Source organism: Cyprinus carpio, chromosome A16 (assembly GCF_018340385.1).
Source record: "Cyprinus carpio isolate SPL01 chromosome A16, ASM1834038v1, whole genome shotgun sequence".
Lineage (NCBI taxonomy): Eukaryota > Metazoa > Chordata > Actinopteri > Cypriniformes > Cyprinidae > Cyprinus > Cyprinus carpio.
The window spans coordinates 687,195-759,283 of record NC_056587.1 but is presented as its reverse complement, the minus strand read 5'-3'; the positions used below and the strand labels follow the sequence as shown (position 1 = coordinate 759,283).

Genomic DNA, 72,089 nt, shown 5'->3' with positions numbered 1-72,089 from the left:
CTGATGAGCTTTGTAAAAATCGACACGTTTCAGAAAGGAAGGGCATAGAGGAGAAACAATAATGTACAGTATGTAGAAAATAATGTGTTTTTTGAACCTTAAAATGCATAAACACATTACATTACACCAAATACACAAAATAATGTTCTTTTTAGCAACATCATATGACCTCTTTAATAATAGTAAGAAGAAATGTTTCTTGAGTAGGTAATCAGCATATTAGAATGATTTCTGAAGGATCATGTGACACTGAAGAATAGCACAGCAATAAATGACATTTTATAATATATTACAATAGAAAACAGTTATTTTAAATTGTAATAATTTTTCACAATATTACTGCTTTTACTATATTTTTGATCCTTGGAGAGCAGAAGAGACTTCTTTCAAAGACATCATTTCAAAGAAATAAGGTATAATGTATAACTGTATAATTCTTGGAGTCACAGTTTGATCGAATTTCGATTCAATTTATGCATAGATTTCATTCTAGGTTTTATGTTACTTTTCTTATTTGACTGCAGTAGACAGTTTAAAAGGTCTTGAAAAATTAAAAATCTCACTGAATTAACTGCAAACCTTGAAATTTTGTTTGTTTTTCTTCCCATTTTAGACAACTCAAGTATTATAAAACAAAACATTTCGCTCTAAAGTGAACTGGACACTACTCAGCTGTCCACTAACTTTTTAATAAACTCAGTTTAAAATCAAACACACCCCACTCTTTATTTTCTCATTCATGCATGTTTCTTTATAACACTTTAAGTACAGTAGTACTGCGAAATTAGATAAAATGGCTAATAGAAATAAATAAATTTTTGAAATTTGTGAATCTGGTACTGGTAGAAGACAAAAAAAGATCAGTAGAAGATCGACAAGGAAAAAAAGAATGGTGTCTTTGTCTACACTGAATTAGTCAGTTGGGAGTGATTAGATGAATGTAAATTAACATTACATTTAGTCATTTAGCAGAGGCCTTTATCCAAAGAACAACAGAAGCAATCAAACCAACAAAAGAGCAACAACATGGAAGTGCTGTGACAAGCCTAACCCAGTAAACATAGCAGTTTTTTTCTAAATAATAAATAAAAACTAAACAAGTAGATAGAATAGAAAAAGAATAGAGAACGGCAGTGTTAAATGGATCACAAACAGTGAAATCAAAACATGAACTGAGAAATCAAAAATTCCTTGATCTTTTGACAGATAAGAGTTCACTGTACTATAAAAACATCCTGTAAGTTTCAGAACTCTAAACTTTCTCGTTAGTCTAAAAGCAGCTTAAATTGAAGCCAATCTGCCAAAACAGCATGTTGTGGAATGTGCCACTTTATGATGTAATAGTGTGGCTAAACCCCGCCTCCACAGAAGAACATCAACGCTTGCTTCTACATCACTGGCTGTTTAGCCCCGCCCATCGATTCACACATGTAGTGTAAATTACGAGAGAGGCAAACGCAGGTCTACACAGAAACCAATCGATAAAGACGCTCTAAAGACAACAAGAAGCAGTGCAGCGCCAACCTGTGGAAAAACACAGGGTTTGCATCGCCTTCCTTCTGATCCCAACATTAGGAAAGAGTGGATTTACTTTATTTTTAATGAAGATCCAGATGGCGTCAGTAAGAACTTGGTCCTTTGTTCACTTTATTTTACCACGGATTCATTTACAAACAAGGCACAATTTGAAGCAGGATTTTCCGAAAGATTTACACTACAATACGATGCTGTGTTGTACTGGACCTGACAGTAATGTCCCACCAAACAAGTGTGAGTGCTCACTATTGCTTTGTCTGTTATTACAAATCGTTTGATATGTACTGAGTATTTATGTGTTTTTAACCTAAATCACAGCAGCGTCGATCTACAACGGATGTAGGCTGTCAAAAATACACAACTGTTAGCCAATCACAGCAGTGGGCATTTACTTCCTAGTCAACAATACATTTAACATTGTAGAGCTTTAAGGAATTAGGAAAACTGGGTAAAAAAATTTAAATGCTGCTAAAAGAGCATACGGTTTTTATTTTTATTTTATAGGATATGACATCACTGTACAAATGTCACGGTTTCAACTGTTGTGACTCGCCTTGTTTCAATGACTGAGCATTTGCTGTTATGAATAGGCCTGCATTAAATAAGACACAACTGAATGTGCCGATTCATGGTTTGAAAACTTTAAATATGTAAGACTCATAGCTGCGTTTGGTTTCTAGTATCAGGCAGCAGCAATTTCCTCAAAATCAATAGGACAGTCACATAAAACTGACCACGAGCTGAATCCGGCGCACAGGCCGACAGCTGACAGGCCCTGGTTTAAATCAGGGACAGCCAGGAGAAGCAGAACTGTTAGAACTACAAATAGCATGTGTGCCTTTATAAAAACAGTGTAAAAATGACCTGAGCTAATTATGTCTGCAACACTTTGATAAAGTGGGAAACGTACCCGTCATGCACGCTATCTCCTCTGGTCCGTTCCTCCTCTTTCTTCTGTCTGCTGCTGTTGGCTGCGTCTGCTCTTTCTGTAAAGGTGGAGACAGATTTCACAGACAATGTTTGAGTCAGATTAGTCTACAGCATTTCATAAACAGCACTTAAACGCAAGTCAGGCATCTCATAATTTCAGGGGAGAGTTTTTCAGGAACTGTGAGTCCCACAGCTCTTTACCAGCACTCAGATTCCTTGAGTTCGCTCTGATACCAAGCACAGCAGAACAGGTCAAAGTTTCACTATGACAACATGATTCAATCCATGAGGCCTCGTCCAGCGTACCTCAGCGGGTGATGATGTCATGAGGGTGTAGAAAAGAGGAATGTGGGCGGGACCAAAACAAAGCTTCCTCAAAACGATTTCATACGGGGCAGGAAGGGTTTGGCAACTATGGTTTCCGCATTAACACAATAGATTTCGGTTGGCTGAGATCTGAATAACAAATCATTTACAAAGCTTTGACTGGCTAATCGTGGCCTGTGGGCAGCACACTGCACTATGCTGGAGCTGAGATGCATGTTTCAACGCTAACAAAGAAAGACACTGCCAGAAAGATGAGGATTTGAAAATAAAAAACGCATCTTATGGATGTTATTGTAAATGACACATTTGTGCATTTTGACATTTTAATGTTTACATCGCAACTTTAATAAACTAAACAGACACACCTGTTCATTTTGTGTGATTAATTCAGATTAAATGCTTGGATATTATCCATTCAGTTCTGAAGAAAAAGCCTCACTTTGTGACCTTGGAATGGATTGGATTCTCATCTTATCATTTCTAAAAGACACTCATTAAGTGGAAAATGAGGAGACGTCAGTCCAAATAAAATAAAATTAAAAATAATAATAATAATAATAATAATAATAATAATATTACACTTTTTTTTACATCAAGATTTTAGGTTACAATTTATATCCATTAGGGTCTGACAAAGACTGAAAATGGATTGTCAGATTTAAATTAAGTTGAATTGAGCAGTTTACAAAGAGCATCATGAGCTACAATGGGAACAAGAAAAGGAATTCAAATGCTCAAAAGTCACAAATGGCTTATTTAATTTGTGACCTATAAACAATGCAGAATCTGAAATAAAAAACCAGGGAAATTCTTAGTTGCTCCTAGTGACAAAATTCTAAGAAAATTCTTAGAAAAGTGTCTGTTCCCCTTTAAATGTTAGAGAAGAAGATCCTAGTGAAGATAAAAGTGATTCACAAAGCATCTTAACCCTAAAAAGAGCTCTCAATGTCAAAAAGTGTTGGGAGTAGGGAGGAGGACTTTCAAGAGGCTTAAGAGTTTCTTTAGCAGAGGAGAAAATGGCCAAAAGACGAAGAAGGAGAAGAATGTACTTAATAAAACACAAGACAATAAAACAAAAAGACAATACATTAGACAAATCATAGATAAACAACAACACATATATAAAAAAAAAAACAAACATACATATATATATATATATACACACACATACAGTGCTTAACAAATTCATAAGACCACCACCCAATGATAACCAAATTCATTTTTATATTTCTGTTTAATCCACCAGTATGTGTAAGCTCTTTAGTCACAATGGTATTTCTAATGCTAAAATATAATTATTGTTGGGATTTAATGGATTCAAGTTTACTCAAAAGCAAGTCTTTGAGACCCACCAGAAACTATTTGGAAGTCAATTATAACAGAGACTGTGGAAAAGTACCTAAAAACAATTCAAGCTGTCATCAAGGCCAAAGGAGGCCATACAAAATACAAATAAAATATAGTTTAAAAATATATTTAGTTTAGTTTTTGTTATTATGTGTGAATAAAGACTATTTAGTTTATCTGCCCAATAAATGACAATAGAATATTTTTTGTCATAGTCCTAAAATACTTGTTTTCTCACTTTATGACAGGTTGTCTAATAAATGTGTGTAAGTGTGTGTGATTAGGGTAAAATAGGAAATAATAGACTCTATTTAAAAGCGCTCTTTTCTTCTTGGACATCCAATCAGTCTTCAAAAGGATGTGTCATGCCTAGCAACGGGGTCAGCACCGTCCTGAATCACTCCTAGTGAGAAATCCTGAATCAGGAGCTCTCTGTGAGGATATGGGCCCAGATCTTGAATCCCAGGCTTATGTGCTCTCAGTATTTTTAAGATGATGTAATTGGTTTTTCATGAATTTTCATTAATTTTGTTTTGTTTTGTTTTTGGTTAATCTTTGGTTATTTCTAAAATAGTCATGTGGTGTGACAAATGAATAGTAAAAGTCAAAACCAAATATTTCAGAATTAGATTGCTTTTAAAAAAAAATACTTTTACAGATGTGGAATACAACATCACAAAACAGGACACTACAGTCAAATACCCCATAATGCTTAATAGTGTTGGTGGTAAGTAAGCAAATAAGCAGAAAAGTAAATGAAGACAGAAGATAATACACAGACGTGAACAGTTTATGACACTGTTAGATTACTTCCATAACTACACATGCTCAAAACACAGGATTAAACATTATGTTTCTATATCAAAGCCTATCTAGTCAGCATTTCTGAATAGCAAAAGGGTTTTATTATTATTTTGTAAATGTTAGAACAATCGACCATTTTTGGCGCTCTACGAGTCGTGCTGTCTAGGTAGGCAGCTCACTAGGGGTTGAGACACAGCCAGTCAATCACGACTAAACACACTGCACTATGACAAACCAGAAGAACCGAGTTATTATTTTATGTCTACTTACCGAGATAACAGTGAAGACACACGCTCGTAACGTTAATTATTTACATATGGAGATATCTATACGTTATCGATTTACTTTGTTTACATTTCTATCTAACCGTGAGCACTTTTCTTACCATTTAATCCAGTCGTGTTAGACATCTCCCCGTTTTCGCATTCTGACTCTATTTACACACGGACCGACTCGACTTCATTTGACTCTAAATAGCTTTTGGCACCGAGCACTACTATGTTGAAGGATTATGAATATTAATGTGGTCACTCTGACGTCGCGTCGTAACCGTCCTTTAACGTCCAGCCATGAGCCTTCGCTAACGTCAGCTTTGCAGCCAATCAAATAGGCCGTTGGAGTAACGTCACATTTCATTAATTATTCATGAGCACCGACTTCGCCATAGTATGATTCGTCATGACGCTTCAAATTCGTTCGCAGACTCGCGCGGTCGAACACAAAGCAATAGATTGAGTTGATTCACTCTCGACTAGAAATATAATGAGCATGTTATTGAGAAACAACACCGAAATTCCAGTCCAACAATGTATCCAGTGATATCTTCCTTTAAGCCTGTAATATATACACAACTATAAAACTATTATGCAAATATGGATTCAGACAACACTTATATTGTAGAACGTGTGCCTGCGTGTTATCTAAAACTATTAAAACTATCAAAAATATTTAATTGAAATAATTATGAAATAAGATAAAATACTAATCAATTAAAAGCTTAAAAAGCTAAAATGTTAAGATAGAAATCTTGCCTTGGTAATTAAGTTAAAGGACTAAGATTGCACAAACTAAAACTAAATAGATATATTTTTTACATAATAAAATGACAAAAAAATGACTAAAACTTAAACTAAAATTGATATTATAAATGAAAATATGAATACCGCATGATTAAGTATTACTGAAGCATCACTGTTAATTGTTAATAATCTGACATTGCTACAGGAGATACAGATTATCAATGATCTAACAAGCTTGTGGTTTCACCGAGGTTATAAAAACTGTGCTGATGATGCAGTGCTGGCATGTGGATCTTCTGGTCTGTTTACTGAAAGGAGTCCATGCAAATCGAAAGAGCAACGGCCACATATTTTTCTGTAAGGGTTTCAGTGTTTGCATGATTATAGAGACCACTGTACAGTAACCAGTTAAAGCAAATACACTGTTTTTATCACCAATTAACACAGAGCAAAGACATCTCACAGGTCCATGAAGAACCTACTTTGTACAGATAGAATTTTACGCGCACCCTGATTTAAAATAACCGATTCTACACAAAAGCATGCTCCTGCTTCCCTGAAGCCTTTAAACACTATCTGCTTCAGATATGAGTGACAGTACATTATGATATGAACATGTGCGACTGCATTACTTGCATAACTGAGACCTGCCTGATATTTGCAATGCTTTTTATGCTCAATAAGGCTGCATTTATTTTGATCTAATATAATTATCGATATCGATAATTATCGTTTTCTATTTGAATGTATTTTAAAATGCAATGAATCAATGTGATGGCAAAGCTGAACTGGCTAATGCAATGCTTACCTGATTTCTTAATTTGACTCATCTTGACAGTCGTTGCTCCGATTGATTTTCTTACTGTTCGAGCTCCTTTTGACATCTTACGGTACTTGGTAAGCCATTCAAATTTTGGTTTGTCCTTCGGATACTGCTCGCAGACATCTGAAAGTTTAAAAGACAAGTTTACTTTTTTACATAGATGAATTAAAGTTCAGGATAAAACATTTTCAAGTGATAAAAATGATGATAGAAATAGATTGGTCTCACTCTCACTCAGCCGATTACTGCCTCTAAGGACATCAATGATTCTTTGTATATTCAAAGAGGCAAAGTGGAACTGTATTTTGCTCTTTACTTTGTTGCTATTCTCTCTCTCAGAACTACCAGCCACAATTTCACACTAACATCAGCATCTAATCACTCAGAAGAGCCGTAACTTCCCTTTTCGAGCAAGTGGCTGCTGTTGTCTATAGTTTCTGTATTACCACAACTGATCTACAACAGTGTTGCCGCTTACCTTGCAAATTTCTAATATTCTTCCGGTTAATGAGCACATCTGCTGAGCCCCTGATACTCGCCATCAGCGCTCAAGGGATGAAAGTCCTTTTGTTAAACATCACTTAGCAGAAGCACATTTCCTCTGTAGACCATCAGATGAAATGACTTTCAAACGTTCATGTTCAACTCGCAAAAATATACTGTTGGGTCCACAATCATTAGCGCAAACAGAAATTTCTGCTACTTATTCTGTATGTTAAAAGCCACAAACTGAGTCAAAGCAGACAACCTACTTTTTTTGAACTCAAACCCCGCCTCTCACACCCTTCTGTTCTGCAATCTTATTTTCTCTCGTGTCTTACTTAACGTGTATTTGCTAGATTTAGCTGTCGTCTGAGAGTTGCGCACACTGGCTGCTTAGCTTCTTCAGTCTGAATAACCTTTAGACGATTTTATAAAGAAATATTTAGCATTCGGAGGCTGTACAGCTTAGCTTTCCTGTAAACGCCTATTACACAATGATTCCAAAAGTACCATTTTACCAGGTAAATGAATGACAGAACAGGTCAGCTGACGTCTTTCGCTTTCACACAGCTTTGCTCTGTTTGAATGGGTTTCAGCATTTCATTAGGATGAATGGAAACGCGTTTGGCAGGTTTGCTGTGATGGTACGAATTAAATGTTTTCTTCTGCATCACTGCCATGTGGATTCCCCTTCATTCAATGGACTCCTGAATATGACCAAATAGTTCTACACAAAAGCATCCAAATAAGATTAAACGTGTTCTCGTATTTTTACCAAAGGCTTTTAAAAGATTTTTAGTGTTTTTGATAAGTGTCTTAAAGGGATACTCCAGCCTAAAATTTTGTCATTAATCACTTACCCTCATGTCGTTACAAACCCGTAAAAGCTCTGTTCGTCTTCGGAACACAATTTAAGATATTTTGGATGAAAACCGGGAGGCTTGAGACTGTCCCATAGACTGCCAAGTAAATAACAGTGTCAAGGTCCAGGAAAGTATGAAAGACATCCTCAGAATACTCCATCTGCCATCAGACGTGCAATCTGGGTTATAAGAAGCGACGGGAACACTTTTTGTAAGTGAAGAAAACAAAAATAGGATGATACAGAAGAGCGTATGCAGCATACGGGGATATGGAGAGACACAGAGGAGAGGAATTGTTGAATAAAGTTGTTATTTTAGTTTTCTTCGTTTACAAAAAGTGTTCCCGTCGCTTCATATAACCCAGATTGCACGTCTGATGGCAGATGGATATTCTGACAATGACTTTCATACTTTTCTGGACCTTGACACTGTTATTTACTTAGCAGTCTATGGGACAGTCACAAGCCTCCCGGTTTTCATCTAAAATATCTTAAATTGTGTCACATGATCCTTTAGAAATCATTCTAAACAGTGATACATTGTTTTTTTCAGGATTCTTTGATGAATAGAAAGTTCAAAGGAACAACATTCTTTTGAACTAGAATCTTTTGTAACATTACAAATGTCTTTACTGTCTCTTTGATAAACCGAATGCATCCTTGCTAAATAAAAGCAGCTTTTGAAAGGTAGTGTGTGTAAAAGGAACTTTATGAGATGCATTTAATATTATAATAACTTTTATCATAACATAATGCCTTACCGCTCCACGCCCGATTGACTTCACTGAGGAAGAGACGGGTATGAGAACCAAAAGGTAACTTCAGCTCCAGCTCCTCTTTGAAAAAAGTTACTCGTACCTGAGTATCTGCACCTTTGTAGCGACAAATGAACTAGCCATTAAAATAGCCCACGCTGAACACTGATGCACTGACTTTATGGTAACTTTGGATGTTGAGTAGCAGCAAACACTGTAACTCACCAACAACAGCAAGCTCATCTGGAGATGAAACTGTGGAGATAACAGATAAAACCATTAACATGTACCATCAAAGTGCACTTCCAATTCAAATGAATCAAATAATTCATTCTTACCTTCAACAACTGAGAAGTCATAAGAAATGGGTATGATTTCATCCAGTGTGACATCATCACCAGTGATGGCCATTCTTCGATGGGAATATATGAATAACCTGAAAAAATTCAGTAAGACAAACAGGACAAGTCGAAAGTCTGCAAACGCAACATTATTTGTCTTTATGCTTTTTGCAATTCTATAATTAATTAAAAACTCAATGTTATTGTATATACTGTTACTAAAAGGCAAAAATTACACTAATAAAAAATATGATAGTAAATCATTTATAAAGTATTTTTTGGTTTGTTTTCCCAGAAGAGAAACTGTCAATTTTGGATGTACCTATATACCCAGCTAACAAAAACATGATCTAAGAACATTTAGCTAACGTTTCCATTACGTTATGAAACTAACGAAAATGTTTTTTCTTGGTTATATGACCATAAAAAGACTACATTAATGAAATAATCAATTTTATAAATTAGTAAACGTTATAGTAATGCTATATATTTGAATGTTCTATAAATCATCTAAAACTATGTTGTTGTTTTCTTAAAAATAAACATCAGTAACATTTAAAAAAAAAAAAAAGTTTAAAGGGATAGTTCACCCAAAAATGAAAATTCTGTCATCATTTATTCACCCTCATGCCGTTCCAAACCTGTATGAGTCGCTTTCTCATGTTGAACACAAAAGAAGATATTGAAGATTGCTGGTAATCAAACAGGTGGTGGTTGCCATTGACTTCTATAGTATTTTTTTTCCTACTATGGAAGTCAATGGCAACCACCAACTGTTTGATTACTAGCAATTTTTATTTTTGTGTGAACTATCCCTTTAACAAAAAGGTTTAATTAACAATATATAAATAATGTTTTTGTGCTAATGTTTTGAGATCGTTATTCGCTCAAACAAGCATTCTATTATCATAACTGGAATAATGTTTGTTCATAACTATGAGGGAACCTTATCAGAACGTTCCCTGTTAGCTGGGTAACCGCTCAAAGCTTCAGTCAAATTTAGATGATAGATGTTGCAACTACATGAACTTAAACCCACAAAATTACAATTCATAGATACAATTCAACAATATTATTGTTGAAAATTATTATATTGGTTTTCTTAAAAGTCCATTAACTCACGCATGTTCGTTGTTTTGTTGCACCAGTCCAATCAGTTTGCTCTGTCTCACATCATTCAGCAGAGAAACACACTCCACAGCATGTGTTGGGCTGCTAAGGAAATCTAACAATTCATCACGATTCTATCAGCCGAGATATTATAATGACTGATGCTCGGGTTATAAGAGCCAATTTTACACTGCACCCTGGCGACATCTAGCGGACCCGTCAGGAATGACACATCGGAATTTCCTTTTTTTAATTAAAACTGGGCATGCCTTTTTTTTTTCCTTTTTTTTTTTTTTAAACACGCGGTGTATGCTTAGCTTGATACACTGTAAACAGAAATCTAGAGAATATTAACTACGTGACATTCACTACAATTTAAATAAATTTCTTATAGGCATACATATCGTAGGCATACATAGAGAGTACAAAGTTTCGCAAAAAACATAAGTTCGTGCATAAGAAAACATGCTGTAGATTTCAAAAGCACGGCTTTAATCTGAGAAGAAATACACGTTTGCAATGCAATCACGGTTTCAGATGAGCGCTGAGAGGATACTATGGTGCAGTTTTCTCCTTTGGCTAAAGTCTCTTGAATCGCCACGGACTGATCCATTATTCACAGCGAGTCTGCTCCGGATACTTCACACGTAAGAGGTGACATTTACGATCATTTTACATCAACAAACGTTTAAAGTGTGCCGGATAGCGGTCCGAAGTGTTTTACTGTCTTCATGGTTTCCTCTGGGTGTGCAGATGAGACTTCCTGTCCGATAATGCCACGCTGCAGATCCAAGAGTTCATGTTCAGCACTCAAATCATAGTTTTATCATAGCGTTTGCAATCGCTTATCAAGAGCCTCACCAGCCACGCTAATAGAACCACTTCTGATTTTCTCTTCTTTAGATGTATTACTTTTCTTCTTGCCAAGAAGTGGCGTCAGAGACCGCAGAGACACCAAACTTGGTAGGATGGACTCAAATCCCACCCACTCCTTTAGGGCACACGCACTAGTTGGCGCTATAGTTTGTTATATATACTGTATATAAAAACCTTGGTAGAAGATTAAATAAAATAAGTATAAAAACTTACACTTGAAACTAACCTAAATAAAAAATTAGAAACATATTTTAAGAAACTGAACAAATCCTGAAGAAAAAAAAAACTAAAAAAAGAAAAGCACATAAGAAACTGACTAAAACTAAAATAAAATGATAAACTGAAAATATAAAAATGAAAGCTAATTCCACATATTAATTAATAATATAATAGTATAATACTAAAATAACACTACATTCATACTACTTTCTGCAGGGCTGTGTGTGGTATGGAAAACTATTGCACAATTTCTGAGTGCTGCAGTTTTGTTATTGTTAACTTAAAAATAAAACGTTTTTAGCAATTAAAATAAAGCTGTAATTAAATATAAATATTTGGTGATCAACTTTAACTTAAGTTTTTAAGTTAAATTAAACTAATAAAAATGACAAAAGCAACAACATTACTAAAATGAGTGAACTAAAACTGATCTAAATCCACTTCATTCATCACACTGGAATTGGAAAGCCGAGCACTGCATTGTGGGATTTAAGTATTAAGCACACCTTCTGCCCCCCAAATGAAATTAATCTAACATACATTTTGCTTTTTTATTTAAATGTGTGTATTTAAATTATTACAAATGTATATATTAAATAAAAATGTACTGCACAGTAACTTTACAGTAAAAACATTAATAAAGTGAGTGATGTTACATTTATAAAAAAAAAAAACATGATATTACAAAATCACATTTTAATGTGGGGTTATGTAAGCTAGTTGAACAGAAAAAATAATGTTGTTGCCCTATATGTAACAACATAGCATAACATAAGCGATACATAAGCCTATTTTAGCATGATAGTGTTGGTTATGTACAGTATGTAACCGTGATTCTATGACTGGCGGAAGACTGCCAGAGGGCATAACTGAGTGGAATATCTTTCTGTCCTCCTCCTTGTCGAGAACCTAATATAAAAGCTGTCACCTCGTGACCTTAACGACGTGTCTGTCTATAAATGTCTCCTTACACGTCATAACTTCCTCAGAGTCTTACATACGTAACAAGTGTTAAATTTTCTTGGCTGCAGGGATCTCACAGGACAAACCTCTTGATGCATCTCGAGGTCTTCTGAGTGAACCGCTGGCAATATCACTGGTGTGTTAACATAGTTACTGGACAATATCTTGGGTAAAAAAGCAGGGTTTGGCCACAACATCACTTTGGAATTTTCTGAAACACACTGTAAACATTGCGGGGCCACAGAGAGCACATTTAATTCATGATGCGTTTTGCAAAAGAAATGGCCATTCAAAAATCGGATTTCAAAGAAAGCCATTCAATATTTGCTAATGGTAGTTGTTCAAATGGATACACGCTAGGGGTTGAACGACTACTTATTTTTTAAAGTAGACTTTTATGTGATGAAAGTCAAGTCAAAGTTGACTAGTCGCTGATGACGTCATTAATGAACAAATAATTCTGGAGCTGAGACTCAAACATCTTGTGCACAGCTATGGTATATGCCACACTGCTGCCCACGTGGCTATTGCACCTATAACAACTAATTTTATCAGTTCTTTTGTCTTTGGGTCATTTATATGAATGCATTAGTGAGAGCGACCGCGTGTGTGAATTAATTTTACCTGGCAGCGTCTCTCTACTAGTAGTGAAGCTGTGGGATTTAGTTATTAAGAATTATATGCTTGAACTTTTCAGTTTCTCATCTATTTTATTGAGAAATCACAGAACAGTCTTGACAATACATTTCCGCTCTGAATTATTCTGTGTGCGCAAGATCAGCACGTGATGTACGAGCTACTGTCTGTAGCCTATGTGTGTGTTACAGTGCGGCAGCGCATTAGATTAGAACGGCGATTAACTTACCTGTACAATAGGCTGTTTAAAACATTCATTCTCCCGTTCAATTTCGAGCATCCAGTAATATAATCACACATGTTTTGTGGAGCGCTTTCAGAGCATTCATTTATTTGTCATTTTAACTGTTCAGAAATGGAGCGTAAATGTGAAAGTCCTTTAAAAATTTCTTATCCTGTTGCGCCCTCTATAGGACCAGCGACTTGTCAACGTAAAGCTTACAGCGTCATGGCATTGAAGTCAACTAGTCGACTAGTCGATTAGTTGGTTCAACCCCAATACACGCAAAGATTTTCAAGAACAACAATAAGAAGATCCCACTGTGGAATCATGACTCTACAGGGAAGATTAAACTGGTTAACACCTTTTAAAAAGGCAACCACCAATTTATGCTTCCCAATAGAGCAACCATCTATGAGACCAATGTTCACTGAAATCGCAGCCACATGAACTCTTATTGTGTAATGATGACAGGCCCATCGTCAGAAAGCATTACAAAAATTCCAGAAGATCAGGTTTGGAGCATGTTTGGGGAATTACTTCATGGTCTTTAAAAGAGTTTCCAACCTATTCTAATACAGTTCCCTAGTCGATGGAGCATGAACATTTGGAACAGTGTACCTGATCCCCTGTGAACAGACCAAAAGGCTGGTGTCACCCCCAATGGCCAAACACACAATTTCAGTCTGAGGTTGATCTTACCATAGCCTGCCGTTCAATTGTGTCGGGAGGTCTGGTCTGATCAGTAACTGCCTGGCAGACCTGTTAAAAAATGGTGAAGGAGACAAAACCATGGTCCGTTCGGCCAACATGGGGCTATTAATAACAATGAATGGCTCATTCTGCTGAACAGATCTAGCATCTGAATTTCATTGGAAAGGATTTTGTGTTTCTCTGGGCTCATTGTAACGGAAGGACAAATCCCAGTGTTCGAAACTGTAGACTGTAACCTTGTGAAATTGTTTTTAAAATCCATTGATTTGTCGTTATTGAATTCCAACAATGAATTTGTGAAGTTGAAAACCTGTTTGTCACTGACCTTAGTGAGTCAACACTGTCTACGAGTGGATTTCTTGTCTTTGGGGGACGATTATCAGAGACCGTCGTCGTATGTTTTGAACAATGATATGATCTGGATGGAGGCCCATTTGGCTGGGATTGCTGAATCTTATATGATCTATTTGGTGGCAGGAACTGGAACATACTGGAATTTGGTGATGCACGGAAAAAAGTACCCAGGGGGAATGAACGGGGCGAATAGCCAGGCACTTTACATGAAACATGCTGTTATTTGCAACTGACATTGTGCTTCAGAAGCCACAAGCCTTCGGTCTAATGCCTCCTGAGCTGCTGGTCCAAATATCTAAATGGGAACCAGAGGAAGCTGACGCAGAGTGGCTCTGCAAGATTTAGATAAAGGTGACTGCGCTATCCAAACTTGACAGTGCACCTGGACAAACAACTCCATAACGTTACCACTATGACCCGCTATTGAACCCACTGATCGCAGAGATGCATTAACCAGTCCAAATACTCTATTGAATTTTAAAATTAACAAATCAATAATTCCTAATAAAAACCATACAAGCATATTAATAGTCCTCTCTAAATAGGCTGTTGAATTTTAAAATTTGCTTATTAAGTTGTCTGTCTGCATTCCATATTTGGACAACTAGGATCCTGTCTCATTGCTTTGTCAGGTGGTACAATTAAAAATGGCTTCTATTGGAGGCATCAGACCCAAACCTACTGGGCCCAGTTCCTCCATTGCTGCTAACAGATGAGAAACCCAATCCAGTCTAGTTGAATGTGCAGATTTAAATGCTTTGCTAGAATACCTCAGTAAAATCTGGAGATTGTGGAATAGCAAATACATTAGTGCGCTGCAAAGAATGGAAAAGGCGATTTGTTTGTGCAGTTCCCTTTGTTGATTGGGATCCATTCCTAATTTTGATAAAAGTGGTTTTTATTGTGTTTACTAGAATATTAGACATAAGCAATCCTTCACTCTCATCATCTGCATTATCATCACTGTCAATCATTCCTGGTTCCTTATCTAAAACTGCCAATGAGACACGTCAGTGTCATTTGGAAATAATGCAAAATCAGGCTAAGATGCTAGATTCCCTAAGATGCTCGATGCCTACGCAGCTCAGACACTGGTCATGTCCATCATCAAGTCCCATCTGCTCCTGGCAAGACGAACACCATGCAGACATATTCTTAGACTGTAGAATCAGGTAGGAAAATGGAAACACCAGTATTTTTATTTATTTTTTAATGCAAATACTTCACCAAATTCCTACGGGTGGTTTGGAAAGACCATACTCACCTGTTAAACAATAGTCGTTTCTCAATATGCGTTCTTGTCTGTACTTGTGTTCTTGTGGACTCGTGAAACGTCATCAGTTGTCGCCCAAGTACTGTTCCAATTCAAAGTTCACATCTAGCCAAGTACAGTTCAAATCCCCGGATGTGTTCCTGCTCCACCCCTTTTATCAAGGATGCATCAAGAGGTGACTTGTGCGAACTTGAGGCAGCCAGGTATCCCAGAATGCATTTCGCACCAACCAGCGAGCGTTAATGGTGGAGGAGAAAACCCGCATAATTTTCAAAATATTACAGTTATTGTGTCATGAAACGCAGTTCTAAGAGTATTTCTGGTGAGAATGTAGCTGTTTAAAACTCAAATCTGTGGTTTATTTATAAAGATAGCACCTATTTGAAAATTTGCTTCGCCGATTTCGTAGACGTGAGACCCACACGATCAGCGGGCGCTCAGTGCTCATGTATCCGCTGAGAGCAGCCTCAGCTCGGCTAGTCCTACTGACATTTACCGCTGGCTCTGATGTCTCTGTAGTGGTTAAACATGAGGTCGTATCGTTTTGGCTGAGCACAAAGTTATGTTTAATAAATTATTTATTTATTATTCGTAATATGTTACAATGCTGACTTTGTTGCATACATTTGATCGAATTGTTTGCTTTTGTCTATTATCCCAATTACATTCCCAATTACAGATTAAGTCTCTCATACTTTATAATTATTATTTTATAATGGCTGAGTTGTGCTTGTCATATTTCATTTTATTATAGGCTATACAGTGAAGATTATCAGAGTATAAGTGCACACATTACCTAAACCAAATATTAATGTTTTATATTGTTAAAATGAAAACGAAATGGGTTGTGTTTTATATTTTGAAGAAAATGACAAGGCAGGGGTGCTTGATATCATTTCGTTTTATTGTAATGCGTGTATTCGTTGCATGAACCACATTTTTGTGAGCATATTAATATTTTAAATGAAACAGAAAAGAGGCACTGATATAATATATAATATTACCATAACACATTAACATACTCAAAACCACAAACTACATTCTATTAAAATGATTAAAATAAAAAAAAGAAAACGAAAAGAGGCAGTGTGTTTGATATCATATTTCATCATATTGTATACATACATGGAAGATAACCAGAGTAGCCAAAGCGAGCTGACTGACGTTATCAAGTACGCTGCTGTTTCATTTGCAGGGTTTTTGGACTTGCGTCCTCCCGTCTTCAGGAGTTCACACTCCCAAGTCAAACTTGTGAAGTCTGAACTACAGAGGACGCAAGTCCGAACTTTGCGTACTTGGTATTGAGAAATGGCCAATGTCTTACTAGGTATTGCAGGGATACAGCTGTCGGAAATTTGTCCTGATTAGCTACACCTCACACCACTGCAGGTTCTCAGATGAGAATACAAAAGAGGAAGTGATGACGTGTAGGGAGATATTTACAGACAGACATGTCATTAAGGTTACGAGGTGACAGCTTTTATATTAGATTCTTGAAAAGGAGGAGGACAGGAAGATATTCCACTCAGTTATGCCCTCTGGTGGCCAGAGGCATTCAGATGAGAGATCGATGAAACACTGGAGATTTGATTAGTGCGCACTCTCGCAGACTGAATTCGGCACTCTCGCAAATTCTCTCATTATAAACAACAAAGTGCAGATATACTTATAATGTAAGTAAGAGATGCATTTCAAAATGTAGACGACTTCAATGATTTATCTTAAAGCTTCAATGTTCTTTGATAATGTAAATGTTCTTTGTTTGCTTTCTCTATATAATTTATTCGCTGTGAATAAAAGTGTAAATGAAAGCATAACTTACAATGTTTTATTAAATTGTGATCAGGTTAAATACAAATTGATTAGTATTAAAAAAAAAAAAATTTATATGACACCCATATCTGGTTATCAGGGTTCTGGACTGTCTGTGTGCGTTTTGCTCCCCATTCCTCAGGTTCTCCTCATGTTAATTGTTAATTGTACTGATTTTGTTAATCTGTGTTCCCTTGATTGCCCGTATATTATAAGCCCTAGTCCTTTCAATTTGTGTTTGTCGGAGATTATACGTCTACCTGTGTGTTTCCTGTGCTCCTGTCTAACCCATGTACTGTACCCTTTGGATTATTGAAATTAAAAGAAGAGTATCGTGCATTCCGTGTTTCCTCATTCCTCGCTCCTCGCTACACATAGTGTGACAGAATCTCCGACCAAAACAGTTACCTCTGTTTGTCTACCCTCCGTTTTGTTTCAGTTTTTATTTCAGTGTTTTGTTTTTGTTGTGTTCTATGGATCCCCTCCATTGCCCTGAATTCCTCCTCCTCCCGCTGGAGCAGGAAGGCCGATCTCTCGGGGACCATACCAGACAGATCCTGTTTTTATTTTACATCACCAGCTACCCGGACGATGCACTCTGCCCTCCAAATAATACCAACCTGAATAACTAGCTCATACAATTATCGAACTAAGACGATAAACGTGATCAACACACCACATCCACTAAATGGACTATCTTGAGAAACAGGTCACCACTTACCATCTGCCCTGTGGATGATCTCGCCGGATCCAGAGCCCAGCCCACCATCTCCCCGATGTGCGGAGTGCATGCCCGAGCCCGCCGCTGACGGAGAGCCAGAGCCCACCACGACTGATGAGCCATTTCCGCATGGAGCGACAGTTCTGAGGATCGCTGCGGAGCCAGTGCTGCTGAAGATGTCAGTCAAGGTGTGTGACCCGGCAACAGTGCCCTGCAATGAGGGAGAGTGCTGCGGACGGTGTGAGCACGGAGAGGAGCTCCGCCCCCTGCACCACGGCTGAGGATGAGCTGACTATGAAACGCCAAAATGAGGAGGAGGATCTCATTGACTGGGAATCTGATCTGGAGATCGAACTTCCCCTTCTCCTCTCTCGGTTGTCTTCGCTGGTCCCGTACAGCCCTCCTTTGTCCATGGTTCCTTCGCCCAGCCCTGAGGGGGCTTCTGATTCTCCAGTGCCTGCTCCTAGAATGTGTCCTAGAATGAGAATGTGCCCTCCAGTGCCCGCTCCCGAAAATGCCCGCCCTCCCACCCGCTCCTGCCTCCTCAACCGATGTTGTCTGGCAGCCCCTCTGCTCGCCCTCAGCCCACCATCTATGTGGTGTGAGCCCCGCGGGACTGCCATCCTCCAGCATCGCCGTGGTCGGATTCTCCCTCACCTCCGCCTCCAGCCTCCGAGGCCTGGACCCCGCCTCGGTCCTTTTGACCCGTCTGCTCCACCATGGCTCCTAGCTCCCTCCTCTCCGTCATGGCCCGGCAGTCCACAAGCTCCACCTGACTCCCTCATCCCTCCAGCTCCGCCTTGGTCTGGCATCGACCATCCTGCCCCTTGGGACTCCACTCCTCTGGCTTCGCGTCATCCCTCCGTTCCTCTCTTGCTCCGGCTCCACCGCAGCCTCCCGGATCCTCGTCACCCTGGCTCTTCGGCTCTCCACCTGCTGCGGCCATTTCTCCTCCATGGCTCCTCCCTCCGTCGGCTCCACCGTGGGTCAACATCATGGTTGTGGGTCCTCCTGCTCCAAGCCCCTCCTGTTTCCTCCCTGGCTCCTCCCTCCATAGTCTCCTCCCTGGACTCTGCCTGTCGTCCTCCTCCCGGATATCCATCCTCCTCCAGAACCTCCTCCCTAGTTCCCACCCATGCCCCCCTTCTGTTGTATCCACGGTGCGAGGACGCACCTTCCAGGAGGGGGGGCGATATGTCAGGGTTCTGGACTGTATGTGTGCGTTTTGCTCCCCATCACCCAGGTTCTCCTTATGTTAATTGGAATGATTCTGTTCACCTGTGTTCCCCTGATTGCCCGTATGTTATAAGCCCTAGTCCTTTCAGTTTGTGTTTGTCGGAGATTATACGTCTACCTGTGTGTGTCTTGTGCTCCTGTCTACCCTGTGTACCCTTTGGATTATTGATATTAAAAGAAGAGTATTGTGCATTCCATGTTACCTCGTTCCTCGCTCTTCGCAACACATAGTGTGACACTGGTACTTGCCTAAAAAGCCAGAGCTGCGTTTACCGAAACCTTCTTTACGCTACGTTGTGCGTAAATTATACCTTAAGTTATACCTTTACGTAAATACGTGTTTCCCAAATGTTCTTAGTTAAGTATGCCTTCTGTAAGTCATTCGTTCGTAAGGTTAGTCTGGACCACTCTTAGCTATACCTTATCGCTGTTCACAATTCACTCCGCTAGTGGCCACCACTGTGCAAAAAGCTTCTTCACATTTTAGTTGATACGATTATAATTCTGTGGCAAGAAAAAGTGCAGAACCAAATAAATAGTTGTCAGTGAACAGTTGTCCTAAATCAAAGACGGCTGTGTCCGCCGGAGCCAGATAGTGTGCACTGTTTCATAATAGTGTCAGAATAGCTACTATGTCAAAAGGGAGCAAATTCAGCAGTTTTTACATCTTGTTGGTCCAACTTTGTCAGGACAAACTCAATGGATCTACCCACTAAGCCCTGAAATTCAGCTGCTGGTGGCTCTCCATTTTTATGCTGTGGGGAGTTTTCTGGATGTGCTTGGGGATGGATATGGGCTGAGTAAGACCTCACAAACATCCTGCTCCGTCACGCCACCGATTACATAGTTTATGTATGCCTTTCACCAGGCACGAAGTGATGGAGGCACATCAAGGCTTCCTCTGCCTTTGCGGGTGTCACTTGTGTAATTGGCCTTGTGGAAGGGACACTTACCACCATCGCCAACCCATCAGGGCTCGACTAGGCCTTCATTATATTTATGAACATGATAATATAAATGACACTTTCAAAAGCAAGTGAAGCCAAAACAGCCGGTTAATGTAGCTGGTTAAGGCAGAATACTTTTGGCTGTAAGGGTTGCAGGTTCGGACACTTGCCAAATTATAGGCTACATACTGTACATACATACTGTACATAAACACACACACACACACACACACACACACATATATATATAAATATATACACAAAAATACATATATATATATATATATGTTGTCCAAGGTCGCATTTAGTTTGAAATTTGGATTATTTTATAAATGCAGTGAGCCCCGATAAATGCAATTTCTATTTTTTCTAAAGTGTTTCTTTATAATGAATATCGCTTTCTCAATACATTACCCGCTCTGTAACGCAGTGAAAGAGCTCCTGTATATAGTGAACAATCGATTCTGGAGCCATCGATATCAACCTATTCAGCACCACCACCAGGGATAGCACCTGCTAACGTTGCACGTAAGAAGGTTTACCTTAAGCAACATCCTAAGGTATAGTTCGGGGAACACACCTAGGAAAGGTATACCCCTAGTTAAGGTATACCTTTAAAGTCTTCGTAGCACGCTAAGAGACATCCTTATCGGGAAACGCAGCCCAGGTTTGTGATTTGTGTAGTTATAAGTCTAAATTTTAGGCTTCTGGAGTTGGTTCACCCTCTGTCTGTGTCTGAGTGAGAGAGTACTTCTCCGGGTGCACTCTTGACCAGGTTAACTGACCCACAAGGTGACATGATATTGACGTACAGTGCAAATGAATGGTAAAAACCAGATAGCGCATTCCTTTTTTTTTTCTTGTGCCGCCACTCTAGATGCTGCCCTGGGTGGTTGCCCATGTCGCCCATACCTTAATCCACCACTGATTAAGACACCTGACACCTTGGGATTTTAATGACATTGCGTTTAAATACATAGACATTAATGAAGTTGATCCCCCTTTTCTAACAACACCTTCCATTCTGGAAAGGGTTTCCACAAGATTTTGGAATGTTTCTGTAGGAATTTTTGCCCATTCAGTAGAGCATTTGAGGTCAGGCACTGATGTTCATTTCAAAGGTGTTTGATAGACTTGAGGTCAGGGCTCTGTGTGGGTCAGTCAAGATCTTCCACACCAAACTCATCCAATCATGTATTTATGGACCTTGCTTTGTGCACTGGGTACAAGTAAGAATAGAAAAGGGCCTTCCCCAAACAGTTCCCACAAAGTTATCTTGGTATGCTGAAGCATTAAGAAGTTTCCACTGCTCCAGAGTCCAGTGGTGGTGTGCTTTACACTACTTCAGCCAATGCTTGGTGAAGAGAGTCTTGCATGCAGCTTCTTGTCCACTGAAACCCATTCCATGAAGCTCCAACTGCACAGTTTTTGTGTTGATGTTAATGCCAGTGGAAGTTTGGAACTCTTCAGCGATGGAATCACCGGAGTGTTGTCGACTTATACACACCATGTCTGAATTCACTTAACTCTTCAGAATGACCCCCCCACACACACACACACACTTTTAGTGCAAATATTTGTAAATGCAGACTGCATGACTAGGTGCTTGATTTTATACACCTGTGGTAATAAGTCTGATTGAAACACCTGCATTAAACAATTAAGACGTGTACCAATAATTTTGTCCTTTTAGTGTATGTAATGTACTTTGTTGTATATTGTAGCCAACATTTTTCAGGTATTCCTTTTAAACTTTGCTTATTAAACTACACATGCTGAATATTGCAAAAACGATTAGTATTATTCTATTCTAAAATACTGAATAGTATAGTAATAGTTGTATTTTAGTATTTTATTTTACCCATATCTAAATATACCTCCTCATAGTCTTTCATCTGTCTGTATACAATATTCCTAAACCTGCATGATGTTTAATTAGATAATTTATGTGACTGACACAGTTGTGTATTAATCAGATCTAATTCAAATGAAAAATTAAAATTACCCCATGATTTACTCACCCGACATCCTAGGTGTATAAGACTTTCTTTTTTTAGATGAATATAATCAGAGTTATATTAAAAATTGTACTGGCTCTTCCAAGTTTTATAATGACTATAAATGGTGGTCAAGATTTTGAAGCCCAAAAAAGTGCATCCATCCATCATAAAAAGTACTTCACATGGCTCCAGAGGGTTAATAAATGCCTTCTGAAGTGAAACGATGCGTTTGTGTAAGAAAAAATATCCATATTTACAACTTTATAATCCGTAATCTCTAGCTTCTGCAAACTGTCGTACTTCTGTTCACGAGAGAGTGGCATTCGGCAGATGATGTAGGATGTAGGCATAGAGTAAGCTCTGGTGAGACGTGGTGAACACGGAAGTGCAGAGGAGAGAGCAAAACAAAACACTGGTCACGAATTAGAAGTACGAAATGAGGATTTGTAAAGAAAAATGTTAGAGGATTTTAATATAAATCAAGAGGAGACTTGTTTTCCTTTGCTGTTAATAAAACTGGGATTTTGCAAGACTAGCGTATTCTCACCAAAGCTTACTCTATGTCCTATGTCATCTGCCGGAACACCACTTCAGGTCATTTTTTAATATAACTCAGACTGTTTTTTGAAAGAAGAGTCATATACACCTAGGATGGTTTGAGAGTGAGCATTTTTGGGTGAACTATCCCTTTAATGCAGACTGGTTAACCAGGTCAATCTAATACAGAAGTTCCAGAAGTTCAAGAAGATACATTTTTAGAAGAATGTAAAAAACAAGAAAATGTACAAATACATGATAGACTGGGTGCTGAGAAGACAAAACATTTATTTATTAATTTTAAGAGCAATTGTTAAAATATATTTCTTGTGCAACAGTGAAGCTGTTTCATTGCTGTCAGATTAAAGAAGTACAGAGCAATAAACATCACTGCAACCCTTATCAGTCAAGATGTCAAACTCCTAATCATTACCTTTATTAGATTATCTGTAGTTTTACTCTGACAGAATTTGTTAATTCAAAAGTTATTAGCCTATACTCTTAGATCTGTACACTTACATTTTAATAAACATATTTCTCTGTAAAAATAAAGCTTTTTGTTTATGAGTATGGGTTTTACCCACAGGCTTTCATATGTCCAATATTATAAATGCATTATAAATATTTTAAATTGTCTAATTTCCATTTAGATGCATAAAGTGCATACTCCATTCGTTTGGCATTAACTGGTTTGTACATAACTATTATTTTTGCATGCACACAGGGTGAACTCTGTCTGATTGGACAACAAATGTGTTATATCATATAATTAGTATCAGAAAATGGATTATCTGAGCATTATGATAATATTCTTTGAAGTATTTTGAGTAATATAGAATAGAAATTTGCTTTTTTAAAAAGCACAAAACCTTTGTACAATGGACACCAAACAAAATACGAGTAAGTAAAGAAGCCTCAGATAACTATGATCGACTGTAATCAAAATTCAAACATATGTAAACTGTAAGAAAAGCCATGTTAATATTTATACATTTTTCACAGTGTTTTTCCGGGATTTTTAATTGAGTTTTAGGGTTGAAGGAAATGTCCATAAACTTAACGGAAATGATACTTGTAATTTTCTGCCAAGACATCATCCATTTTCTACTGATTTTTTTCTTACAGTGTACATTAATGTCAAAAAAAGGAAGAATTAATCACAACTCTTGAGAGGAAGCTAACCTCATATTTGTCTCTGCAGTGTTAACATATTTCTTGGTGGATCATTTCTATCTGTCTCTGTGAAATAAAGAATCCAACAACAGGCATGTTTCCACTTGACATAACTCTCTACGGATGCCCATGGTAAAGCTTATTTGGCATCTATACACACACACACACACACACACACACACACACACACACACACATTTTCATTTGCTTGCATCACAAATAATATAAAAGTGACAGTGAAAGAAATACACTCAGCTTTAAAGCACACATACACTCTCCTAACAGAAAACAGAGCTTCCCTGGATTGCGTATTAAGTGTGACTTTGTTACACTCAAGTAAAGACTTTGACTATCCAAAAGAGCAGCAAAGAGGCCATGAGCAGTGCGGGACAGTGAGGACCTCTGGTGGCGGAGCTGGGCATGTTCATGTCACCTGACAGTTTGAGACATGAGGTGGTAGTGGCATTGCAGCACTCCAAGTGGCAGATAGTAGTGGTGCTTGAACAAACTGTCATCTTTCTGCAATCTGTACTGCAACCTGCCTGCCAGCTCTCTGCACTGCCAGATGTTGTCTTTTGTAGCTATGAAATGAGACAATGAGTTGCTTTCAATTAACATTCAAGTATAATATGGTGCAGTATAGCATGAGATCAGTATTAAACAAAATATCATTCAAATTGCAATAGTGAAAATGGTTTAAAGTCAACATAAAATGAAAATTTACACTATTTACTTTTGGGACTATTTACTTTTGAATTATTAATTTATTAATTATTTTTGAAATTTGTGTATATGCGTAAGACCCAGTGACATTCACCACACAAAAAAACATTGCAGAATATGGCGCCAATATTATCCCGGACGAACCCCCACTTATTATAACAACCTCCTCATATGGACAGGCTTATATAGGGGAAGATGAGGTATTTTATTTAAAACAATACAAATACATGTTTTAGTGATAACGACTTTGGGAAAAGGCTTGATGGGAGAACCAAGAGCTTATTACTAACAAGGTAACACGAAGAAAAAACAAAAAGTTTATAATTAAAGGTAACAAGAAAAAAAAAACATGTGAGAAAAACGTAAACCTAAAAATAATTTCTGCATTCAGTAAATATAGCCAGAATCTGTTTGCCAAATCAACATTAAAGTGAAAATACTATTTATACAAAATAATGTTGTTTTGTTCTTTTAGTGATATTTTCTTTAAGACAAACTGAGCAAAACGGGTGTGTTAATGGCCGTTAACTCTAATAGACAGGTGTGTGGGGAAAACATTTAACAATCTAATCAAATAAAAAAAAGATGATTAGGACAATTAAACCTAACTAAGATATGTGGTTACATTAAATTATAAAATAAATTATGATTTATTTGTTGTTTTTACTTTACCATGCAGTAGTCCTGACCAACTGGACACAGCATGACATTACTGCCGACATTATTGGTTTTGTAACACGCCACCCCATTACAGTTGAAAGTATTACACTTCTTGCCTTTTGGGAGTAAGAAAAACAAAGAAAAGTCAGAAGGTGGCACAAAATGCTGATTTATGCCCTCCCTACAGTGACAAATCGCTGTGTGTGTTCTTACATTATTTGCTTGGGTGGTTGTAACTGTGGCCTTGATTGTTGTGGTTGTAGTAGTGGAGTTTGTTGTAGCTACTAATGACAAGACAGCAGTAATAAAACAGTCAATTTTTAAAAAAGTTACCATTCACATATGTAAGAGGTAATTAGAGAAAGAGTTTGAGGTTACCTGTTGTACTGAGTGAACTGGACATGTCAAGCAGGGTGTTGCTGAGGCAGTTGGTTGTGTTGCAACAGTGCACAGAGCAATTACTGACAGTCCCGTTCCCGCAGGATACACCACATGAGGCACTGCAGCTGACAGAGTAACCTGTGTCCTGTTGCGTTATCTGAAGCACAGCAGAGCAAGAAGTAACTCTTTAAATCAAGCCCGCATCAGTGCATGATTTGCATGGATTACTTTCCACTGGAGGTTCCCATCTGAAAACGCAGCACGGCAGACTGACCTTACAGAAATATTCACTGGATTGGCAAGGTTTAGCCGTCGTATTCATAAACTGGACATAACAATCTTTTGTGCAATCAAATGCTGGACAGGATAGTTTGAAACAAACAAACAAACAAAAAAAGTTGCAATTTAAGAACTATTTCACAAATATTCCACTGTAAAAATACTTTTTCAAAAATTATTGGAGTAGGTTTCACAAATCTTTCAAAATGTATCATATTTCCAGTGTGTTATTTGCTATTTCTTAGCAATTAATTGTGAAATTTACTAGCAATTTACTAGAAGTAACTCCTACACCATGTTTTTAGTGTACGTGCCCAGAACTTACAGCAGTGTAATTTTCTGAAGAAGATGTATTTGCTGAAATTATAGAAAAATAAAGGACAATAATAAACAAAGTGAGTGTCAATTGAAAATAACATTTATAGGGGTTTTAGTGCTAAAGGTTTAAGCCACTTTCGCTAAATCTGTTATATCTTATAAATAATTATAGTATTGTATAATCATATATATATATATATATATATATATATATATATATATATATATATATATATATATATATATAGTTCTTTTGTTATATAGTTTTGTAGTATATATAGTTTTATTGTATTATTGTTATTCTATGGTATAAAGAATATAAGAAAGAATACCTGTGTCCATACTAGTAATGCCTGTTGAGGCAACAGTAGAACTGTTAGAAGTAGTGCTTTGTATGTTAGTGGCTGAAGCTTCTGTCACGGAAGTGCCTGATGTGGCTGTAGACGACGTTTGGTCAGAAGAAGTGGAGGAGGACACTCTTACTAGATTTGTAGATTGAGTGGTCGAACTCTGGCTTTCAGTTTCTGACATTGTAGATGATATCGCAACTGTTGTCAGAGTGGTTGCTGTACTAGCCATTGTGGATGAAGCTTCTGTCACGGAAGTGCCTGATGTGGCTATAGATGACGTTTGGTCAGAAGAAGTGGAGGAGGACACTATTACTGGAATTGTAGATTGAGTGGTCCAACTCTGGCTTTCAGTTTCTGATATTGTAGATGATATCGCATCTGTTGTCAAAGTGGTTGCTGTACTAGCAATTGTTGATGAAGCTTCTGTCACGGAAGTGCCTGATGTGGCTATAGATGACGTTTGGTCAGAAGAAGTGGAGGAGGACACTATTACTGGAATTGTAGATTGAGTGGTTGAACTCTGGATTTCAGCTTCTGACATTGATGATGATATCGCATCTGTTGTCAGAGTGGTTGCTGTACTAGCCATTGTGGATGAAGCTTCTGTCACGGAAGTGCCTGATGTGGCTGTAGACGACATTTGGTCAGAAGAAGTGGAGGAGGACACTATTACTGGAATTGTAGATTGAGTGGTCCAACTCTGGCTTTCAGTTTCTGATATTGTAGATGATATCGCATCTGTTGTCAAAGTGGTTGCTGTACTAGCAATTGTTGATGAAGCTTCTGTCACGGAAGTGCCTGATGTGGCTATAGATGACATTTGGTCAGAAGAAGTGGAGGAGGACACTATTACTGGAATTGTAGATTGAGTGGTTGAACTCTGGATTTCAGCTTCTGACATTGATGATGATATCGCATCTGTTGTCAGAGTGGTTGCTGTACTAGCCATTGTGGATGAAGCTTCTGTCACGGAAGTGCCTGATGTGGCTGTAGACGACGTTTGGTCAGAAGAAGTGGAGGAGGACACTATTACTGGAATTGTAGATTGAGTGGTCCAACTCTGGCTTTCAGTTTCTGATATTGTAGATGATATCGCATCTGTTGTCAAAGTGGTTGCTGTACTAGCAATTGTTGATGAAGCTTCTGTCACGGAAGTGCCTGATGTGGCTATAGATGACGTTTGGTCAGAAGAAGTGGAGGAGGACACTATTACTGGAATTGTAGATTGAGTGGTTGAACTCTGGATTTCAGCTTCTGACATTGATGATGATGTCCCATCTGTTGTCAGAGTGGTTGTTGTACTAGTCATTGTGGTAGTCCACACTTTAGAGAGTAGACTCATTTGCAGTAATAGACAAAAAAGAAATCCTGTTGGAAACACAGATAAACGATAGCAAATGTCTGTGACATTTAGGACATTTACTGTATTTGCATGTCGTTAAATGTTACTTGGCCAGTTGAGAAATGTATGGAAAAACATCCACACTATAGCATGAGCAGAACAAATTTCAAATTGAATTTTTAAATCCATTTCTTTACATGCAGGTTTTATGTATGATCTACACAGAAGTTCCCTCTGCTCCACACTGTTAAAAGTGGTAAGCTGCATTTGCTACAGTACCTTGAAGAGCTCTTTCTACCTGATTTAACTCATAAATATTAGTTCCTCTTCAGGAACTCGAGCTGCATCGAAGCGCTTTCGGAACGCCTTCTGCGTGACCACGCTCTGAATCACATGTGTAATCAGTCTAATGACAATCATCAACCAGGAAGCTTAAAAGCACTTGCGGTGGAGCCGGTGTCAGCTTTCTGTCATTTAGCAAAGCACTCTGTGTGTGTCAGTCCAAAACTCTGTGTTTGTGAGTCTTATTTAGTGTTGTCTGTCCAAAGAAACAAATTAATAAGCTCCACTATGGGTGAGCTTATTAATGGGTGAGTCCCTATCTCCTTCCTCACCCGCCAGATCCAGTTCCTGATCTCTGGGTTCGGAACCCTGTTCTGCGACTACTTCCTCCTGGGGTGAGGGCTCGACACTCTGGCTATCTTCCTCCAAGGAGGTTCATGTGGAGAGTGTCGATGAGGTTTGCCCCCTCAATCGCCCCAGTATGAGGAGCTAGTGGAGGTGCTTACTCGTGCTGTGGCCAAGTTAAAAATCAATTAGCCCACTGAGAAGCAGGCCGAGCCGCAGCGAAGCAAATTAGATGAATGCTTTCTGTGGTTGAGGACACCACCTCCATGCCAGAGCCTGCCATTTTTCCCCGACCTTCACACCGAGGTGTCGAGGTCATGGGCCAGGCCTTTCTCGGCCCGTCTCTTTGTCCCTGCCTCAGACTATTATGGAGTGTGGCGGGGTTGAGTGAGTGTGGCTATAAGGCAATGCCCCGGGTTGGACAGACGCTGGCAAGCTATCTGTCCCCAGGCGCAGCATCGTCCTTAAAGGCTCCAGCACTGCCCTCCAAGCCACTGCGTACAACATCAGTGCTTGTGAGCAAAGTGTACACAGCAGCAGGTCAGGGTGTCTGCACACAATGTCTGTATTACAGGCATACCAGCCAGACCTGCTTAAAGAACTAGACGAGGGTGAGAAGCTTAACTCTGATAACATTGCGAAGTTAAGAAGAACCGCTGATCTCGCTCCCCACACCACCAAGGAGACCTCTCGTGCCATTGGGCATTCCATGGCAGCTATGGTTCAGCGGAGAGGCATTTGTGTTTGACCCTGTCAGACATGAAAGAAAAAGACAGGGTTTTCCTCCTCAATGGCCTGCTTGCACCTTGTACCTTGTTCCAGGTATCAGGAGGCTCGTAAACATGCGGTGACTTTCAGCGGTTCCTCCCTCACCACGTCTCAGTACTGGGGGCTGCAGTCCCCTTCACGTACCAGATCATCTAACAGGGAGGCTCAGAAACAAAGCGTTGCCGCCCGTGCTCTCCCGCGTCTGGACTGACGAGACTGAGACTGATTCCCTTAGTAGACTATTTAGCAGCGTGGAAACTACTGTGTTGGTGCGCAATGACAAGACATCATTCGTCTCGTACATCAACCACCAGGGAGGTCTGCATTCACGCCCCTTGTACAAGCTGGCACACCAGATCCTTGTGTGGTCCCAGTGCAAACTCCTCTCGCTGAGAGTAGTTCGCATTCCTTTGCATCTCAATATGGTGGCAGAAACTCTGTTGAGGCAATGGCTGAGGCCCGGGGAATGGATGCTTCACCCCAAGGTGGTGAAGCAAATATGGAGAGTTTTTTGGCCAGGCCCAGGTGGACCTGTTTGCGACTCGAGAGACACCGCTATGGGGAAGACTTGGCTTCATCTGTATGCTTTTCCCCCGATTGCTCTGCTCCCGGGAGTTCTGGAGAGAGTGCCCTGGGATGGGGCCCGTTTGTTGTTAGTAGCCCCGTTCTGGCCAGGCCGAGTATAGTTCTCGGACCTGATTTCCCTTCTCGATGGCTCTCCATGGGAGATTCCCGTTAGGAAGGACCTCCTCTCACAGGCGGAGGGTACGATAATCCACCCCCTCCCGGAGTTGTGGAAGTTATGGGTGTGACCCCTGAGGGGGGGCACAGCTCATAGCTTCCGGTCTCCCAACTGAGGTTGTTGAGGCCATCCTCCAATCCAGAGCTCCCTCCACGAGGAAACTGTACGCCTTGAAGTGGAAACTTTTTACTTGGTGTGGAGACCGCCAGCTCGATCCAGTTAACTGACCAGTTGGTACAGTGCGGGAGTTCCTGCAGGCCGGATTCTCTGCAGGGTTGACCCACTCCACCCTGAAGGTCTACGTGGCGGCCATTGCAGCCTACCATGCCCCTCTCGGTGGCCAGTCAGTGGGGAGACACCCTCTAGTTACACGTTTCCTCTGCGGTGCGCTGAGGCTGAGGCCTCCTGTACGACCTCGTGTCCCCACATGGGACCTAGCTGTGGTGCTATAAGCTCTCTGTAAGCCTCTCTTTGAGCAAATTGAGGAGATCTCTGATCGCCACCTTACTATCAAGACCACCTTTCTTTTGGTGATATCTTCTCTAAAGAGAGTCAGGGATTTGCATGCCCTCTCAGTGGCCCCTTCTTATCTTGACTTTGCGCCCAGTCTTGCCAAAGTGTTTTTGTACCCTCTAGTGGGGTATGTCACTAAAGTCCCCTCATCTGCACCACAGCCTGCCTAGTGTGAGCACTAGATATATACAACCACGGAGCTGCCATGTGGAGGAGGGTGGACCAACTGCTTGTTTGCTACGGTCACTACCTTTGTCAGATTTTATGGACTCTTCTGTTCTCTCGCTTTAACTACATACGGGCAGGGATTTGAAAGTCTGGCGGTGTGGGCATTCTTGTTCCCAAAGAGCTTTGAGGCAGCTTGAGTTCCTGAAGAGGAACGTCTCCAGGTTATGCATGTAACCATGGTTCCTCGAAAGAACGAGAAGCTCCGTCCTAGTGCCATACTTCCGGCATCCCTGCCAGTGCTTGCTTCATTCCTAGAAGCTGACGCCGGCTCCACCGCACATGCTTTTAAGCTTACTGGTTGATGACGTCACCCGTGATGTCTCACCCTTCCACTGGACTGATTACACATGTAATTAAGAGCGTGGTCACGCAGAGGGCGTTCCCAAAGCACTTCGATGCAGCATCTCGTTCCTTTGAGGAACCATGGTTACATGCATAACCTGGAGACATTTTCTTGGTTTGGACTAGAATAAAACCAGTTTATTTAAATGTTACCCCCTGTTACCCCCATTCAGTGCAGCTTCATAAACAATGCAATTGGTATTGATTTGTGCTTTTGTGTTAAATAAATACATTTATTAACAATAAATAAAACCATACCAAATATTAATTTACATTCAATTACTTGAAAAAGTTACAATAACAAACCTATTTTTGAAGACCTCCGAGTCTTGCTTATATCAATGGTGCAACATATTGCTCCCAACGCCATCTGAAAGCATGAAATTTAAATGAAAATTAAATCAAGAATATTGATGTGTTTATGGATGCTGGTGAGTTGCTGATTCATTTCACTATTTTAAATGGTCTCACAACAAACAATAAGCAAGGCACGCATTAGTAAAAGAAAAATCCCTTTGCCTGTGAATTATTCTAATGGTGGTTTGCATCCATGACGTTGGAGACAAATTTTCATTAAGAGCTATGCAAACCTGAGCTGTCATAATTGGCACTGTGGAACATACCTAACCTCCCATGACCTCTGAGCATGATATTCTGCTTTGATCTGCAATGGAGCATGTTATCAGTGACAATGTCTTCTAATAGATGTCAACCGTTTCACTGAAACAGAGCCACAATGATTTGGGTTCCACCTGTGCATGTATTTGAATTTGAAACAGGCAGCATCTCAGTGTGGCTATTGATGTTACATCACAGAAAATGTAATCTTCAGTTGAATTTCTCTGGAAGACACACTGGTTAATAGTTAGTAAAGTTCCCTTGCTACGAGGCCACTTGCCCACACACAATTAACAACTTGTTTGTTCTCTGTGAATCCCACGGGCGTAAGTGCAAAGCATGGCTTGTTACCCCTTTCCCCATGAGTCGGTGATCAACCCCGTCAGGAAACTACCCTGGAAACCATGTCTTGTATGAAAACATTGGTTCACCCAAATTGACTCTTTCATTTTCCATTCCACAGTAATACAGTCATGTTTTGGATGACTTTGACCATCTATTTGCATTTCTCCTCTTCTGTAACTTGCTTACTAATCTAGTTGTGTAATAAACCTGGAATTTTATATTACAAATATTATTGGCTCTTGAATTCCTTTTGTAAGTTGCAATTAGTACACTGCATGCACTGAAAAAAGGGAGAATGATTTACAATTTTCACTGAGAAACTGCTAGTAAATGTCACAGATATTGCAAAGAAACTGAAGTAACTAAATATGAAAAATAAAAAAATCAGATATATAATATACTGTTGATGAAATCCTGTATTTATCAATGATTTGATATTGTTACTTGTTCAGAAAGTATCTGAGCATTTCACTTACCTTGTTATTATTTAACATAACATTTTTTTAATATATATATATAATTTACATATAAGAAAAAATGCATAGATCACTTTCCCATTCTCATTCACAAAGCAAGAAATCTCAAATATTTTCAACTAAACACATGCTTGTAATATTTAGCATGTGCCATATGCAGAATCTTGGGTCTTTTCTAGAATATTGGTACCACCTGTTTGCAACAGCATCTCTTGTGAAAATCCACCCAGCTGCACCTATAGCCCACAGCTGGACTCAAAACCCTATTTATGCATTTGCAAAATTTTAATATGGCATATTGGTAAATGTTGCTTACCTTTGCCATACAGTGGGAAAGCACAGATTGGACTGGAGTTGTAACATCTATGGATGAAGTTAAAGAGTGTCTATATGAGCCTCTACCCCTTCCTTTCTCTTTCTTTCTCCCTCTCTGTTGCTATTTGCTCCTCCAGCATGATGACATCAGAGGACATCAGATTAGATTTCCTAATTAGTGGAAACTCTGAGGTATTGGTCTGTGATTGTGTGCTTAAACTAGGATGATGGGCTTTATTTTAATGATGCATTCAACTCTATATTATGAGTTATGTTTACGAGAAGTTAAACTGCCAGACAAGAATGAAAAATTAAAAGTGGAAAAGCAAAAATGAAAAGCACAGACTCAGATTGATTTGTTTGTCTTGTAATAATAATAATAATACTCATTTATTAAAATAATAATTAATATAATATAATATAAAACTATCATGTATAATATTATATATTAATAAAAAAAATCAATTAAAAATGACTTACATGGGAGCTCCTTTAATATATAAAAAGCATCACAGGAAGCAGGAAGTTGGTTGAGAAAACTCCTATTGCTGTAACAGTGAAAGCAGAATACAAAAACAATTCAAATGAAATTGATTTAAATTAAATAGTCAGTCACAAAAATGAAAATTAGCTGATACAGCTTTAGATCACTGGGCTCATAGTCTTGAGAAAAATGACCATTTTCAGTTCATGAAAACCATTAGATAGATACACACAAACAAATAAAAAAATATATATATATATATACAAATAACACAAAAAAAAAAAAAAAACACATATAAATAGATAGATAGATAGATAGATAGATAGATAGATAGATAGATAGATAGAAAGATAGATAGATCTCCTTGTAGTCCTGTCTGTGCCTCCACACTTCTTTGACTACAGACACCACAATAAAATATATTGAACTCAAGCATTGAAACGAAATTAGAACCATGGAAAGTATGAAATAAATATATATATATATATTCTAAGTATCTGAAAGACATCTAAGAGGCCATTTACACTACATAGTTTTCAGCTAAAATCAGAAAAATGTGCTTTGGCCATTCATTTACATGACGATGGCCTGAAAACCCAAACTTTTGAAAACGGGTTTCAAAGTACAATGTTTCTTCCATATGTCCAAGGCACCACCTCGGGAAAAATCCCTTGGTTCTAAGCCACCACTACAAGGGTTTTGTGTACAGCAGGCCATCACAAAGGTATCACGTTGGACGCCGCTGCCATCAGACCCAACAGCCTTTGAAACTGTTTGACAGTGAGTGACTGGCCTTCTCTTACTGTCTTGACTTTCATGAGGATTGACTCAATACGAGCAGGAGACAAACATGCCTGCATCATGGTTGAATCCCACACCATGCCTAAATAAGTGGTTCTCTGTAGTGGTGTTTAGTCTTAACCCAGCTCTCTCATATGGGCGAGGACGACATCTCGATGCCGAGCCACCATCTCCTCCGATTGAGCTAGTATTAACCAGTCGTCGATGTAATTGAGTATGCGGATGCCCTGGAGTCGCAGAGGAGCCACCACAAACATCCTCAAACTTCATGAAGAGACATGATAGGAGACACGGACTGGATTTGAGATACTATCTGCCTGATAATGAGCATCTTAAACCGAAGACGTTAGATAGCGTGGTTCAGAAGATGGAGATCTAAGATAGGAGGCTGGCCTCTGGTGTTATTAGAGGAGCCAGTTCGGTGCCCTGAAGCAGATGACCGGCAGGGAATGAATGACCTGACTGCTGTAGAACCCTCACTCGAGGGGATGAGCTCTCTCGTGCGGTACCGTCACTGGGCGGCAGCTGGGAATTTCACTTATTGGAGCACACTGAGCTCTGAAGCACCAAGGGAGGCAGAGGTATCAACGAGCCTCCGTGAGGGAACTGATGAGGATTGGGTACCGTATACTGAGGTGTTATCCTTTCCTCCCCAGGTGGGGCTGCCCTCAGGGACCTGACAATGGTGGCATCAGGACCGTTTAGCCAAGGTCCTCTTAGACAAAATAACGGTCCGCAGATCCGTTTTCCGGCTAGAAAACCCAGACTGATCTTTCTGTGGAGGGGTGCGGGTTGCAACACTCTGCTTTTGAGACTGGTGGTATGAGGAGCTTGAAGGCTGGGGCTGCTCCCGCTCAGCAGCCCCATGGGCCTGGGAGCGACGAGGGAGGAAATGTTGGAATGCTGTCGCTTGCCTCCTCGCCTCCTGAAACCCATCGACGACAGTGTTGACTATGTCACTGAAAAGACCAGGGGGCGAGAGCGGGGAGGAAGTGTAGGATGAAGAATCTGTCCTTATCTTGCATTTCAGACAGATTCAACAACAGGTGCTGTTCCATGGCCACCATAGCTGCCATAGAACGGCCAATAGCTCTGGCCATTTCTTTGGTGGCCCAGAGGGACAATTCCTCCTCTCCCCTGTCATCTAGGTCCCTGAGCAGGTCAGCCTGGTATGCTTGTAACACCGATATGACCTGCTGCCGTATAAGCTTTCCCAACCAGACTCGATGTCAGTCTAACGGGCCTGGTGGGGCCTTCAGGGTTGATGCTGAGGATGGAGAGTTATAGCTCCAACACTGGCATCGCCAAATATCCCTTATCATTCAGGCCCATGATGTTGGAATAATTTGAAACTGTGGGGCTGTAAATACGGGATGAGTACGGTTTCTCCCACGATCTTGACACCTCAGCATGGAGATCGGGGAAAAATGAAGAATGGTGGCCACGGAACAGCACCTGTGGTGCTTCCGATCCCTGAGAGGGAGCCGTGGATCTAGCGGGTGAGTACCAAGAAAAGGATGAGCCTGTCTCGGATCCCTTCGCTAAATCCACTTGCGATACCCATGACAACAGTCTACGCTGTGCCGCGGCAACAGCGGGATCGCGAGCCGGGCCGCTCTCTTCAAACACGGCCAGGCGAGAGCAAAGCACAGTCATTACAATCAGCCCCCTCGAGAGCTGACCATGCATGCTCCGCTCCTAAACAAACAATACACAGATCGTGTGTATCCCCTGCTGCCAGATATGGTGGGCAGGGAGGAACACAACATCTGTAATGTCATTTGCTTGCCACTGATTGCTTTAGACATATTGAATGAATGAATGCTTGTGACTGACAAACAACAGTAAATAGGATTGACACATACACAGAGCACTACTGAAGAGCAGAAGCTAACTTGTGCGACTGCCGGATGCGCTTTTATACTTTCTGGTTGCTCACATCACCCAGTTCGTGACGTCTCGCTGCTCCATTGGGCTGATTTTACACGTACTTCAGAACGAGGTCACGCAGGGGCATTCCCCAAGCATAACCCATGTCTGAAGCATACATTGAAAAACACCAACAACACGTTGGCCGGCGACAGCCCATGACATCACTACAGGTGAGACTATAGTATAAATAGGCGCCGAGAGAACATGTCATCCACTTCTTCATCTGAAGCATGCGTCCGAAGCATGGTAGGAAGCTAGAGGATGCAGTCTCTCATTCCCTAATCAGGGAACCATGGTTACAAAAGTAACCTGAGATGTTCCTTTTCAAGGGAACTTTGAAGTGCGTTCTCTAAGGGTCGCTATGGGGAATGGTATACCCACGCCACCATGCTGAGGGGAGTGCAGGCCAGAACCATGGCGAGCACTAAGTACCAACTCTATAATTTCCATGGGAGTTGCCCCTGGGACGTTAGACAGCTGTCCGTGACATTATCCCTTACAGCCAAAGGTCTAGGCTACATACCCAAACTGATCGTACAGATAATAGCAATACATCAATATCAAAACGAATCTGTAAAGGGTCTACTTTATTGTGTATACACACATAATAACAACAAAACTTTGTGCATTTATAAAATAAAGAAAACAAACAGAGTCCGCCTTGGTTCTACGTGATCTTCATTTAGAAACGTGTCATTAAAATGAACCGTAACTCAGCAAATACTCAACACAGAGACATGAGAGAGATATCTATAGAATGCTTGAGCAAGTCTTATTGAAAACAAATATTCTGTGATAAACTAATCCACATGAAAACAACGTGATGTCCTGTCTTTCATGTCTCCCTTCATTATACCTAATGCGACCACGCCCACGCGCCGAGTGCCCTATTGATATTATAATCGTCCATGTGAAGCTCGCGGCGGGTAAACGCCCACTTAACAGCAAAAAAAGCAGCGAGACTGTACTTCGCGTTTTTTAAATGTTACTGCTTGCTTTGCGCTGAGAGGAATAAGACGTAATTCACCTCAATAAAACCGCTGAGAGGAATAAGATGACCCAGCAGAGATCAAGAAGAATGAAGCGGCTTGACCCAGCAGAGATCATAAACATGAGCAAGTCTTTTTCATATAACTTGTATACATTTTACTAGTTAGACTTTTTCCTGACTAAATGTATAATCAGGTGAAACATTATGAAGTTTCATTTACATAATTTCAATGTTTCACGATGCCAGGAGTTTTTTTTTTATGTTCTATAACATAGACAGCAATATGATATAAAAGTAATATGAATTATAATGTTGCGAACTTAATGTGAGTAAGAATGATTAGACAAAGCTTTACTGTGATAGGCTATTCTCTGTTCACGAATATAGCCATATATGTTTATAACTATATATATTGTATAGGCTCAAATACAAAACATTCTTGTGTTTTTACGAATGTAACTAAGCTTCTGTTCATGAATATCTGCTCTGGTGTAAATATTTTTAATGTGTTATACCCCGTCATTGGTGTTTGCAATCGTCTGAGGTAAAAAAAAAAACTGTATCAAGTAAGCTGGAAATATCACTGACAATACATGTGCTATGTGGTTACTGTGTTCTTTTTTCCCTATAAATTACTAATAGTTTCAGTGACCATCATAATAATGTTAATAATGCAGTTTATTTGCGTAAACAGCATGCTTACTTTTTTATTTCAGATAAATAATAACCTGTTGCAAACCGAGCCAATGCAAATAAGCAGCCCACTCAGGAACCTGGAACACAGCTAAGACCAAGCGAGGCACACACTCCCATCTTCAAAAAAAAAAAAAGTGAAAAGAAAGTGAAAGTGACATGACATACAGCCAAGTATGGTAACCCATACTCGGAATTCGTGCTCTGCTTTTAACCCATTCTAAGTGCGCACACACACAGCAGTGAACACACACCCGGAGCAGTGGGCAGCCATTTATGCTGCGGCGCCCGGGGAGCAGTTGAGGGTTCGGTGCCTTGCTCAAGGGCACCTCAGTCGTGGTATTGAGGGTGGAGAGAGCACTGTACATGCACGTCCCCCACCTACAATTCCTGCCGGCCCGAGACTCGAACTCACAACCCTTGGATTGCAACTCGAGAACGAGTCAATGTTTCGTTCGTTATCTGGCTCGGCTCGTGTTCATCTTCAGTTCTCTCTTCACAGCAGTTCAGTCAGTGTACTGTTTGAGTAAATGAATTACTCCAGGATATTGGTTTATTTGAACTCAGAGGGAGTGTCAGCCATGTTAAAAAAGTTTACAGCTTAAGTCATTTGTGGATTAATGCTTATTGTTGACGCGAACCGTTTCAAACGATTCAGTTCGATTTGGTGAACTGGTTCAAGAAGATCCGGTTACATCGAGTGATTAGTTCGTGAACCAGATATCACTAAACTGCAGTGTTGTGAACGCGCTCATAACAGACCCGGGAGAGAAGTCAACGCTGAATAAAGTCGTAGTTTTTGATATTTTTGGACCAAAATGTATTTTCGATGCTTCAAAAAATTCTAACGGACCCTCTGATGTCACATGGACTACTTTGAAGATGTTTTTATTACCTTTCTGGACGTGGACAGTATACCGTACATACATTCTAAATGGAGGGACAGAAAGCTCTCGGACTAAATGTAAAATATCTTATACTGTGTTCCGAAGATGAACGGAGGTCTCACGGGTTTGGAACGACATGAGGGTGAGTCATTAATGACATAATTTTCATTTTTGGGTGAACTATCCCTTTAATGACTAGCAGGTAGAGGTACTTGTTTTGTTTTCAGAGCTGGGGGGGTGGGGGTAACCATGGTGTGCCTTCTTTAGGACAGTACATACTTTATTATTTTACATAAATTTGTATGAGATAATTTGTGCACCATTCAAAATAAGTGAAATTCAAAAGGCATGATTACCTTTTTTAAATGTGTGAAAATTATTTTTTTGTGGTGTGTCTTTCTACTCATGGAATAAAATAGTCAAGAAGAATGCAACAAATAACATAACAACAAAGGTTTTTTGTAAAAGTTAACATTTACAGATAATGACCAAACAAGCTTTTGTAATTACATTGGCCTAAATCTCAACCACTGTACATAGTGCAATTATGACCGAACCTTCTCTTTACTGTGGCTCAACTGCACAGTTGAAGTAATAAGTACACATCTGCTTGCAATACGCTCCACGGGGGGAAAATACTGCTGCAACATCAGTCTGTGTGCCCTGCAAACTCCATACTTCCACAGGACTTCTAAAGAATTGTCTGTCTGGATGAGGATGCAACCATGTTACCTTTGCAACAATATGCTGAAAAGTACTTGCTTTAGATTTTAAAGTAACTATCAGAAACCTTTTAATAATTCCAGAGCGGATATCTGCATTTGGATCTAGGACTGGTTCCTCAAAACTGGAACTACCAGCACACCATTTAGCCAAAACACAAGCAGACCTTTCAGTTCTGTAACTATTAACTGAGAGAGTTACTCCAAGATTCGTAACTTTAGAGCAAGTCTTTGCCAAACGAGCCACCTGTAAGACACAGCTGTAAGGATAGATTTTATTGTACATTAATAAGAGATCTTCCCTGTCAGATTCTTCTAGTACAACATCCTGAAATTGGGGCAGTGGCTCAATACTGTTTACTCTAAAAGAAGCGTTTCAGATGAGATCTGGGAATTTCATTAAAAAAATATCATATCAGAGGCTCCATTAAGAGACAAAGTATCACATTTTTTGCTTGCTAGGATGTTGATAAATTCTGTACCATATTCACAAGACAATGGCATATAAAGCTGTTGGTTCTGCTGAAAATGTCTCATGATTTGAACTTCAGTGTTTCTGTTGTTATTATGATACTGCCCTAACATTCTATTAAATCTTTCAAAAGAAAATCACCAGAATGAATAGACAGGTCCATAAAATGCAGTCTTTCAAATGTAAATGCAGATGCATGTTGGGTGTGCAATTTAGTGGCCCATACAAACTGACAAACTTAGCTAAAAATGTCTGCAGATACCTGTCAGCTACTTCCAGTCTAACTGTGGAGATAACTCTTGAGCACTGGATGATGCATGCTTGTACAAAGTCAGACCACATATCATAATGTTTGTCATCAATCCCTTCAAACAAAAAAGAGAATAGATAGTTTCCAATTTTTCCACTGATTAGCAGTAAATCCACTAAACCCAGAGGCTATTTTCGAGCAATCCTTCCCACTTCCTGAGGCACCTTTAAAAAGAGTCTATTCTTTTTTTTCCATCAAGCTTTTGAGCGCTTAAGGGTTACTCCACCGCAAAATTAAAATTTGTTTGCATACAGCTCAGATTTGCCAAAATGGCACTATGCTGATTTGGAGAGACACAGAGGAGAGTAATTATTGAATAAAGTTGTTATTTTTGTTTTCTTCGTGTACAAAAAGTATTCTCGTCGCTTCATAACATTACGGTTGAATCACTGATGCCAGATGGACTATTCTGATGATGCTTTTCATACTTTCCTGGACCTTGACACTTATTTATTTGGCAGTTTATGGGACAGTCTCAAGGTTTTTATCCAAAATATCTTAAGTTGTGTTTCAAAGATGAACAAAGCTTTTACGCGTTTGGAACGACACAAGGGTAAGTGAATAATGATAAAATTTTCATTTTGGGATGGAGTACCCCTTTAAAACACCAAGCTCAGTCCATAACCTGAATATGTGCCTGGCTGTTCCAAGAAGTAGATTATAGATTTGGTCGATGACAACAAATCTTATGGCATCATAATACTTAAGGTGAAATAGTTCAGACCACCTGGCACCATATTGAACTTCCAGTCTTTTTGGGGCTTCCAGTCTTTTCCAGTCATTTTAGCATTCCTCTTGTGTTCCTCTGAAGTGCGTGGGACCCAGGATGAAAGGTCAAAGCCAGAGAAGTCTGTTTTCCCCCCAAATTATGTCTTCTTGAATGTTTTCAGGCATTTGTTACATCCTGTACAACACAAATACAACAATAAATGGATGTCTCTTAAAAATAGATGTACTATTAAGTTTAACAACAGATGTAATGGCACAATAGCAGAAAACTAACCTCTTAAGGCTCCATGGCCCACAAAGCCACCACACCTGCGTGAAGCTGGAATGTCTGATGAAACGCACAGAAGTGCAGCTCTGTAGACCTGGCACCCCAAAAATGAAGAATCAAATATGGGAACTCCATCCCACAGCTCACGAAGCTCATCAACCAGATGGTGAAGATAAGTGTTAATGTTGTTCTTTGGTTCTGTAGGCCCTGGTATAGCTCCAACTAAAATTATGTTCTCCTCCTTAAAACACTCCTCTCGTGGCAAATTCAAAATGGCCAGATATATGACCCCTACTGAACATGGGGAACTCTTGAAGGGTTGATACCAATCAAGATTCTTCTTGAGAGCAAAATTGTTTGGTTCTGCTAAAAACAGCTGTCCATTAACATACTGAAAGTCTGCACAAATCGGTCCATCATATACATCTGCCACTATGGGGTTTGGGATTTGTCTCCACTTCTCACACTTTTCCAAAAATCCAGGTCTTCTAATCAAAGTTTCCAAAGACTGAATTACTTTTTTATGACAATAGTTTTTTTGGGGGGTAAAGACTTTCTGTGCCATTGAAACATGTAACTTTGCTCATTTGGAGAGAGCCACATTTCTTTCTCCAGATGTCTTGTGTGGATGCTTATAAAATGGAATATATCCACATGTTTTTCTGGTAGTTGAACCATTCCTGGTGATGTGACAACATTCAGCAAGTGTATATGTTGTCTTACACTTGGGACATACAGCATATTTGCAGAAGTTGTCTCCGTTAATACTGCTTAATGTCCTTAGTGTATGTAAAGTCTTCGGAATCATATCAGCAAAAGTGCTAAGTAAGTCATAGGCATTGCAGCAATGCAGTGATGGCATTGTCCGATATGTTGAACACAGCTTGCCATTTTAAAAACATGAATGCTAGGAGCTTTACAAGTAACTGCCTTGAGTCATTGCCATTAGTTGTATCTGGTTCAGTGTCATCCTCTTCTGCAAAATCCAAATCTTCAAAGATTGCCTCTTCACTGTCACTGTCATCATCTGAAGACTGTTTCACTGGGCTCTAGGAAAAGCCTGAGATCATTGCTGTCTTATTAAATGACAAAAAGAGGAACGCTATTTGCAAGCACAGAAAAAAAACAAAACAATGATTTACATGTAATAATACATTATATATACATACCAACAGACTATGATGGTACATGAAACTGTCCTTCCGGTGAGTCTGGATTTTTAGTGAAATTGATGTCTTCTTCAGGCATGCATAGATTTCCTTCCTCAAGCCTGACAAAGTTCTCTGTAAAAAAGATTATTTGTGTTTACAAGATAATAAACCTAAACACCCAAAGATTACAATACCATAACAATCACAAAACCATAATATGTATTGTCATGCAGGTCAATGTTCATTGTAGATTACTGTTAACAGGCTTTCACTTAAATCATCTGCTAAACACCTGCATGTCATCACTGCATTATCATATGTATGTGCTGATGGACCATTCATAACAATAACTAAAGCTATTTGGTCAACAGCCATTAAGTCAACATTAGCAAATCAATATAGGAACAGTTTATCACCTAAGCCTAACAAGACTCTTTTCTTAACATTTATTATTGTAATGATATGCAGAAGAAAGATGCGAGTAAACAGTTTATTCACACAGAAAACTCAGAAAGTTCCAGAGAAGCAAGGTGATGAGAAGCAGGTGGCTGCAGGGGTGCTCCGTGATGCAGGGACTGCAATTGGCAAACGACAGCAGGAATCACCGAGGATATCACACGGGCAACTTCACCGGAACTTCAAGCACTACCACGTTCAGAGCCGACAGCGAGACAGCATGAGCAGAACCCCAGTAGCACCTGCAACGAACTGAAAAACAAGACACGCAAACACACACATTAAATAGAGTGCTTGATGAGAAGCAGCTGTCGCTACTAATACAATCAGCACTCTGGCAAGTCAGTGAATCATGAACCGTGACAATTGTGCCTTTCAGTAACTTAATTACTTTTGATTTTATATAATTTTATTGTATATTGTCAAATGTCCAAAATCATAACAGCAGCTATCCTACGTTAAAATAAATACAAGTGTACGAAATAACTCCAACATCCATAATTCCTTTCATAGATGCTTGCTGACATAGATTTTTACATTATAAAATAAACTCAATAACTTACCTAAGGGGACATCCCAGACTGCATTTTCCACGTCTGATGGATCAAGGCTTTCATCGCGTGCACAATCTTCTAACTCAGTGTTTATTTCCACTATTGAGTTGTCTTGGGTTGTAGAATCATTGATCCAATCTCCATTACAAAAAAACAACATTTTTGTGACAATACAAATTGCCGTGTGAAACCATATTGTGGCAATGATCACAAAACCGCCTGGCTCTCTTTCTTCTGGGTAGATTCAGAGATGACATCATGCAGCCTTCCATGATGACAGGCAACATGTCCAGTATCATATTTTCCACAGATATAAATACAAACCATATTGGCAGGGGTGGACGGAGTGTCAGGGAAAGCATCCATTGGGGAAGGTTGTATTTGTAAAGTATCCACTCATAACAGAGTTCCGCATATTATGTCATTGACGTAAAGTTGGTGCAACCAATGACACCACTGTGTCCTTTCAATACTGCGAAAAACAATTTAAATTGTCAGCATTGTGTACGGAAGTTATTTTTTTGAATTGTGACTTGGTGTTTGTGATGGCGTGCAAAAGAAACCAAATCTTTTCTACTCCTGTGACTAATAAGGGTCCGCAACCAGCATCAAACCCAATCAGTATAAATGACTTGATGAAACAGCTGATCTCTGGTCAGAGCCACTTTCTGAAATCCTGTACGGTAAGGGTTACGCGTATTAGCTTTGTTCCCTTTCTCTTAGTTGGTTAGACCCCGGTGTCTCTATTAACAGCACTCGAGTTCTCTCCCCTTCAGAGGAGTTGGATTCCTCACTCTGTTGGCTGTTCTTGTGGTAGCATTAGCAGTGCTTGAGAAGCGCGCTATTCTCTGGTTGAATTCGGGTTCTCCTCTCATGTGAGAGTTGAGTTCTCTGTTTTCCCAGAGCAGCGGTAGGTCGAGCTCCCCTCTTGGTTGAGAGCTGGGTGTTTGCCCCCTCAGCTAGATATTCACTGCTAGCCACTCCAGCATTTATACCTTAGATCGAGTTGGTAACTCTCGAACATATTGGTTTTGGGATGCACCATTCCATCTATGAGTTGTTCTTTCAGAGTACCACGAGAGCCCCTTAGAACAGTATCCTAAAATCCAGGTTATGGTAAGTGTGCACGTGAAGTCTTTGCTCACTTTCTAAAGTCCACACTGTGGTAAGTTTGCACCCTAGTACTTTGTGTTCTTTTCTAAAATCCTATATGGTGAGGGCTTCGTGCGGTTGCTTTGTGCCCTTTCTTGAGCTGGTAACACTGCATGAAAAGAGGTGTATCTGTACTAGGAAACTCCTGTATACACCACTGATTTCCGGATGTATCTGAGGTACCACTGAGTGTATACATCAAATTCCACCAGGTTAGGATACTTCTGGAATGATACCAGTTCGGACGATTTTGTAAGGGGACTTTTTCACACCTACAGAGGCTTTTGCATTTTTTCTTGCAGATTTCTTGCAGATCAGCATTGATTGGTATCTTTTCAAAATCACTTCCAAAACCCTGACAACTATTTGGACACAACTTTGTCACTTTCCCTTGAGATTATTTGATTGGTTACACTCTTTACTTAGCCCAAGCCAAGCCCTTGTATCTTAGTGACTTGATTGGTTATTGGCCAGCTATGTAGATAGACCATACCCCCTCCATACTATACATCCTCCACACCCTTAAAAAATGAAATAGAATTAATTCAGAATTTTTTTTTATTATTAAAATTAAACCAAAAAAACAACAAAACAATATTATAGAATAATAAAATATAAAACTATACAATTAAACAAAACAAACAAAACAAATAAACAAAAAAAAAAAACAAAAAAATAAAAAATATAAATAATGTAAATGTTCTAGAATATGGAACTGTACCGAAACTAAAATCAAACCACACACAAACAAAGCAACCAAACACAAAGCGATATTAACAAAGTTACAGAATATGGAACTGTGCAAATCTAATAAATACATAAAGCAAAATAGGTAAGAATTAGGAAACAAACAGAAAATAAGAAAAGAACAAATGTGCAATTATAAAGTGGCAATTATATTTATAAAATTATAAAAACTAAAACACTAAACACTAAATACTATAACACAATATAAAAGTGAAGTGAAAGTGACATAATGACCAATGTATGGTAACCCATATTTGGAATCTGACGTCTGCATTTAAGCCATCCAGTGACACTTGGAGCAGTGGGCAGCCATCACTGTAGCACCCGAGGAGCAATAGGGTCACAAATGAACCAGTGCTTCTTAAGCCGAGTTCAGACTGCACGATTTTCAAAGTAGTCGGGTCACTGTTCTTTTCACACTGCATGACTAACTTGGCCAGCATTCAGTCGCTGCTGTGTTCACACTGCACGATGGATCGGCGACAGAAGGTTTCACACTGCATGACTTTACAATAGGAAGAATCGCCGACAACTCTGTCTGGCACACAAACTACGTTTCACAACCAAACACATACGAGATGTGACAAGGAAACAACGCGATATCACGCGTGCAAGACCGGATCGAGTTCTCAGGTGAGACTGGGATAGCTCAGATGAAACGTCAAACAGACACGGGTGCTCCTGCCAAATTCCTACAAATTTTTCTTCCATTTCTTGGGTCCAAATAGACAGAGAAGAAGCCTTTTTCTGAAACGAAGCCATGCTTGCTGATATTGTGATCTATAACTCCTCCCCGAACTCCCCGCTGCTCTGTATCTTGCTCTCTCATTGCCTGTCAGTCATCGCCGATGTAGTTTTCAGTCAGAACACTTTTCACACAGCATGATTTTGAATCGCCGACAAGTCCAGATATTTAGCATGCCAAATATCTCACGGGCGTCGGTGACCCGTCGGTGATTCTCTTAGATTGCGTCTTTGCTCATTGTCACTCGCGTGAACGAGCACCGATTTGCCTGTGATTTCGGGCATTTGTCTGCGATTTCTCAAAACCTGTCTGCGAGCCCAAAACTGGGCTAAAATCGTGCAGTCTGAACGCGGCTTTAGAGTTCCAGAAATGAATATCCTTCTGGCTCAGTTTCATTAGGTCTTACACGCTGATAGTGTGCAAGAATGTAGCGCGCTTCTATTTCCAATCTGCGCTGAAGTTGGTGGCAAAGTTCTGACAACTGTGGGCTTCTGTGAGATTGAGATCTAACAACCCACACCGGCCTTCCATCAGCAATGGCATCCCCCTCATCAGACATGAGTTCCAGTGTTGCTGTCTGCCACAGTTCTCTCTCTGCATCTGTTTGAATGACCCTGGACCTGGACTCCAGCAACTGCAAAACACACCACAAGTTAACCACAAGTTAACCCCTAAAAACACCCAGAGATGTACCAAACTTAATACAGAGATGAATTTCTACACTTACTCATATTTTCCTTTGTCGGATTTTAGCCATTACCTTAATGGAGTCCCTAATTTGTAACTTTTCTGGCAGAGACAAAGTGTATTTCCTCCGCAGTGGTTCATAGTAAGTCCTGCAACATGCTGAATAAAAAATAATTCAGATAAGTGACTGAAACAATTCAAATTAGAATATGGACAAAATAAGGGACACGAATCGATAACAATAACATATAATTACCTTTTATAGACTGAGAGTCTGCATCTGCAAAAGACGTCTTTAATTCCTCCAGCAGATAAGTAATCACTGCCTGATTATGAGGTGAATTTATTCTGTGTGGAAAGAGAGTCGTGTGTCAATAATTACATTTAAAATGATAAGGCAAAAGCCCATAAATAGCATGTAAGAAAAACTGGAGTCTTACCCAGTTTCTGGATTGAATTTATGTTGGTTGTTTTCCAAATTATGGAGGCGGCTTACAGCTTCCTGTAACATAGAATTTAAAAAGCTTTAATACATACACACAAACATGCATATGAAAAAAAGAGTTTTCAAACAACATTGAATAATGCGGACAATCTGTTAAATATGTTGGACACATACAACAACGCATAGAACAAACAGTACTTGTGTAGCTAAGCGCACATTTGAGCTAACTTGGCGAGGTACAATTTACGACTATTTCTTTTAATTTAAGATTCAACTTATCGCAATGCCTATGTTATGCACCCGCTTGACTCTTTTATGCACATGGCTTGGCTCTTCCTGCGTTCTTTGTTCATCGAAATTGCGTTCAAGAGCCTCAAGACGCCAGATAGTCTCTTCAAGAAGAGCGGTGTTTGCGGCTTGCTTTTCCATCAAACCCTGAAGTTAACAAGACAAATGGCACAGAGTCTTGCTTGCACACTTACCACTTATGTGGATTCTAGAAAGTGTGCAAAGTGCTCAGCGTGCACACTTACCACTTATGTGGATTTTAGAAAGTGCGCAAAGTGTTCAACGTGCACATTTACCACTATGTGGAGTTCAGAAAGTACACAGAGCTTAGCGTGTGTACTTAAAGCTTCCCAAGCATCTGTTCACAGATACCCAGAGGTACATATAGAATGGATCATACTCACCCACCATGGTTCCCACGCTGGAGCCCTGCTCAAGAGGCAACTCCAAAGATGCCTCTAGTCCGGACCATCATTAAGGTGGTCACTATGAAACCACAGAACCAACCGAAACATCATAGGTCCAGCATAGGAGACTGTAATGCAGGAACCTAACCTTGGTCAGCCGGAGAGCTGGTGGTTATAGGGGAATTAGGAAGGAGAAGATAAGGGTAGATGTAAAACCCCCAAAGGGAACGAGTAGATACTCAAGTATCACTCTGATCCGGACGAAAGCACTGACACTTTGTCTGGATCACATCCCTTAGGCCTTGCCTACCTCCCTCTGACCCGCAATTCCTCCTAGCCCTACCCGCAGGTGGGGAAGGAGCACGAGCCGCGACACTAGCCTTTTGTGCTCGTCTCTGATCCTCAGACCGAGACGGGCCAGGACCCCTATGTTGTTCAGACTCAGACCTGGACCTTCGTGGAATGAAGGATTTGAAGGCCGCTGATCATGCCTTCACCTACCTGAACTTCTCGACCACCGTCTCAATGGAGGTACCGAAAAGTTTGGAAGACAAAACCGGAGCATCGAGAAAAAAGCCTCTTTCTTTCTTCCCGTTATCTGCCAGTTTCACCCACAGATGTCTCTCCGTTATTACCATGGCTGCCATAGACCTGCCCATGGTGGAGGTGGCCTGCTTAGTAGCACAGAGAGCGAGATCTGTGGTGCGGCTCAGTTCAGCTACCACATCAGGAGAAAGGCCCTTGCCTGTATCCATGTCTTTCAGTAGATCAGCCTGACCTGCTGCTGCATATGCCCTGCCATTTAAGCGAGATGTATCCTGAAGGGGCTTAGATGGCAAGGAGGGAGTATTAAGAGACAACGTCTCACCAATAGAGAGATAGCTAACCAGCGTCTCTTCTACAGGGGGCATCCTCTCATAGCCGTTTTTGTGCATTGTCTCGATGTTGGCATAACTCGTATGCTGGAATCAATGGATGCATGAGGAAAACGGCCTCTTCCATTCCTTCTCGATCTCTGTATGGAGATCAGGAAGAAATGGAGGGCTCATCTTAACTGGAGGGCTATGGTCATAAAGATAACTCTCATCGAGACGACCTCACTGTGTCACTTTCTTAGCCTGTTTTCACGGCAAGTCCAGCCTCGCCGTGACATGATCCATAACCTCCAACAGCTCATCATACGCAGGGCAGGAGGATTGTGAAGGCTCATTCTCAGCTTCTTCGCCATCCTCAGACATCTCCTGCTCTTCCTGGGCCAAACCCAGCAGAGCACTGTCCCCCAGATCAGACAATGTTAGAGAAATAACATCATCCTCCAGCGGCTCCCTCTAGTCAACAGCCGATGAGCGTAAGAGGGAAAGCGCCTCTTTAAACTCATCGGCCAGATCCACCTGCGATGCCCACAAGCTCATTCTCCTCCGTGCCTCAGCAGCAGCGGGTCTTGAACTGCAGGAAGCAGATGGCTGACCCTCTTTCCTCGAAAAGACAGACAAATGAGAGCTGAGTTTTTTCATCGGAAAATGCTCCCAATGCACGCAAATTGTTCCCTCAAGGACATCACATGTGTGTTCTTCGCCCAAACAAAAAAATGCAGAGATTGTGTGTGTTGTCAGGTGTCAAATAATGATGACATGGATGCAGACATCCTCTAAACGTTTTGCCAGTGCTTGCCATGATGATAGAATAAAGATCTGTAGCCGCACTGGGTAGTACGTTAACGTTAGCTCAAATGATATATAGGGAATTTTAATAATTAATCAGGAATATGATTAATATATATATCTCGCGTAACAGTTACATTAAAATTATTGAAGATGAAAAAATAGGTCAATTGTATATATCAATAACTCATTACAAGGCACTGTAATTTACTCATTAATATGTCAATATTCCATTCTTCATATCAATTAACGTGATATCTTTTACTGGGAATTAATGCAAATCAAACAGTGGTTTGTCCAGCAAACGTCCGTAAGATTAACTTATCAACTTCAATAAAGTCATCACTTCTTATAATTCCAGGAAAAATAGTTTCTGGCCATGAAACCATTCTCCCGTCCTTATAAAATTTAGGTTACTGGAAAGAATTTTGGAAAGTTACCAAAGAAATAATTCAAAGTTCGTCTCCCTCGTGTAGGGAGAGGCGAATATAAGAATAAAACTTAGTAAAGAAAAGAAAAGAAAAACGGAGATGAAAGCTCCCTAAAGAGCCATCGCGACAGACGTTCTCTCGACGAAGTGCCGAAACAAAAAGTGCAACGAGAAAGTTCTGTGTCAGTCTCTTATGGAGCGACTGGGTTCACGCCTCTGTTTGCGCGAACAACCAATGAACGTCCACGATCTGAAGCGGGAAAAAGTTCCTTTGTCTCTGGGGAGACACCCACTCCAGTGAGTTATGGTGTTGTCAGAATTCAGCAATTATATTCCAGCAAGATGGTAATTCCAGAATAATACATTTTACTGTAATTTCCTATGTATGAGTGGTTCGGTCAAGGCAAGACGGTTAAACAGATACCAAAAATGACAGGTAAAGGTAGGAGAAACATAAAGTTACATTCATATGCAGAATTACACACATTTAAAGTTTGATTAACACAATAAAATTGTAGATACTCCAATTTGATATGGAAGACATCGAAGCACAAAAAGGAAATACCGTCAATACATTTAGAATATATTTACTTTCCTTTTTCCTTACAAGAATTCCTAGCGATCTGGGCTTTTTCTGTTTCTCCCAGTTTGGGGTAATAAAGTTTTACGATCTGGTAAGGAATTTAAACCCAGCCATGCTGGCACCAGGCCGGCCATTCAGCTTGCAGAGAGTTTGATTTACCTGCATGAGTTCAGGGGCTAAAAGCTTTGGGTTTTAGCCAAGGAATGTGCATTGTTTTAGATTCAACGAGCCATGATTCATTAATTCAGAACCAATGAATGAATGAACTGCTCATACGCTACAGTCCCCCTTTCCGTCGGATGAAGTCCCTGTGTAGACATCATCGGACGGCAATCATCACGATGGGCAGATGGCAGGTGAATCATGATGGTCGTGTAGCAGGTGGATCATAATGGCAGGTGGTTCCTGGAGCTGAGGATTCAGCTTGATGAGGTTCAGTGTGGTCTCAGACTTGGCACCCCCCCTTCCGGGGATTCTGTCTGAGACCTGTAGAGATGCACAGTGCAATGTCGGCAGCGGTCCAGGCTCGGACCGCAGATGACGGGTTCAGAACGGCACGTCGAGACAGTGCTTGGAGGGCTGTGTCGACGGGAGCAATGTCAATGTTTCGGGACCCCCTTTCCTCAATCCAGAGTTCCAGTTCTGGATCTAAGATGAGGTTGTAATTCTTGAAGGATGGGAGTTCCAGTGCTGTCTGGTACTCTTCACTCAGAAAATGGTATAAGGCCAGGTCGTGAAGGTAGGGCGTGGCACCTTTCGGTACTTGAATCCCCCTATTCGGGTTGGGCACGTTGACACGGCTGGTTGTGTCATGCTGGTCGTAAATGAGAGTAGCTGTACACACGGGAGTGTTGACGAGCCATCTGTCACCTACAATCTCTGCTTGCGTCTCTGTGACTTGTGTACGAGGCTTGGATTCGGCAGGACAGTGTGTGTCGCTGACCAGGGTTTGCAACCCGCAGATTCCTTCAGTGTTGTTTCTGAGGAAGGGTCTGCTAAGGCAGAGATAATGAATGTCTTTGGTCAAAGTACACATGTGCAGGTTTGGGGCCAGGTACAGCTGTGTGTCGCTGTCGTGGTAGGCCACCACATCTGGAATGTGTGTCTTGGTGTGGGTGTTGCTTTTCCAAAACCTGACATTGACAATGTCTTTAAGTCTATAGACTTTGCTTGACTCACTGATGGGTTGGTTCAGGAGCACATCCACTTCCCTCTGCTCGGGATTGGCGTGCAGTAGGATGGCGCTACCCAGAGAGTAGGCCAGGTGTATTTGTAGCGGGTCAGCTGGCGTGGTGATGGTGGAAGCCAGCACAGTTAGCACAAGGCTTAAGGGTATCCTGTAAGGTGGGATTCGACCCGTGGTTAGGCTGTCATTGGAGGAGTTAACCTCCCACAGCATGTCTGTCGTTAGCGCTGTAACCAGCTGAGTCTTGGCAAAGTCATTCTGGAAGGCAGTAAACAGCGGTTTCATGGAGTTCACGGCCTGGTTCGCTGCATTGACACTGGACATACCAATGTTAAACAGAGTTCTGGCGGCAGCGGCGGCTCCGAGCAAAGCTCCCAGGAACCGTTTGGAGTGGTGGTTGTGTCCAACTAACTCCACTTGTGTAACAGTCATTTTCTCACGTTGCTGAACACGTGTTTGACATCGGCCTCAGCGTGAGTGAGGGAGTTCTCTGTCCATCGGGCACCTGCCCAGCTGTATTGGGCTACAGTGCTGGGGAGTATGGTCTGTAGTCGGTGGTCAGGAGTCTCAGTTGTTCTCTCGGTGGCAGCCGTCCTCTGGTTGGCTGACAGCACAGCATGGCGAACCACAGCAGCATCCTGGTACAGACAACAGGGAGAGAGAGAGAAAAAGGGGAGGAAGAAACAAGCGAGGGTTGTCTTTGGTTGGACTGGGCAGTATCTTTATTTTGTGGGCGGCGACTGAGTTTAGCTCGCCTTGGCCCATGTTTTTGCCACATCTTGCTGCTGGCATGACGCTTGCTTCAGTGGCTCGTCAGTGGCTCTGGTGCTGCGTTGTGCAGCACATGATGCGTCATGGAAATACATTGGCATTATCCCCCTTTTGCGCCGTGGCATAACAAGCCTTGGCATTGTGATGTCAGACGGTGCACGACCCACAGTGTTGTTCTGTGCACGCAGCATGTGCTTTGTTTCATGCAGTGGTCTGAGGCACTGGTTGTCAGTGAGTGTAGACAGCGTGCAAGGGTGGATGGAGGGGTTTGAGAGGTGGTTAAGCAAAGTCTTTATGGAGGTGTCAGAAACCCGCTCGTCTGCTATGTTGGTATTTGTAAACAGCGGAGCCAGCGTAAGCAGCTCTGAGGTAGGCAGTCTAGTTTGTAAAGTTCTTATGCTGTGTGTAATCAATTTAACCTTGAAAGTGGGTGGGTGGGTTGGGAGTGACCACAGCCTGTTGTTTAGTGCGCCAGTTTTGGCGAGGGTATCAGTTTGAACATTTAAGTCCTTGTCGAGACCTGGTAGCTTCGAGGGTCCTTTTACCTTCTTCCAGTACACAGTCACATTGTGTGTTTTTGTGATGTTATCACGTTCCTGGAACAGGTGTTGGTGTTTTTGACTGGCTTGTTGTTTGCAGTTTTGAAACCATTCTGTTTCCAGCTCGGAAGATGGCACACAAAACTGAGTCTGGCATAGTTAGAGTCTGTACATGCTTTGTTCAGAAAGATGTTGAATTCAGCTGGTGAGTTGGCGTAGCTGAATGGGCACCTGTTGAAAGTGAACTGTCGGTTGCCAAATGTGAATGCCAGCTTGTGTTGGTTTTCCGGGTGCACCAGAATGGTCCAGAATCCAGAGGCCACATCAAGTGTAGAGAAGATTGTGGCTCCTCTGATTCGGGGTATTTCTTGTTCTAGCTGGGTCATGGGCCATTGTGACAGCGGCACCTGATGATTCAATTTCCTGTAGTCAATGGTGGGTCGCCATTCGCCGTTAGGTTTGAGGACGGGCCAGATGGGGGCTGAGTAGGTGCTGTTGCGTGGACTGATGACACCTTTCTCAAGCATAGATTCGATGATCTCCTGCACTGGTTCGTGTGAGGCCATGGGAATCTTGTACTGTTTGACAAAAGTGGGAGGAGCATCAGGGTGCGTAGGGATGTGCACCATGTGGAGGTTGGTAAGACCACAGTCTAAAGAGTCTTTGGCACAGGTTTCTTTGAATTCATAAAGAAATTGTCTGAGTCCTTGATGAGCTGTATCGCTCTGAAGTGCATAAGCGTCTTGTAGAATTTGCTGCACTTGAGATTCAAAACCTGGGTAAGGCTCCTCCATCGGTGTGTCATCAGTCGGTTTGGTATTAAGAGGTGTAGCAGGTTCATCAGTCTCACCGACGCTCTGGTGGGAGACTGTGTATACTGCGAGGTGTTGGTCCTCGGTCAGCTCCGTTCTGCACACCTGGTCTTTGGTCACTGACATGACAGATGTGATGGCGATGAATTTGAAGGGTGCAGTGAACAATGTGTTGTCTGTATTCCCTTCGGGTATCAGTGCAGGTGAAATGGGCCCTATGACAGGTCGTACACGTTCAAAGTCATGAAAGTCATTGCTCACTAGCCATCCCAGCCGGTAGGCCTTGGGAATGTTGATGTCAGTTACCGTCCAGTTGTTGCACAGGATGTAAACTATATGAGATGACACTTCAGTGAGGGGTGTGGCTTCAAGTGTGAGTCCGAGTTCCACACATTCAGGTGATGGTTGGAAGAAACCCAGCGTGTGGTTTAAGGGTTTGAACACATCGCATAAGTTGAGCCGAACAGCGACCCCTTTGGTGTAAGCTGGTATCACCGTTCCCTGTTCGTTGACTACGGAGGTGCAGAGAGAGCGAGTTGTCTGCCCATGAGCCCTGGTTGGTGTTGTTGAGTGCTGTGTTACGAACCCCTTGGCTTGTGGAGGCTGGCTGCTGGGGTTCCCGTGAGCTCTGTGACCTGGCAGTCTGACTCTGTGGGAGTTCCCGTGACCTCTGTGACCTGGCAGTCTGGCTCTGTGGGAGTTCCCGTGACCTCTGTGACCTGACAGTCTGTCACCGGCGACCTGTGTGGCTGGAGGGGAAGAGTTTCTCGCACTTGAGCCCAGACTTTTAGCTGTTTGAAGTCCAGTAAAGGTTCAAAGCGATCTAGCAGGTCTTTGCCGATGAGGAGTGGGTAAATGTCCATTGGTGAAATGTACACAGGATGTACTAGACTCATAGGACCAATCGTCAGGTGAATGGAAGCTACCTTGTCAAACCGGATGTCATTCTGGCTGTATGACTGTACATTCAGTTCACAAGTTTGAGGTGTAAGAGTTCGATCTTGTCTCTTAGCTTCAAATTGGAGTCTTTTGAAAAGTTGAGATGAGATCACTGTAAGGTCTGATCCTGTGTTGATCAGGGCTTCCATGCTCACTCCTTTTCCTAACGTGATGTTCAGGTGGAGTTTTCGGCCCACCCTTTTTTCGATAAGGTTGCCCAGGAATGTTGTCATCGGGGCAGGTGTGACGATCAATGGGTGGTTAGGACCGGTCTCGTGTAGCTCGCTGCGGAGGCAGGTAGCCAAAACAGCATTTTCTGGTACCTTGGGATTGTGGTACCTGGTGTGAGGAACTGTGCTGTCTCGTTCAGGGTGTGCAGCTGTCAGCTGTGGAGCTTGGGTGATGCTGTCACCTTGTGATGTGACAGTTAGCTCTGTGGTCTGTGGATGACGAGCAGTGTTCGGGGTGCTTGGCTCAGTCAGATGGCAGTTAGACAGGGTGTTGGTTTCAGTTCTTATGCTTAGACATAGGAGGTCTGGTTCGTCTTTCTTGTCTTCCTTGCTTCCTTGCGAGTTTTCATGTAAAGAAGCTCTTTCAGCACCCTCAGGATCTCTGCTGTCTCAGACGTGGCTGCCCTGTGTTTTTCTGATGTGTGCTCAGGATTGAGCTTACCAGTGTCGTGTCGAGAGTGGTTCCACTGCCGGCTGTCGGGGCTTTGTGTCCTGGATGGTGGGGATCGGCTCTTTTTGGGTCGCCGGTCCCAGAATCTTTCATAGCGCTTGCTCTGGTGCTTTGGATGAGCACCACCACGATTGTGTGGCCCTCTGCTGGCTTGGAACGGTCTTGACTCTCTGTAAAAAGGTCTGTGACTGTGGTGTTGTGGGGCGCCCTCTAGGGTCAACTCCGAGCAGTGCTCAGAGACAGAGTAGATTGTGGGGTTTTTCACAGTCTTTTCAGAAATAAGCTTTTGCTTGGTGTAAGCTTTGTGGGCTAAGTCCCATGACTCTTGTGTAGACATGCTACACGGACACGCTGAGACTCCGAGATTGAAACTCCAACTGGCATGTAGGTTTCGGAGGAACAGAGTTTTAAAGTTGACATCCTGTTCCATACCTGGTTCGTTGCGTGCTCCGAAGTAGGCTCTCCGTAGTTGACTGTAGAAAGTCTGTGGGTTTTCAAGTCGGCCCTGTTTGAGGTCCATAGCGTTAAGGAGCCCGTGGTCTGAGTCTGGATCAGAGAATTCAAGAATCAAAGTTTTTCTCAGTTGCTGGTAGTCCACTTTGACAGTCTCTGGTTGACGATCCAGAATCCTATGCACATCACAGCGGGACGTGATTCTTAACAGGTACAATTTGTCCAAAGCTGTCACGTTGGCGACAGTTTGTAAGTGAAAGTCAATGTCTTGTAAATAAGCGTGAACGTCATGACCTACTGCAGGATCTGGATTGAACGTAGGGATGTTTCTGGCTAGCTTGTCAAGTTCTCGGGGAGCCGTGCAGGGTTTAGTGGCATGCGTTCTCTGGAAGGGCTCTCCCCCCTCCATTGCTGACAGGTATTCTTGGAAGCTGGCTGGTGATGTCTTGAGCCATGGGCTTACGCCCCCCCTTTTCAGCTCTGGGTTCTTGGCTGAAAGGGTTGGAGTGGCGGGCCGGGAGAAACTCTATGGTGTGTGTTTCTCTGTTCCAGCCACTCTGTAATCTGTAAGAATGTTTCAGTTCAGCATGAACAGTGTCAAGTTCATCTTGGAGCTCGTCTCTCTGCAGAGTAAGCTTGTCGATTTTAGCTCGGGCCGCTTGCAAGTGTTTTTCACAGGCCCTGGCTTTAGAGTCTCTTTCTTTCAGTTCAGTCTTTGCTCTCTCTAGGAGAGTGTCACATTGCTGGAGTTTTTCGTTGAGTTCCTTTTGGGATTCTCTCTCCAACTGTCCTCTTTGGTCTGTGTCGAGGCGAAGATCTTGCAGGGCATTTTGAAGTCTTTCTACTTCTTTCTTTAGCTCTGGATCTGTGGCGTCCTCTTTCTCGGGCTGGTTCTGGGTCTCGAGGAGGAGCTGATCAAGGCGACTCTGGGTTCGGGCCTGGTCCTTCCAGGCCTCCTCCGCTTGAAGCATAAGTGTTGCTGCTTGCTGTTCCAGGTCGATGTTGCTCCATTCGCTGAGCCGTGCCTGGGTGATGAGAATGTGAACTAGGCTTCCGAGGATCCTGGCGAGCTCTTTGTAGTTCTAGCTTTGGGTTGGATTGTGTGCCATCAGTTCATCTGGCTCGGTGTCCAGTTGCTCTTGGTTTAGGTGCTGCAGGTTACTGGCGTCCTTGGGCAGGAAGGGGGTCGTCACTTGGGGGTCGTTCAACCATGTCGAGAGGTTGCCCCCGTGGACTGCTGGACTGGATGAACGGAACATCCTGGCTCACTGTAGGTGAGAGAAACACAGCATACACACAAAGAGACCAATGCAAGTTCGTTCTACGGTTAACGAGCTATACTCATACGGGCTATGCCGTTTATGAGAATTTTGGGGGCTAACTGATGCAAACAGTCAGACAGTTCGCGGAGCCAATTAACTTGGGTCAACGGAGGACCTGAAATGGAGATTTGACAGGCAGTAGCCTAGCGGGTCACGTGATGACACCGGCTGCTGGTTGTCATTCTACTGTTTAGCTTCCTTGGTGGCTCTCATAGGTTACTGTCTTTCTGTGAAATGAAAGAAACAAATCACAACAGAACAAAGGACAGAAAAGATCAAAGTGAAACAAAACACTTGAAATGAGATAAAACAGTAGTAACACGATATGTGTTTAGGGAGAATAAGGAGGCCTAAGCCTACTGCTAGGTTTTAAGATAGGGCCAACAGGTGAGTGGGGCTATCGGGGTAGGAAACCTAGGAAGATGGTGTGGCTTGGAGAAGAGATGGGCCAAACACTTAAAATATATCCGGGGGAATATCTAATATTCTGTGGTTTATAATAAGTGGATGGGTTTTAAAACAAATCGGTAAAACCGGTCGGACAACCTTGCTCACTGGAAACCTGAGATGACTGTCCAATCACCAAGGGAGTTCTACAATCAAATACACAAAGGATGAACAAGGGAAACTTAAAGTGAATTAAGGCTTGTTTGTTTAAAATCAATTGAGTAAATATATATGTAGAAATGAGAGGTAACAGCTTTACCTAATAATGATAAAACAAAAAGGGAATTATGATAGTGATGGTAATTATCAAAATAACCTAACCCAAAAGAGAGAAGAAAAATAATAAAAATCAAAATAGAAATAGACAGGATGAAACATGGGAGAAGGCCGCAGTAGCTGGTTTTCACCACAAGGGGATGAAACTCCCTCTCTGTGCTTCACCTGGTAAACAGAAAACTTAATTCAAATTTAAAAATTCAAAACTGGTTTAAACTGAAATTTAAAATAAGCAAGAAGAGAGCTGAAAGCTATGAACCGACTTAACAGGAGACGGCCACTAGATGGCTCACTTCCTTCTAAGTGGGTCAATCAGTGGTTAACCTGAGACACTTAATTTACACTATTAAACAATTAAATTTTAATTCAACTCATGTTTGAACCAAACTCAAAGTAAGTGTGAACAGTCAAAGGCAGGAAAATTTGTCTAACCTAAAATAATATTCGCACGAGCAAAGCTGTAAATGCAAATAATTATTGAGAATTTAGACGGGCTAATTCAACAACCACAGGGAAAAAAAAAAATTAGCATTATCTGAAACGGCCACGAGATGGCGTAATTGCACTCATGCAGACTGAAGTCAGAAGGCAGGGCGTAATTTGAGACTACTAAACCCTTAAAGGACGCCCTCTGGTGTTTAGTTAGCGGAATTACACCCTACTTCAGTGTGATTTAGAATCTGAGCGTTTGTCAGCGCTGATTCTCCAACAGACAAAGGTTTGTACCTTTAAGGTGCTATACTGCACAAGAGCGTGAGGCAGGATTTTTTCGCTGCAAAACACGCAAATGTGAACAACAGGAATTGTCCGTCTGTTGCACTCCCATACACATTTATCAAAATAGCACTTATGATTGATGATGTTTTAGGTTTAAAATTGGGTAGCTAAGCCAATTTTTCAACCAGGAGTTTTATCGTTTATTTTTGAATATCACTGTGGTTAACCACGAATTCAATAACGATATGTAATTACAAGGCCTTTTAATTACTGAATCAAAGGAACGTCGCTCTGATCAGATTTACGTCTCGACATAAAAAAAGAGATTTCTTCGTCTTTAATAGGCGGGTTAACTAATATTAAAATGTTCTCACTGCAGAGAGATCTTGATCTTCTCTTAACAGGACATTTAACATTATACTGCACTGCAGTGTACTTGTATTTTAGGTAGAAAACTGTTAATGTGCTGACTGATCAGCTTTTTGCCTCAGTCAGTTAGGAGTGAGTTCACGTCTTGCGACTTATCTCACAATCTCATAATTTCATAGCGCGCGTGCAGAAATTATTAATAACCATATAAACAGATTGAAACTAAATAGCTCATAAAACGAAGTTTGAAATGCCCGCGTTTCTCCACCAAAATAATGTAGCCGCACTGGGTAGTACGTTAACGTTAGCTCAAATGATATATAGGGAATTTTAATAATTAATCAGGAATATGACTTAATATATATATCTCGCGTAACAGTTCCATTAAAATTATTGAAGATGAAAAATAGGTCAATTGTATATATCAATAACTCATTACAAGGCACTGTAATTTACTCATTAATATGTCAATATTCCATTCTTCATATCAATTAACGTGATATCTTTTACTTGGAATTAATGCAAATCAAACAGTGGTTTGTCCAGCAAACGGCCGTAAGATTAACTTATCAACTTCAATAAAGTCATCACTTCTTATAATTCCAGGAAAAATAGTTTCTGGCCATGAAACCATTCTCCCGTCCTTATAAAATTTAGGTTACTGGAAAGTAACAAATAAGCTTTGTAGCTAAGATCAAACATTTCATTGACTTCGTAATGTGAGCATTTTAGACAGAAGCAATCATGAATATATTGGCGTTTAATAATTGAACTAATAATACATCAAACTACGATTCACACAGAGTAAATATGCGTATAACAATACAAACAGTAAAAACAAATACAATACAAAACGAATAACAAAATGAGAGAGAGAGAGAGAGAGAGAGTGAGTGAGTGAAAGGGTGAGCGAGAGAAGATGAGAGAGAGATAGGCAGAATCATGCAGAATGATCGCGCAGTATGGCAAAATCACATACAGTAACCTTTTTGAAAGACAACAAGGAATCAGATCACCTTGAAAAGGGAATAAACAACCTTAAGCAGCATTTAAATCTCTATAGGAAATAATACTTGCATGTGGGTATCTTTGTGCCTGCTAAGAGCTGGGCGTGTTCTCTCGTGTCTTCCGGGGCGAGCAGACTCGCGCGAAGTTTCAAAGGTTCAACGAACATGGAGTTACCAAAGAAATAATTCAAAGCTCGTCTCCCTCGTGTAGGGAGAGGCGAATATAAGAATAAAACTTAGTAAAGAAAAGAAAAGAAAAACGGAGATGAAAGCTCCCTAAGGAGCCATCGCGACAGACGTTCTCTCGACGAAGTGCCGAAACAAAAAGTGCAACGAGAAAGTTCTGTGTCAGTCTCTTATGGAGCAACTGGGGTTCACGCCTCTGTTCGCGCGAACAACCAATGAACATCCACGATCTGAAGCGGGAAAAAAGTTCCTTTGTCTCTGGGGAGACACCCACTCGAGTGAGTTTATGGTGTTGTCAGAATTCAGCAATTATATTCCAGCAAGATGGTAATTCCAGAATAATACATTTTACTGTAATTTCCTATGTATGAGTGGTTCGGTCAAGGCAAGACGGTTTAAACAGATACCAAAAATGACAGGTAAAGGTAGGAGAAACATAAAGTTACATTCATATGCAGAATTACACACATTTAAAGTTTGATTAACACAATAAAATTGTAGATACTCCAATTTGATATGGAAGACATCGAAGCAAAAAAAGGAAATACAGTCAATACATTTAGAATATATTTACTTTCCTTTTTCCTTACAAGAATTCCTAGCGATCTGGGCTTTTTCTGTTTCTCCCAGTTTGGGGTAATAAAGTTTTACGATCTGGTCAGGAATTTAAAACCCAGCCATGCTGGCACCAGGCCGGCCATTCAGCTTGCAGAGAGTTTGATTTACCTGCATGAGTTCAAGGGCTAAAAGCTTTGTGTTTTAGCCAAGGAATGTGCATTGTTTTAGATTCAACGAGCCATGATTCATTAATTCAGAACCAATGAATGAATGAACTGCTCATACGCGTCAGATCACTCTTACCACGTTCAAAATGCATGCTTCAAACAAAACAGTCATTGAAGACAAAGAAGAGGATGACGTTCTCCTGACGCCTATTTATACTATAGTTGCACTGGTAGTGACATGCAGCATGACATGTCATAATAATGCCAACCTGGAGGTACAGGTTTCCCTCTTGTACTCGACAGGTAGTGTAAGCTCACCAGGAAAGTGGACTTTGAGGGCCAGAATTGCCAAACACTGCATAAAGAGATATCAGCATTCTTATTACTTCTCCTAGGTCACTACCTAGTTTCAGAATCAAAAGATGGACAACACTACTCAGGGGTAGTTGTGAGTAAACACCACACATTTGTGTTCTCTCCATAAATCATGGTCATGGTCTATGGTCAACTCAACTAGTCCACTCAATAAATGGACTTGTTGGTCTTGGGCATGGAGTGTCCAATCCTACCCCTGGAGGGCCATCTTCTAGCAGAGTTTAGCTCTAGCCCTAATTAAACAAACCTGAACCAGCTATACAATGTATTCAGGAAAAGGCCACTTTGGGCTAAATGATAGTCAATAGCCATCCAGGAGCAGGATTGGATACCTGAGATAACTAGTGTATACTTAGTCCTTATCCCATGGCTTCAAAATATTACACAAATACAGGTCTCTGTAATAGAAGACACAATGTAGCTGTGTCTAGTAAGCAAGGCACTTAAACTCCACCAATGAGGATGACCAAGGAGACATTAGGGAGACATTAACCAAAATACAGAACCACACCTGAGCCAACATGTAGTGGCTTTGCAGCCTGATAAAGACTATTTGTTTGTGTGGTTTGGATGAGATGCCGGTCCCCAGCTGAAAGTAGAACTGAAATAGAGGAAGATGACAGGGAGCATGTTGCCGTCACATTCCCTGCAAAAACTTCCCTCAGCTCACCCAGCTCAGACCCTTGAGGTTTAACATTGGGCAGCTTCATTTCCTTGGCACAAAAAAACAAACAAATCATTCAGTCAGAGTGGCACCAAAGCCAACTGCTTCAGGTGTAACAGATGGTATTGCGGAGCTGCTTGAAGGTGCTGCACTGGGACCTGGCAACACAACTGTTGTTTCTTGATGCAGGCTTTCATTATTTGTGTTCGGTTAGGCTACAAGATCCATCAGTTCCTGCAATTCCTCTTCCATTCCCATTGAGTACAATGATGCTTACCACAGAAGGGGAAGCAGATGTGTAGAGGAGACCACAGACGGGACTCAGTACAAGTGAATTGTCTCCCAGGGTCGTATACTACTGTTTGACTTCAATTGCAAAACAAAACAAAACACAATTTCTTCCTCAGATCTAAGTACTTCACTGGAGTAATGACAGCTGCCATTATACTTGTTTTAGTGTTAGATTTTAGGATAAAAATGTTGAATTAAACTGCTTATATGCAGGTGCAATGAGTTTTATGTCAATGCAAATGTAATGTATACAAGTATAATGCATCTATAAAACCATGTAAATTATTTGGCTAAAGACTGTCCATTATTATTATTTTTTTTCTTTAAATGATAGCTCTGGGCACGGTGTGCCAGATGCTTCCGGATAAGCAGAGTTTTGCATTCAAATGCAGGAAAATTATTTAGTTGACAAAGTGTGAAGTGAAGGTCAAATTCCTTAGGGAGAAACGTATTTGCTAAAGAAAATGATCAAGGATTTATGTACAATAAAAAATAGCTCAGGCTCTGCAAATAATTTGGATGATAAAATCTTTGCTCAATTGGATAAAGGATCTTTTTGTATATTTCCTTTAGTTTTTCTATCAAGAGTTTATCATAGCAATGACAAACCAAACTGTGTTGCTTGGCCAAAGTAGTCTTAATACTAAACCCTTTCCTGTCTGGTTTATGTTATTTTTAGAATAACAATACTATGCAACAAAATATGACTTAGGAATGGAATTATACATTTGCTTTATGATGCATTTTTTTTCTTGTTTATTTGTTTGTTTTTAATTTCATTATAGTTTTTTAAGGCATTAAAGATTTGTATTTATTTATGTATTTATTTTTAAATTTAAGTTGCTGTACATATTTTTAATACATAGTGCCAGTCACAGGATAAAACAGATGTCATCCCTCTTAAAAATAAAGTCTGCTTAACAATAAGCATTTATAAGATCTCTTTATCAGATCTCTATAAGATCTTTATTGTACTGGCTTTCTTGAAGAATGTGATTACTTTATTGTGATTAACTGACTGCAGGTATCATGAAAAAAAATAAAGTGTGTTAATTGGTGTTTTTTTTTTCTCTTTGACTAAAGGAAAACATTTTTCAGTTCAATTCAGTTCCACTCAATTCAAATTTAATTGTATAGTGTTTTTCACAATACATATGGTTTCGAAGCAGCACAGAAAATGCACAGTTATGGCACAACTTATGCACTTCTCTATGTCATTTAAATCTACAACCCAATTGTCCAAAAAATGAATGAATAAAGAATGTTAAACATCAACATTTAAAAAGTCATTCTAATAGGATTCCTCACAAATAATTTTATTACATATTAAAGATAAACACAAGAAACAATTATTTCAAGAGGAAGGGATGATCAGAGCTAAGCCCTCTGTTCGTAGTAAGCAGGGGGAAATATAGTACGTTTCTGTCATCTGTAAAATTTTGCTCTCAAATATGTGGCTTTGCATTTCCATTCACAGCCAGTGGATATGTTTGCATTGCATCTCTCATTTTCCTAATTACTGCAGATCAATTGGGACGAGTGCATGTTGTTGAACTGCAGTAGAACTATAATCAAATTATACGGTCATGTCTAAGACACAGGCAAATAACTTTCCATCTAAAATTATTCATTAAATTGTCCATAAAATATATATATCAAAATCCAATACAAATGTAGAGTAACTTTATAATTTGTATTGAAATTTATATTAGTTTAATTAAAATGTTTTCATTTATCATAAAGTGACTTACTGTACACATTGCATTCAGTGTTCATTGCACTGTATTTTTTTTTTTAAAGTTGTGTATAAAAGAAAGATTACTAGAGTAGGTTTTATAAGAAATACAATTTCAGTCTTTCTAATTATAAAGTCAAAACTGTTTCTATACAATAATAAGTCAAAACTGTTTCTATACAATATCTATTCAGTGCCAATCTCATCTGTTTGAGCTACAGAAATATAATTACTAATAATATAAAAAGAAACTTAATTTATTGATATGAGCCTACAATACACACTAAAAAGAACCAAAAAGTAAAAAAAAAAAATACCATAAAATAAAATGTTTTGTTATATATACATTATATATTTATAAAAAGTATTTCAATTATTTAATAAAACTAAATCAGTTAAAGATTAGATGGTGGGATGCTATAACAAATAATGTGACGCTTACAGTATCTGATACCATGGTACAGCCACTAATGACAGGCAGGCTCTACATATTTACTGCCACTGTCATTTCAGTTGTTTTGAATGAAATGAATGAAATGCTCTGTCATTTATAACAATGCAGGTAATTCATAACTGAAGTGAATGAGGAGACATGACCCGATAAGATCCCTCATTAAGATGCTTGCAACAGAATTCAGAAGGCTGTATGGTCTCTTGTGACCCGGTGAACAGGTGCTTGGAGGGCATGCTAATGAAACCCTTGAGAGTCCATACGCTGCTTGACAGCTAACAACACTTTAATATCACACGATGTGAATGCACATCAATTTACAGGCCAGATTTTGAAGAATTTGAACACATTTCTTCTGTGGAACTGAAAAGGTGATTTTTTTAAAGGACAACCTTAATGGAGACTGTGACTATCAAGCTCTAAAATCACAAAAGAAGCACCATTAAAAAACACTGTAAAAACTGGTAACCTGCAATACCTGCAAGAGTCATTTCTACTTGATTCAATCCATACAAAACTTTTGTTGGTATAAATGAATGTATTTGTTTTGATTCAGTGATACTAAATTTCTGACTTGAATCAAATCAGTTAATTTAGATTTTTAGTTAACTTTTTTTTTTTTTTTAGTAAGTATTTTTAGTTTAAGTGCACATGTCTGACAGACTAAAAAAATATAAGTAAAATGTAGTTTACTGATAATCTCTGATCTTGACAGACACCATTCACATTCATTTTCATTTTATGGAAAAGAGTGGTCAGGATATTCTTCAAAAAGGAATATTTTGTGCTCCGCAGAATAAGGAAAATCATGTGGGTTTGAAACGCCTTAAAATTAGGTAAATGGTGACAGATTTTTCATTTTAGGGTGAAGCTGTGCCTTTAAAGTGCATATTCCAGATTAGAGACCCCAGTGAGTCGATGTATAAAAAAATAATGTAGGAACTATTAAACTATACTTTAAAAAACGCTGTTAAGGCTCCTGGAGTCATTTTTGTGAGAGAATTTTACTTCCGCATCTGAAAACCTCCAAAACCGGAAGTGACGCAACAAGAGGGAGTGCGGTCCATAGGAAAACAATGGATCACAATGACAGTTCGGACGCTGAGGAAATTTTAAGTGTTTATTTACACTTATGACGGACCACAGATACAATTATGAGCCTGCTATGCGGCCAAGAGAGCAGGGACAGGCCAGGATTAGACAGAACAACGGTCAGAGGAGACAAATTGATTTGTGTGAGCAGAACAAGGCAGGTGACTTGGTGAGAGACCAGTGTTAGCTTACATATATACACATGTTAGCTAATGATATGTAATCAGGTAATAGCAAAGCTAGTATTGGTCGTCTATGAGTATTGATACTTACCAGTAACAGAAACTAATAAGCATTGATCAGGCGTGTCACACTCGTTAATATCCGACTCTTAATGTTACGTGATATAGCGGTTTCTCATCACCACAGGAGAGAGAGATAAACATGTTTTTGTTTCATTATGTGTGGGAAATGTGGAAAACATGATCACATCTTAACAGCAAATCAAAGCCAAAGCTGAATTAAGTTGGTGCATACTGAGTCTTAGTGGAGAATGTGACCAACACTTGCTGTGCAGCGTCTGACTCTGCACCCGTATGTGCTACAGACAGACTCTATACACTTCAGACAGGAGCATGGACCTCTCCAGGCCAGCAGACACATGTATGTTTAGGGCAGAGATCATTTATTATTCTGAGCTAAATACTTGTATGTATAAATACATAGTAAATTAAAGATTTGAATATTACATTAATGCATTTAGCATACACATTTATCCAAAGCCACTTAAAGTGCAATCAGGGTAACATTTTTTTTTTTTTTTGTGTTCCCCTGGGAATCGAACCCACAACCTTTTGCACTGCTAACACAATGCTCTACCAGTGAGCCACAGGAACACTTAAAAACATCTGAATATTATTATTACTATTTTTTTTTTTTCAATTACAAGCTGGCTGTATTTAGGTCACAACTACCTGTAAGTCACACTTTTTGATGCCATTGGTATAAGACATTTTGACAGCATACAGGCAAGATGTCTGCTGGGCCTATGGCATTCTGAGCAGGCACATGAGGAAGGCCTTACCTGCATGTGTTGTGTCAGCCACTAGCACTGTTAATACCTAACTCAAAACACAACATTGCAACTGTTGATATATATAACTAATGTGATGTTAACGGGTGTTAAATTGTGAATGCTGTGCTAGATACACAACATCCTCATCTTGTTGATCCTCTGGAGGGAACTGAAAAGAGGAGCAGGTATAGTGGAGGACAGTGCTGCGTTCTCGTGGAGCCTGTGGTGACCTGCAGTATTCCTCTCTCAGAGACTCCATGAGGCCTGATGCATATGCTGGGAGAAGCAAGCAAAAGTTTAGATCACATTCACTGCTGACCATGCTTTTCCACACGGCTTCCATCACATCTGCATCTCCATTAAGGTGGTTAATAACAGCTGACCTTCACTGCTTCAGATTTTCTTCACACGCCCTCATTACTTGCAATGTCTCCCGAATCCTTATAAACACACCACATGACAAAAACAAAAAAACAAATACCAATTAGATGTGCAAACAATGTCATTAAGCTGTAACTAGACTTGATGGTTATAATATTAGCAAACTGAGGTTAACCAACCAGCTATGCCTTCTCATATGGTAACGTTTTTACATGGTATATAATGTTATTGCTAATGCTTACAAGCTAGCTGCGGTGATTTACAACAACCCATACACATCTCGCTGTGTCTCATTTTTTAAATAATTATGTTCACTGATTTGGTAGGTAGCAAATGTTTAAAAACAAGACTTACGGTGCACAGTTGACGTTTTCGTGGAGCAGCATCTCTGACGGATCCGTGAGCATCATGTCTCCCACCGGCGGCCGAGCCACAGGCGGACCAGGACCCGACGAGGGTGCTGTGTGCATCAGCTCTTAGTCTCACTCAATTCTTGCTTCGGTATCCCATGTTGAACTGCATCATATCCTCCGGTGTAAAGTGATCGCTAAGTTACACACAACTGCGTTTCTCAAAGCAGATGCATTAGTGAAGTCCCGTCTCTTCACCTGCACAAACACACACAGGCCCGGAAGATACCATCCGATTTCTTGTTAGGAAACCTGTGGACTCGATGTCCTGACAGGCTGGAGTTAGTGCAACCTCCATAAATGCATCATTTACCATGACAATGATAAATTGAAATAAAATAACTACCGAAAACACACTGACTCACGCCTGCTCAAAGCAGAGCTCAGCACACGACTCCCTCTCGTGACGTAATATGACGCGATGTTAGAAAAAAAAGCTTTTGAGTTTTCAGAACTGTCAAGGAAACCATCACTTTTCCTTCTAAATTTGTGCCCTCACGTCTTGTAAAACATTTTCAAATCCTGCATTAATGGTTCATATGGTATTTTCATACAAGGTTATATATTAATTAGATTTTTTTTTAACCTGCAATATGCACTTTAAGACAGATAAACGCTCCCTAGTGTTTCTGTTAAAGAGGCTGTGTTTTTATGGTAACATTAAACTGTTGTTTACACCAGGCCACAATTTTCCACCCATCCCAGTTCTGACAATCCAAAAATACATAGCTGACTATTTACACAGAACAATCAGTTGCCGTCATTTTAAGCTCAAATTTCATGTGAAAGCTCAGGATCAACATCAGAATTCACACACAGAATTTGTATTTTACTATGGACAAACATGTGTCTAGAATGATGGATTAATACTCTCAGACAAACATGCTATGCAGCTAAAGCAGAGATATTTGTGTTTGTGATATTTTCAATTCAAAATGTGAACATCACAACAGTGTTGGGGGTAATGCATTACAAGTAACGGGAGTTACGTAATCAGATTACTTTTTTCAAGTAACTAGTAAAGTAACGCATTACTTTTTTATTTACAAGAAAATATCTGAGTTACTTTTTCAAAAAAGTAACGCCAGTTACTTTGTATTCCCATTTTTTGACTGACAAGCCTCCTGTTCCCATATTGGGAGAAATCGGAAGTATGGAGGCGTTGTGTGTGCCGTGTGACCATGATTTTACTGTAGTTCTAGACTAAATGTGAATGTGCATTAATTCATCCCACTCACAAAAAAACAAAAAAAAAAAAACAGATTTAGTATTCATCAAAATTAATCAAAACAGTGAAATGCAAACTCAGAATATGACGCAAACCTGCAATAACTAAATATATTAAATAACACAAATGTATCTGTTCCCATTTTATTAACTAGTGTCTTTGCTGCTGACCTTTAATGATCCAGTTCAACCATACTAATGATCAAAAATGACTTTAGATAAACTAACAATTGTGCTTCATTGTTTTTTTTTATTGCTGAAGAGTGTTGAACCTTCTTCTCCTGTGTTCTACTGTACAGACATGAATTTACTTTTCCTTCAGCCTGAGGTTTATTCATCACACTTTTTGGTGTGAAAGGGCTTTTACGTTTGCTATAAATAGAACTTCTTATATTAAAAACAATCAAACCCTGCTCATATTTAAAAAGTAACGTGAAAGTAACGCAAAAGTAATGTAACACATTACTTTCCATAAAAAGTAACTAAGTAACATATTTAGTTACTTTTTTAGGGAGTAACGCAATATTGTAAGGCATTACTTTTAAAAGTAACTTTCCCCAACACTGCATCACAAAGAAAAGTTATCTGGAGCTTTCCTGATTGCTTTTTGCAGGAATGATTTCCTTTGACTGACCATGTCTAAAGTTTTGATAAGTGACATCAAGAAGGGACATAATTTTGGTGGGAAAACAACGACAGAAAATAGTATTTTGATGTGAGAGGACAACAGGGATGGACTTTTACACAGAAGGAAGTGTTGTTATGGATTATGGACCGGAAATAAAGGTTTAGGAATTATTGTGATGTTTTTATCATCTTTTTTGACTCTCATTCTGACGACACCCATTCACTGCAGAGGATCCATTGGTGAGCAAGTGATGCAATGCTATATTTCTCCAAATCTGTTACTATGGAAAAAAAAACAAAAACAAAAAAAAAACAATTATTTTCAACAAAATTTAATTTATGGATGAACTGATTTTCTTTAAGAGTTTGAAATGATAAACCAATATATAAAATGTTGAAATGAAAACAAAAAGTATTATGACACTTCATGGTTGTGACAAATGTAATACAAAACAAACATAAAAAAAGTAGTTTTAAAGACTATAAAATATCACAAATTATAGTTATATAATTAAAGTATAATATTGGTGGCCGTTCTTAAAAATGATTTTTAAGATCTCTTTAATTCTTTACAATTTATAACTGTAGAAAATAGTTAACAGATTATTTTATAAATAAATTCAATCTTCAAATAGTAATCTATTATCAATATGATTGTGTAGTTTGTTGCAAAAGGACATTTTAGGACGCTGGATACTTTAGGGTGTTATGGTGACAAACATTTCACTAAAACACAAACATCTTGCTAGATTGGGGCTTGTTTTAGTGGAGTTTGCTCCACTAAATACACTGATATATGGACTTGGTAAAAATAGGATCAGGCACCAGAATTAGTATGTGATGGGACACAAGAGAAGCACATAAACCAGTCACTAATCAGATTAGACAGGATTATGTCTCTAGACTCTCGACGCGTCTGCAACAGGCTTGGTAGCAACAGGTTGGTCAGCATGTGAACATGCCATTGGATAACCAAATGAAGATAAACAAACCAAGGGATACATTCTTATGCACTGAAGTTTAAGAGGGATCTTCATTCAGCTACTGAAGCATTCAACCAGGCATTGTATCAAGGTATTTACCTGCTTCAATGTTTTTAAGCAAATAAATACCAGAATTCCTCAATACAAGATTCCTCTTTCTCTCAAAGCCACAGCAGTTGATCGTCCACTGTGGTGGTGAGTCTTAAATCAAAGTTTATGTTAGTATTTTATTTCATCTATATATTGCAGGCAATAGAGCACCATGTGAAATCGTCATAAAATGGCTACTTATGTACTGTGGTCAGCAGTTGTCTGGACTCTCAAGGGCCTGTTTTGCACATGGAGATTTTTCTGGGTAATTATTTCCTCTTCAGTGAATGCCAGTATTAATGCATTCTATAAATATATTTTAGTTTTACTTTACTCCTACACAAATCACTGGTAAATCAAATCAAATATCATTTGTACTGCAGGTCAGCCCATATTGTGCTCTTAAATCCGCAGCTGACACTGACCATAAACCCCCATCAAAACTGACCACAGGTAAATCCCAATATCACAAAAAAGCAGTCATCAATCAGTTATTATGTAAAAGAAGCAAAGTCTGATGACTGTTTACCAATTATAATGTACGTACATGTAATGCCTGTACCTGTCCAATAGATGGCAGGCTAGTTTTGTGAAATGATAAGTATTCTGAGAAAATCACATTGCAACTCACTTAAATCTACAAATTCAGAAACCTTTTAAAATAAAGTAGAGCAAAACAGTTTACATACTGTATGAGTTTATTCTGAATTTAAGGGAAGTAATTGATTAGGCACCCTCAAAACATCTATGACTTTCTTTCTTCAGAGGAAAACTAAAGACATTATGTTTTTGTCAATACAGTAACATTGTTACTGTATTGACAAAAGAACATTGTACTCCATTGACTTTAACTGTACAGACAAAAAAGCACAGAGATATTCATATTCACATAAGTAAAAAGTCATAGAGGTTTTGTATGATATATAAGTTAGTAAATAGCAACAGATTTATTTTTATTTTTAGGTGAACTATCCTAAGTGTGTATTAAATGTTTGACTTATCAAAACAGAATCAGCATTTGTCAAAATATTATTTCTAAAGACTTGTATAAATCTGTAGCTGTCCAGGATGTCAAGCATCTTGCTGGGACAAATGTAAATGCAGACTCAGAGAAAAAGGCCAAACCAGAAAACCGTGTTCAGCATAAACGCACAAGTGGCCTGTTCAAGAGACTGCTAAAGGCTGAGGGGGAGATTCAAGAACTGAAGATAGAGATTGCAAATCAGAGAGCATCATGGGAGATGCGGTTTGTGGAGCTCCAAAAGAGACAACATAATCTTAGAGACCAGGTATGTGGGTCTAATAATATTTCAGAAATGAAACTCATAAATCCATTATAATGAACCACCTGTGACACAATTGCTGCTTTTATCGCCTGCCACTTCTTCTAAATGCAACATATAGGCCTAGGCATGCTTTTTTGATAATGCTATAACTGTTTCATAAGTTAATTAACTGGATGGCTAAAGTAACATGCCATTGGATAACTAGCAATGCTCATGGTTTGCAGTACTTAAAAATGCTTGATGTCACTTTATTACTAAATATTAGTATCTATCATGGCAGATAAGCTTGAAGTGCAAACTTTCATATCATCAGTTTGTCGCGCTCACAGTACGTATCAAGCCCGAACTAAGAACATAAAGCTTGTTAGCAGGAACAATTAAAGTCTCTTCAA

The 72,089-nt window shown here is 40.1% G+C and overlaps 2 protein-coding genes and 2 long non-coding RNA genes across 8 annotated transcripts in view; 1 reads left to right on the top strand and 3 right to left on the bottom strand.

Annotated features, from left to right (window-relative positions):
• LOC109089619 (type II inositol 1,4,5-trisphosphate 5-phosphatase-like) overlaps nt 1–11,341 on the bottom strand; it is a 29,422-nt gene extending 18,081 nt beyond the window's left edge. The window contains exons 1-8 of one of the 5 annotated variants that reach the window (XM_042771941.1): nt 11,199–11,341; nt 10,894–11,118; nt 10,350–10,429; nt 9,225–9,322; nt 9,112–9,141; nt 8,893–9,003; nt 6,772–6,909; nt 2,447–2,522 (exon numbers count right to left, since the gene is read on the bottom strand). In XM_042771941.1, the coding sequence (XP_042627875.1) occupies nt 2,447–2,522; nt 6,772–6,909; nt 8,893–9,003; nt 9,112–9,141; nt 9,225–9,322; nt 10,350–10,429; nt 10,894–10,950 (590 nt within the window). In that variant the 5' untranslated portion in view covers nt 10,951–11,118; nt 11,199–11,341. The other 4 variants (XM_042771940.1, XM_042771942.1, XM_042771943.1 and 1 more) reach the window with 4 other exon arrangements.
• A 14,028-nt stretch (nt 11,342–25,369) lies between these two features.
• On the bottom strand, nt 25,370–26,294 carry LOC122147942. The gene is made up of 3 exons (XR_006161920.1): nt 26,057–26,294; nt 25,780–25,939; nt 25,370–25,685 (listed from the first exon to the last, which is right to left on the bottom strand). It is a non-coding gene; the product is annotated as an uncharacterized LOC122147942 (long non-coding RNA).
• Nucleotides 26,295–40,807: 14,513 nt separating this feature from the next.
• LOC122148064 lies at nt 40,808–43,182 on the bottom strand. Its single transcript, XR_006162063.1, has 4 exons — nt 42,984–43,182; nt 42,504–42,617; nt 41,341–42,410; nt 40,808–41,241 (listed from the first exon to the last, which is right to left on the bottom strand). It is a non-coding gene; the product is annotated as an uncharacterized LOC122148064 (long non-coding RNA).
• Nucleotides 43,183–70,250: 27,068 nt separating this feature from the next.
• The window catches only part of LOC122148063, a 7,040-nt gene continuing 5,201 nt past the window's right edge, over nt 70,251–72,089 (top strand). The window contains exons 1-4 of the mRNA XM_042773338.1: nt 70,251–70,412; nt 70,571–70,676; nt 70,795–70,864; nt 71,471–71,700. Of these exons, the coding sequence (XP_042629272.1) occupies nt 70,602–70,676; nt 70,795–70,864; nt 71,471–71,700 (375 nt within the window). The 5' untranslated portion in view covers nt 70,251–70,412; nt 70,571–70,601. The remainder of the gene's footprint in view (nt 70,413–70,570; nt 70,677–70,794; nt 70,865–71,470; nt 71,701–72,089) is intronic.